The sequence below is a fragment of the Eleutherodactylus coqui genome, chromosome 3 (genome assembly GCF_035609145.1).
Source record: "Eleutherodactylus coqui strain aEleCoq1 chromosome 3, aEleCoq1.hap1, whole genome shotgun sequence".
NCBI lineage: Eukaryota > Metazoa > Chordata > Amphibia > Anura > Eleutherodactylidae > Eleutherodactylus > Eleutherodactylus coqui.
The window spans coordinates 105628112-105700200 of record NC_089839.1 but is presented as its reverse complement, the minus strand read 5'-3'; the positions used below and the strand labels follow the sequence as shown (position 1 = coordinate 105700200).

Below are 72089 nucleotides of genomic sequence, written 5' to 3'. Positions count from 1 at the left end.
CCTGGTAGTGCCGGTATCTGGGGGCAGGAGAGCGGTGGAGGACCCTGGTAGTGCTGGCATCAGGGAGCAGGAGAGCGGTGGAGGACCCTGGTAGTGCCGGTATCTGGGGGCAGGAGAGCGGTGGAGGACCCTGGTAGTGCCGGTATCTAGGGGCAGGAGAGCAGTGGAGGACCCTGGTAGCGCCGGTATCTGGGGGCAGGGGAACAGTAATGTGACGGCTTCTCCTCTTATCTTACAAGATATATGATGTTTAACCCTCGCGATTCTATTGCACTAGCCGTTTTTATTAAGTTCAGGTCTCTGCAGGGTGTTAATGTGAGTGATTATCACAGGTTTATGCTAGATTGCACTGCGATATTCCGTGCACCATTCGCCTACAGGAACGCATTACACTGAATCTGTACCTGCAATGTCATGCAGATCTGATCTTGTGATGGTGAAAATCCCGCATTGTCGTATTTTTTAGGTTTTTGACAGAAATCGTATTACAGAGCCCTCCCCAAGTAGCAACAAACACGGCTCACACATTGCAGTATGGCGGCATAAGCTGCGTAACGCTGGTCTAAATATGGGGCGCTTCATCAGAACATATAGCCAAATATTGGTGAAAGAGTCATAGTCCGGTTTGCTTGCTGATTTAGCACCGAAATTCCAATTAGAGTCAAATACCGGTGAATGGGGATTTCACTCACAGTGAAAACAATCTGCCGTGGATTGGAGTCTCGCTGCGGATTTTCACCTTCCCAGCATGCTCTGCAGGTTGTGGATATTTCAAGGCGGATTTTATTCATTTTAATATGAGTGAAATCTGCGCCAAAATCCTCAGAATTTGTTGTGGATTATTCTGCTGAATTCCAGTGTGGATTTACGCAATATGTGAGAAATGAGCCTAAAATGTGTCTAGAAGATCCCTGGTTAGAGAGGCCTGTGGCCGGTCCTGCCCACCTGTGAGGGTGTGTGTATGTGCGGTCGAGTGAGGTCACAGGGGTTTCAATGGAATCTTGTGAGGTCAGAGCGGTCTGCAGTTCTAGAAGCAGATAGAACCCGTCCGCACAGGCAGTTCCTGCAGCAGCGGCACTACAACAGTCACCGGAGCTCTGCTGCCTCTGCTACACCCCATAACTTCTCCTCAACCGTTGGCTGCGTACATCATCCCTGTCCGAGAGGAGCTTCTGGGCGCTCCAGGTGGACGTTACGTGGATGTAACCGCTGCTGCTTGCTGTTAGCAGCCTACATCATCTCTGTCCGAGAGGAGCTTCTGGACGCTGCAGGTGGACGTTACGTGGATATACCCGCTGCTGCTCGCTGTTAGCAGCCTACATCATCTCTGTACGGGAGGAGCTTCTGGGCGCTCCAGGTGGACGTTACGTGGATATAACCGCTGCTGTTCGCTGTTATCAGCCTACATCATCCCTGTCCGGGAGGAGCTTCTGGGCGCTCCAGATGGACGTTACGTGGATGTAACCGCTGCTGTTCACTGTTGGCAGCCTTCATCATCCCTGTCTGAGAGGAGCTTCTGGACGCTTTAGGTGGACGTTACGTGGATATAACCGCTGCTGTTCGCTGTTATCAGCCTACATCATCTCTGACTGAGAGGAGTTTCTGGACGCTCTAGATAGACGTCACGTGGATATAACCGCTGCTGCTTGCTGTTAGCAGCCTACATCATCTCTGTCCGAGAGGAGCTTCTGGACGCTCTAGGTGGACGTTACGTGGATATAACCGCTGCTGCTTGCTGTTAGCAGCCTACATCATCCCTGTCTGGGAAGAGCTTCTGGACGCTGCAGGTGGACGTTACGTGGATTTAACCGCTGCTGCTCGCTGTTAGCAGCCTACATCATCCCTGTCTGGGAAGAGCTTCTGGACGCTGCAGGTGGACGTTACGTGGATTTAACCGCTGCTGCTCGCTGTTAGCAGCCTTCATCATCCCTGTCCGGAGGAGCTTCTGGCCGCTCACAGATAAGTGTCACATCTCTCTGGGTTTCCATGTTTATATACTGAGCTGGTGATTGTTAGATATCATGGGGAACCCTTTTATATGAGGGGATTGTATTCTCAGCCGCTCGCTAGAGAACATCTAATAGACAAGTCCTTCCTTTATACTGCAGTCACATTTTTTTGTGTGTCTTTTTGATGCGCTTTGCTGGTAAACTGCAGCAAAAATCATTTTTTGAAAACCCCTAAGGCCGCCTGCAGACGAGCGGAAATCCCGCCGCGGGATTTCCCGCGGGATTTCCGCCGCTGAAAGTCTGCATAGGAGTGCATTACAATACGCACTCCTATGCAGACGGCCGCGGTTTGGCCGCGCGAAATTTCGCGCGGCAAACAAACCGCGGCATGTTCTAATTTTGTGCGGAGCACGCACTCACCCGGCCGCCGGCTCCGGTCTGCGCATGCGCCGGCTGCGCGGCAGCCGGCACATCAAAGAGCCGGGGCCGCCAGGCGCGGGTGAGTACGCGCTCGTCCCTGCAGGCTCTGGGGTCGGATCGCGCGGCGAGATTTCTCGCTGCCGGATCCGACCCGCTCGTCTGCAGGCGGCCTAAAGGACCACTTTTTGGGGATTTTACCCGTATGGTGATTTTACTCCCCTATTTTTTGTTTGCTTTCTTTTGCTCCCAAAATGATTTTTGCAGCATTTTTCTTTCTATGACATATAGGGCCATTTTTTATTTATTTTTTATTTATTTATTTTTTTAAAATATCTAGTAATAAGCTAAAAAATGTTTTTTTAAAAATAATAGTTGTTTATTTGTAAAATTAGAATATTTACACTAAAATAAAGTAGGGAATGGGTTCCTCATTTCGGTTTCGCTGTATAGATATATAATTTGTATAGTTTTAGATTACAGGGCGCAAATAGCGCTGATTTTGGCTGGCGTCGGTGTTGAGTCGTTTTATTTAATATATATTTAATTCTGTATTTATTTATTTTTACATCAAACACCTCCTAGGGGGTCATTTATATTGCCTCTTTTCTATTTCACACTTTCCCACTATAGCTGAAGCGTCCATATGAGCCCCAGTTCGGGCTCATGTCCACGGGCGTTTTCCCACCACGAATTCCGCATGCATTGCACGCATGAGTGATATGCAGAGAATGGAGGCAATGAAAGTATATGGGCTTCCATTGCTCCATACCCACCTGTGTGTGGGCACTGCCTATCGATACGCAAGAGAAATAAATTGCAGCATGCACTATCTCTCTGTGTGTCATATGCAGCCCTTGTTTGGGCTGTGTATCAATACGCTGTCCATACACAATACATTGATACAGGCAGTGTTTCCATACGCATCCCTGCGCTGTTCAGAGCGGGGAATTAAAAAGAGAAAATCAGACTGCGCATGTGCGTGACGACAGATTCCCAGGCATGCGCAGTGCCATGCACAGCCCATAAACGGTCTCTGCCGGAGGAGTGTATTGGCTATATATGTGTACAACACTGCGGGAGACCCGGAGTATTTTATATATATACCCGTGGACATGAGCCCTTAAAGGGGAGACATCCCCCTATAGTGACAATAGTGTGGAGGAGGGAAAGAAAAATGGATGGAGCGCCCCCGGGGAAGAGGAAATGGGATAAAAATGGAAGTGGGACTGCTTGATCTCGGGTGTTTTGTCAATTTTGTTTTTTCATTTAAAACCAGCTTGTATCCGCGTCTGGGGGTTTGGGAACGTCTTCCTCAGTACTTGCTGGGGTTACACGATACAACACATTCATATATGGTGTAGAGTCACAGTGGAGTAAAAGGTGACGTGGACAGTAGTTGGTAGTGTGATATACCAGGCGCTTTTACGCCACGCAGGAAAGATAGTCCTGGAACTATCTTTCCCCGGCCAGAATATAGCCACTGCCATAGATTTCTATGGGAGCCAATGACAGCTGCCGGAGAGGGGAGGTGGGAGGGAGTTTAGCAGCGTGACTGCTGAACTCTCTCCCCCTTCTCTCCTCCTCTTTGCCCCTCGCCAGTTGTTTGCAATGGCAGGGAGCGGGGCGGGGACGGAGCTAAGCACCACCCCTCCTATTGCTGGCGGCCAACAAGGGACGGAGAGGGGGCGGGAGCTTGGCACACTAGCTCCTGCCCCGTCCCGCCTCCTCCCTTTGCAGAGAGTCGGTGAGGGGAAGGGGGAGAACAGCTTAGCAGAGCTAAACTGTCTTCCCCTGCCCAACGGCATTGCGGCTTCGGCGTATATGCACTGGGCTCAGGCCGTCTGAACGGGCGCACAAACGATAGATTTCTGTGCCCGTTCACACGTTTTTATGGCGCCGGTGGGCACACGTCAAAACACCAACGGCCGTGTGAAAGAACCCTCATAGTAATAAAACCAATAGTAGCGATAATGGCAATAGAGACTATCAAATAAAATGAGTTTTGGCATAATGTTAGTCCCTGTATGGCAGCTATAGGGCAAAAGAAAATGTACATTTAAAAGACTATATAACTAACTGTATATACCGTATTTTTTGCTTTATAAGGGCGCATTCAGACGAGTGTGTGCGTGTGCCATACATAGGTGCTCACAAAACCACGCACCCACGTACATGCACAAACACGCGTGAATGCAGGTCCGTGCAGCATTGCTTTCAATGGCACACGATAGGATGCCGGCAACCCCTGCAGTGATTTTCAGAGAAGGGTTTTAAATATAAGCCCTCCCCTTAAAATCAGCCATGGTTTCTCTTTAAGGAAAAAAAAATAATATATACATATATAGGCTGAAGAATTCCTCTGCCACAGCTCTTCCTGATTGGTTGAGCGCTTTGACCAATCACAGCTATAATATATATATTTTTAATTTTTTTTCTGCATCTAGGGTTCATTTAAGGGCTTTGACTAAGATTTCATATTGTCAAAGTTGCATCCATTTGCACGAAAACGTCATTTTTGTGCGAATCAAAAAAACGCTGTCCTACTTTTTTTGCAGGGGCGAATTGTTCACTAGTAAAAAACAGACATGTGACCACATTCATTGGAAAGCATTTGTTCTAATAGACCCGTTTTTTTTTTTGCATCTATGGATGCGGGAAAAAAACGCTCCTCTGCCGGAACCCTAAAAATATATATAATTTGGAAGACGTTTTTCCATGAAATAGATCTTAAAAGATGCCCGCAGTGCAATTGGCTGTGTGTGGCGAAAATAAAATAAAATCAAGGCCCGCAGTGCGATTGGCTGTGTGTGGCAAAAAGAAAAAAAAGATGCCAGCAGTGCGATTGGCTGTGTGTGGCAAAAAGGAAAAAAAGAAAAACAGATGCCCGCAGTGCGATTGGCAGTGTGTGGAAAAGAAATGGTGTTTGTGATGCGATTGACTGTGTGTGGCAAAAAACAAAAAAAAAAAAGATGCCCGCAGTGCGATTGGCTGTGTGTGGCAAAAAGAAAAAAAAAACATGCCCGCAGTGTGATTGGCTGTGTGTGGCAAAAAGGAAAAAAAGAAAAAAAAGATGCCCGCAGTGCGATTGGCGTTGTGTGGAAAAGAAATGCTGTCTGTGATGCGATTGACTGTGTGTGTGTGTGTGGCAAAAAGCAAAAAAAAAAAAGATGCCCGCAGTGCGATTGGCTGTGTGTGGCAAAAAGGAAAAAAAAAACATGCACGCAGTGCGATTGGCTGTGTGTGGCAAAAAGAAAAAAAAGAATATGCCCGCAGTGCGATTGGCTGTGTGTGGCAAAAAGGAAAAAAAGAAAAAAAGATGCCCGCAGTGCGATTGGCAGTGTGTGGAAAAGAAATGGTGTCTGTGATGCGATTGACTGTGTGTGGCAAAAAGCAAAAAAAAAAAAAGATGCCCGCAGTGCGATTGGCTGTGTGTGGCAAAAAATAAATATGCCCACAGTGCGATTGGCTGTGTGTGGCAAAAAGAAAAAAAAAACATGCCCGCAGTGCGATTGGCTGTGTGTGGCAAAAATTTAAAAAAAGATGCCCGCAGTGCGATTGGCTGTGTGTGGAAAAAAAAGGATGTCTGTGGTGTGATTGGCTGTGTGTGGCAAAAAGAAAAAAAACATGCCCGCAGTGCGACTGGCTGTGTGGCAAAAAGAAAAAACAAAAAAGATGCCCGCAGTGCGATTGGCTGTGTGTGGCAAAAAGGAAAAAAAAAAGATGCCCGCATTGCGATTGGCAGTGTGTGGAAAAGAAATGGTGTCTGTGATGCGATTGACTGTGTGTGGCAAAAAGCAAAAAAAAAAAAGATGCACGCAGTGCAATTGGCTGTGTGTGGCAAAAAATAAATATGCCCGCAGTGCAATTGGCTGTGTGTGGCAAAAAGAATAAAAAAACATGCCCGCAGTGCGATTGGCTGTGTGTGGCAAAAATTAAAAAAAAGATGCCCGCAGTGCGATTGGCTGTGTGTGGAAAAAAAAGGATGTCTGTGGTGCGATTGGCTGTGTGTGGCAAAAAGAAAAAAAACATGCCCGCAGTGCGATTGGCTGTGTGTGACAAAAAGAAAAAACAAAAAAGATGCCCGCAGTACGATTGGCTGTGTGTGGCAAAAAGCAAAGAAAAAAAGGATGCCCGCAGTGCAATTGGCTGTGTCTGGCAAAAAGAAAAAAAATACATGCCCACAGTGCGATTGGCTGTGTGTGGCAAAAAGAAAAAAGAAAGACGCCCGCAGTGCGATTGGTTGTGTGTGGCAAAAGAAAGGGTGTCTATGGTGCGATTGGCTGTGTGTGGCAAAAAGCAAAAAAAAAAAAAGATGCCCGCAGTGCGATTGGCTGTGTGTGGCAAAAAGGAAAAAAAAAAAGATGCCCGCAGTGCGATTGGCTGTGTGTGGCAAAACAAATCTGTCTATGGTGAGATTGGCTGTGTGTGGCAAAAAGAAAATAAAGATGCCCGCAGTGCGATTGGCTGTGTGTGGCAAAAAGGAAAAAAAAAAGATGCCCGCAGTGCGATTGGCTGTGTGTGGCAAAAAAAAAACAAAACATGCCCGCACTGCAATTGGCTGTGTGTGGAAAAAAAAGTGTGTCTATGGTGCGATTGGCTGTGTGTGGCAAAAAGAAAAAAAAGATACCGGCAGTGCGATTGGCTGTGTGTGGGGGAAAAAAATGATGCCCGCAGTGCGATTAGCTGTGTGTGTGGAAACAAAGAGTGTCTGTGGTGCGATTGGCTGTGTGTGGCAAAGAGAAAAAAAAGATGCCCGCAGTGCGATTGGCAGTGTGTGGAAAAGAAAGGGTGTCTGTGATGCGTTTGACTGTGTGTGGCAAAAAGCAAAAAAAAAAAGATACCCGCAGTGCGATTGGCTGTGTGTGGCAAAAAAATAAATAAATGCCCGCAGTGCGATTGGCTGTGTGTGTGAAAAAAAAGTGTCTATGGTGCGATTCGCTGTGTGTGGCAAAAAGAAAAAAAAGATGCCCGCAGTGCGATTGGCTGTTTGTGGAAAAAAAAAGGATGACTGTAGTGCGATTGGCTGTGTGTGGCAAAAAGAACAAAAAACCTGCCCGCAGTGCGATTGGCTGTGTGTGGAAAAGAAAGGGTGTCTGTGATGCGATTGGCTGTGTGTGGAAAAAAGAAAAAAAAGATACCCGCAGTGCGATTGGCTGTGAGTGGGGGAAAAAAATGATGCCCACAGTGCGATTAGCTGTGTGTGGAAACAAAGAATGTCTGTGGTGCGATTGGCGGTGTGTGGCAAAGAGAAAAAAAAGATGCCCGCAGTGCGATTGGCTGTGTGTGGCAAAAAAAATAAAAAAAAGATGCCCGCAGTGCGATTGGCAGTGTGTGGAAAAGAAAGGGTGTCTGTGATGCGATTGGCTGTGTGTGGCAAAAAGCAAAAAATAAATATGCCCGCAGTGCGATTGGCTGTGTGTGGCAAAAAGAAAAAAAAAAGATGCCCGCACTGCAATTGGCTGTGTGTGGAAAAAAAGGTGTGTCTATGGTGCGATTGGCTGTGTGTGGCAAAAAGAAAAAAATAAAAAGATGCCCGCAGTGCGATTGGCTGTGTGTGGCAAAAAGAAAAAAAAAACATGCCCGCAGTGCGATTGGCTGTGTGTGGCAAAAAAAGTCTGTCTATGGTGAGATTGGCTGTGTGTGGCAAAAAGAAAATAAAGATGCCCGCAGTGCGATTGGCTGTGTGTGGCAAAAAGAAAAAAAAAAAGATGCCCGCAGTGCGATTGGCTGTGTGTGGCAAAAATAAAAAAATAAAAAGATGCCCGCAGTGCGATTGGCTGTGTGTGGCAAAAAAAAACAAACATGCCCGCAGTGCGATTGGCTGTGTGTGGCAAAAAGAAAAAAAAAAAGATGCCCGCAGTGCGATTGGCAGTGTGTGGAAAAGAAAGGGTGTCTGTGATGAGATTGACTGTGTGTGGCAAAAAGCAAAAAAAAAGATGCCCGCAGTGCGATTGGCTGTGTGTGGCAAAAAGAAAAAAAAAGATGCCTGCAGTGCGATTGGCTGTGTGTGGCAAGAAGAAAAAAAAACATGCCCACAGTGCGATTGGCTGTGTGTGGCACAAAGAAAAAAAAAAGATGCCCGCAGTGCGATTGGCTGTGTGTGGCAAGAAGGAAAAAAAACATGCCCGCACTGCGATTAGCTGTGTGACAAAAAAAAAAGATGCTCGCAGTGCGATTGGCTGTGTGTGGCAATAAAAAGAAATGTGCTTGTGGTGCAATTGGCCATGTGTGTCGAAAAACAAAAAAAGATGCCCGCACTGCGATTCACTGTGTGTGGCAAAAAGATCATTTGGCTTTTATAACGGTCGCTAAAAGTAACGCTGCATGTTCTACTTTCATGCGTTGCAGCGTGTTTCTGGAGTGTGTTTTTTACTCTTGTAATGCCGCTGGGAGAGAGAAAAAAGTGATGTCATCGGTGTTACTACAGAAAATATGCTGTAAAGACGCTGCTCTCAACGCTGAAAAACGCAGCGTGTTTATAAACGTTTGTGTGGGAGTGGCCTAAAGTTGAAAAACAGCGAATGTTTCTTGGATGTGTTTTGAGACTTTTCCAGCTTTCTGGTTTCTTCACACATTGCAAATTCACTGGATTTTCTGCAGCTACAAGATTCGCACCAAATCCGTGCTAAATGGCGCATGTTTTGATGTAGATTTGCCACGGATTTCAGCCCTTCATATGAAAGTGTGAACATGCCCAGTATGAATTGACCTGCTGTAGATGTAAAATCCGTGGCACGGGTCAATTTATGCTGCACTTTTTTTGCAGCCTGTGGATGGAATTTTTTGAAATCCTATCCATAACGCTCGTACTGTAAGATGCTGCAGATGTTCTGCAGCATTTCTGTCCTGTGTGAACACACTCTAAGGGTGGCTTCACACTAGCGTGTGCGTGTGCCGTGCATAGGTGCGCACAAAAGTGCGTACCCATGTATGTGCACAAACACACATGAATGCAGGTCTGTGCCCATTGCCTTCAATGGGGCTGCAACTGCTGCCGATGGCCCCATTGCAAGCAATGGGCTGCCAGCAACCCCTGCAGTGATTTTCAGGGAAGGGCTTTAAATATCCCCATAGCGCAGAGAGAGTTGGTGGGGCTAGAGAGTGGGTGGAGCTATAGGGCTTCTCTCAGATTTCCCATAGCAAATATATAGAGGGTGGGGCTAGAGCGTGGATCCTCTAGCCCCACCCCCTCCACCCACGCTTTCTGGAAAGCCCTCCGGAAAGCCCCGTAACTCCACCCCCTCTGTATTCCTGCTATATGGAAATCCCTGGGGGAGAGAGTCCCCTACTGCTCTGAACTGCTGGGGAATTGCCCACCAGCAGAGCTGGAGGAATACCCCGCTGGTTACAGCAGGACATTTTAAAACATGCTGCCGAGAAGCACATTGTAAATGTCCTGTTGTAAATTCCTGTTAGTCCCCGCAGGGATTAAGGGAACCCTCAGGGAGTCTCCTCATCTCCGCGAGGACTAATAGGAGTTTACAGCAGTCATTTAAAATGTGCGTCTGGACAGCAGGTTTTAAATGTCCTGCATAAGCTCCTGCTCCCATAGGGGTCAATGGAAACTCCTGCACAGAGCACACCAAAAATAGGATAGGTCCTATGTTTGGTGCACACCGCAGAGCTGCATGTGACCTGCAGCATGTCCTATCTTTGTTAGGTGTGCGAACCGTTTTACGCAACTACATTCTTTGATGTGAGCCCTTCTATAGGAACCCATTGGTTATTTTAGAAGCGCTTTTTTTGCCCGCGCAAAAAATAAACACTTGCCTGACTCAGAAAAAGCCTTTAAATGAAATGTATAACCGGGTCACTAATGAATCACGTCAGCAAGGGGATTGGAATACCTAAGAGATGGTCTCTTGCCAGGAAAAACTGGGACAAGCCGGGAGGCGGCTAATTCTGACTAGGGGGCGCAATTTTTTTCAAATTTTAAGGGGGATTTCCTTTTCAGGTAGACACCTTTTTTTCCCCAGCAAATTTGTAGTGTTCACCTGGTTCATATATTCCCTGTGACACAGAGGGACAACCAACAGCCAATGCATGGCTATTGGCTAATCATTTCATTGACAAATATAGGATCCACCTTTTAGCTCTCTTCACCGGGGTCATCAGCTGTCAAGTCCACAATACATAGGAATAGGAAAGGAACTACTGTATCCACCTATGTATTGTATCTACTATGGTGGACTAATAATTGTGGAAATGAATTGATCTCCCAACCACATGTAAGGTATGGGGCTGATGGATCGAGAACGTAGGATGTTAATGCTGATTTTCTGGTTGCATCGTCTTATTTGGTATTGTGATATAACCTGAAAAAGTTTTTGGCAGATTACTGAAGGCTCGTGGTTGTCATCTGGCAGAGAAGCTACTGGACGAGCCCCCACAGAAGATACTTTGGTGCAGATGGAGAAACAAGTAGGTATGTGAAATTATCCACTTATTGGTATGTAATAAACTATGGTAGGAGCTGGTGCTGTGCGCATGGCTGAACCACCAGGGAGCTCCAGTTACCGATGTGCTACAGAAGACTGGGAGCTCTAGCTATCAATATACCACAAAGGAATGGGAACTATATCACCAGGGCCTTTAAATGTCACCGGGTCGCCAGGGCCTCTGGATATTGCGGGGTCGCCAGGGCCACCAAAGACTGGGTGCTGGCAGTTATGCACTTGAGAATCTTAATGAGGTCATTCAAATCATTTGGGTTTCATTTTCTTGCAGCCTGGAAGAGTCATGAGGAAGAGGAAGGACCCCAACCCCAGCCTGAAGTTCTACGAGGGAAGAGAGCTGTCCAGATGCCATACAGATTCATCTTCCCTGTCAGATTGCAGCTGGAACAAGCGGAGGACATTGAGTGCCAGATTCGGAATCCTTATTTTCCCAGTTTTCAAAATAAAGATTTCAAAATAAAATGGAGTTTTAACATGTGCTGTTCAAGGTTTTTTTTGAAAGGGCAAAAAAAGGGCCAACATTGAGGACTGTAGATGCAGTGGTCGGCTAAGGGAGGTTGATGCAGTAGATGAAAGACACATGCTTACTTCCCTTCCAAATCGGAAAATACCCAATAGTGCCATCGGCTCAGAACTAGTAGAGACCAGTGGGACCCAGGTACACCCATCTACTGTTCAGAGAAGTCTGGTCAGAAGTGATCTTCATGGATGAATTGTGGCCAAAAAGCCAAACCTTCCAAGTAGAAACAAGACCGAGCGACTCGACTATACAAAAAACATAGTGCAGCAGATGAAAAACACATCAGAGCACATTTACAAAAGAGCACATTTCCCACGGTGAAAAAGTACGCAGATGCCTGTAATTTCCTGGGACTGAGTCCCTTAGGACTATTTCAGACGACCTTATATCGGCTCGGTTTTCACGCCGAGCCGATATACGGTGTCCTTGTCTGCAGGGTGGCGAGGATGGAAGACCCAGGAGCAGAAACTGAGCTCCCACCGCTTCCCCGCCCCTCACCACTATTTGCAATGGGAGGGGCGGGGGCGGAGCTAAGCACCGGGACTTAGCTGCGCCCCTGTCTCGCCCTCTCCTATTGCAAATAGTGGCAAGGGGCGGAGAGGGGGCAGGAGCTCAGTTCCTGCTCCTGGCTCTTCCATCCTCACCCCCCCTGCAGACAAGGACACCGTATACATTATATATACGGTTGTCTAAATAAGCCCTTAGGCAGAGATCCCTTCACATGTGCAATCCTCTGGTAAGTGTTATGCCCAAAAGTTTATAAACTCCTAGAGACCTAAGGATGTAGCAGAGCCAGTAGGGTGTAGCTGTGTTTTCTCCAGTCATGGTAAGATTACGGCAACTCGCAATGAATCTTGTGATCATCAAAAGAAAATCTGACTGCATTCTCATAAGTAATTGTTCAGTTCAGAAAATGGTGACTGCCCTGCACTGGTGCCAGGTTGGCATTACCCCCTCAGTATGTGTTGTACATGGTACCAGTAATGCCTTCTTTTGCCTTGACAGAATTTGCAGTCATGACTGATGTCCGCACGGCTCCAGGATCCAACCTCTCCGCCTGTGCCCCAACCTGCCACTGAGATCCAACCCCCCTCTCAGGACACAGGCACTACCGTCTCCTGGCCTGCACCCACACCCTCACCTCCGCTGTCCTTGGCCCCATCCAGCAATGTCTCTCAGCGTAGCGTCCAGACGTCGCTAGCGCCACAGTTTGAGCGCAAGCGCAAGTACGACGCCACGCACACGCACGCTCAAGCGTTAAACGTGCACATTGCAAAATTGATCAGCCTAGAGATGCTGCCGTATAGGCTTGTGGAAACAGAGGCTTTCAAAAGCATGATGGTGGCGGCGGCCCCGCGCTACTCGGTTCCCAGTCGCCACTACTTTTCCCGATGTGCCGTCCCAGGCCTGCACGACCACGTCTCCCGCAACATTGTACGCGCCCTCACCAACGCGGTTACTGCCAAGGTCCACTTATCAACAGACACGTGGACAAGCACAGGCGGGCAGGGCCACTATGGCCTCCTTCCCACGAGCGTGACGGGCTCCGCTGCGTAATATTACGCAGTGAAGCCCGTCACGGCGCCCCCCAGAGACCCCATACTTACCAGCGGGAGATCGCGTGAAGACGCTTCCCCGCCCACCGCCGTCGCGTCATGTGACACGCCCACCGCGTCACATGACGCGGCCGGCCGTGTCACGTGACGCGCCGGCCGCGTCATATGACGCGCGGCGGTAGGCGGGGAAGCGTTTTTTCACGCTATCTTCCGCTGGTTGCAGCGGGACATAGCGTGAACGGACGGCTTCCATTGACTGCAATGGAAGCCGTCAGCGCGTACAGCCCGTCCTCACCCGCAGAAAATACGGCATGCTGCGGGTGAGGACGGGAGAAATCGCGGTGCGTAATTCCGCGGTGGAATTACGCATCGTGAGCATTGTGCTATTAGGTTCAATAGAACCTAATAGCAGGGGGCCACGCAGCGGATTTTTGCCGCGAATTTACGCGGCGGTGGGAATGAGGCCTATATCTCCCTGACGGCACATTGGGTGAATTTAGTGGAGGCTGGGACAGAGTCAGAGCCTGGGACCGCTCACGTCCTACCCACCCCCCGAATTGCGTGCCCCAGCTCGGTGGTGGTATCTGCGGGGGTGTATGCTTCCTCCACTAAACCACCCTCCTCCTCCTCCTACGCAACCTCTGTCTCGCAATCAAGATGTGTCAGCAGCAGCACGTCGCCAGCAGTCGGTGTCACGCGGCGTGGCAGCACAGCGGTGGGCAAGCGTCAGCAGGCCGTGCTGAAACTACTCAGCTTAGGAGAGAAGAGGCACACGGCCCACGAACTGCTGCAGGGTCTGACAGAGCAGACCGACCGCTGGCTTGGGCCGCTGAGCCTCCAACCGGGCATGGTCGTGTGTGACAACGGCCGTAAGCTGGTGGCGGCTCTGCAGCTTGGCAGCCTCACGCACGTGCCATGCCTGGCCCATGTGTTTAATTTGGTGGTTCAGCGCTTTCTGAAAAGCTATCCCCACTTGTCATACCTGCTCGGAAAGGTGCGCCAGCTCTGCACACATTTCCGCAAATCACACATGCACGCTGCCACCCTGCGGACCCTGCAACATCGGTTTAATCTGCCAGTGCACCGACTGCTGTGCGACGTGCCCACACAGTGGAACTCTACGCTCCACATGTTGGCCAGACTCTATGAGCAGCGTAGAGCTATAGTGGAATACCAACTCCAACTTGCGCGGCGCAGTGGGAGTCAGCCTCCTCAATTATTTACAGAAGAGTGGGCCTGGTTGGCAGCCATCTGCCAGGTCCTTGGAAAGTTTGAGGAGTCTACCCAGATGGTGAGCGGCGATGCTGCAATCATTAGCGTCACCATTCCTCTGCTATGCATCTTGAGAAGTTCCCTGCAAAGCATAAAGGCAGACGCTTTGCGCTCGGAAACAGAGTCGGGGGAAGACAGTATGTCGCTGGATAGTCAGAGCACCCTCCTGTCTATATCTCAGCGCGTTCAGGAGGAGGAGGAGGAGGAGCATGAGGAGGATGAGGAGGAGGGGGAAGAGACAGCTTGGCCCACTGCTGACGGTACCCATGCTGCTTGCCTGTCATCCTTTCAGCGTGTATGGCCTGAGGAGGAGGAGGAGGAGGAGGAGGATCCTGAAAGTGATCTTCCTAGTGAAGACAGCCATGTGTTGCGTACAGGTACCCTGGCACACATGGCTGACTTCATGTTAGGATGCCTTTCTCATGACCCTCGCGTTACACGCATTCTGGCCACTACGGATTACTGGGTGTACACACTGCTCGATCCACGGTATAAGGAGAGCCTTTGCACTCTCATTCCCGAAGAGGAAAGGGGTTCGAGAATGATTCTATACCACAGGGCGCTGGTGGACAAACTGATGGTAAACTTCCCATCCGACAGCGCTAGTGGCAGAAGGCGCAGTTCCGAGGGCCAGGTAGCAGGGGAGGCGCAGAGATCAGGCAGCATGTACAGCGCAGGCAGGGGAACATTCTCCAAGGCCTTTGCCAGCTTTATGGCTCCCCAGCAAGACTGTGTCACCGGTCCCCAGTCAAGGCTGAGTTGGCGGGAGCACTGTAAAAGGATGGTGAGGGAGTACGTAGCCGATTGCAGCACCGTCCTCGGTGACGCCTCTGCCCCCTACAACTACTGGGTGTCGAAGCTGGACACGTGGCCTGAACTCGCGCTGTATGCCCTAGAGGTGCTTGCTTGTCCTGCGGCTAGCGTCTTGTCAGAGAGTGTGTTTAGTGTGGCTGGGGGAATCATCACGGATAAGCGTACCCACCTGTCAACCGACAGTGCCGACAGGCTTACACTCATCAAGATGAACAAAGCCTGGATTTCCCCAGACTTCTCTTCTCCACCAGCGGACAGCAGCGATACCTAAGCAATACGTTGGCTGCACCCGCGGATGGAAGCATCGTTCTCTCTCACCATCCAAAACGGGGACATTTCTGCTTCATCAATCTGTGTATAATATTCATCCTCCTCCTCCTGAAACCTGACGTAATCACGCCGAACGGGCAATTTTTCTTAGGCCCACAAGGCTCAGTCATATAATTTTTGTAAGCAATTTTTATACGTTTCAATGCTCATTAAAGCGTTGAAACTTGCACCTGAACCAATTTTTATTTTAACTGGGCTGCCTCCAGGCCTAGTTACAAATTAAGCCACATTAACCAAAGCTATTAATGGGTTTCACCTTCCCTCTTGGTTGGGCATGGGCAATTTTTCTGACGTACATTAGTACTGTTGGTACACCAATTTTTTGGGTCCCTCGCCTACAGTATAATCCAATTAATTTTTTGCCCACCTGCATTAAAGCTGCCGTTACATCAGCTCTGCTGGGCACTGCAATGGGATATTGCACACGGAGTTGTAACTGCATGTGTCCACTTCTAAAGAACCCTAGTCTGACTGGGGCATGCAGTGTGGGCCGAAACCCACCTGCATTAAAGGGGTTGTCCCGCGAAAGCAAGTGGGTCTATACACTTCTGTATGGCCATATTAATGCACTTTGTAATGTACATTGTGCATTAATTATGAGCCATACAGAAGTTATAAGAAATCTTTCACTTACCTGCTCCGTTGCTAGCGTCCTCGTTTCCATGGAGCCGCCTAATTTTCGGCGTCTAATGGCCAAATTAGACGCGCTTGCGCAGTCCGGGTCTTCTTCTTTTATCAATGGGGCTCCATGTAGCTCCGTGTAGCTCCGCCCCGTCACGTGCCGATTCCAGCCAATCAGGAGGCTGGAATCGGCAATGGACTGCACAGAAGCCCTGCGGTCCACCGAGGGAGAAGATCCCGGCAGCCATCTTCAGCAGGTAAGTAAGAAGTCACCGGAGCGCGGGGATTCAGGTAAGCTCTGTCCGGTGTTCTTTTTTAACCCCTGCATCGGGGTTGTCTCGCGCCGAACGGGGGGGGGGTTGAAAAAAAAAAAACCCGTTTCGGCGTGGGACAACCCCTTTAAACATGACATTACCTCAGCTGTGATGGGCAATGCAATGGGATATTTTTATGTACCGCCGTTGGCTTCCTGGCACCCACCCATGCTGTCGGCAGACGGCACACAGCAGAGCGGAGTAGACACTGGAGGAAGTAAGACGTGAGGGTCACTGCAGGAGCACGGCTCGCATCCCACTGTGAGAATTCCCGCAGCGGAATCCGACCCAGCACTCTGCATGAGGCCTGATTATCGCTCAGTGAATGGAGGTGTAGGCAGCTGGGGATCTTTCCGGCCCACGCGCCTCCATTCACAGTAAATATGCAGTAATTCATAAATGTCGGTGCATGCACGTACACTGAACGATAAGCGCCAAAATACTCACCAATGTACTACAACACCCAGACAGATGGAAATATCTAACAAGTTAGTACACACAAGGGATTGTATTTTGGCCAGAATACGTAAGCCCACAAAACCACGTTGTCTATATGGTGACAGGCAGGAACACACACTGAACTGGAAAATTCACACCTAATGTGTAAACACCTACATACAGACTTTGAACATGTCACTGTTCACACAAACAAAGAGACAAGGGAATCCTACCCAGAACCTCATGTGTGCAATAACACCAAAGCAGAACATGCATGATGCCAAGCTCCACAGTTCTGAGAGGGAATGATATAAATGACAAATGACTAGAACCCTCTAGTAAAAGGGGCTGGTATATATGTGCAACAGACCGATGGAGGTTGGCTAGCTGGAGCAATATACACCCAGCCAGCTCAATCATCCCACACTTCTGGAAACGTGCTGCTGGAAACCCGTAGCACTACAGGTCCCAGTAGCACAACATGACAGACGCATGCCGGTGTCAATATAGGTAATTCCTGCACTCCAGTATAGTAGTGCATTAGAAAGCCTATGAGGTTAGTAGAGGCTGAGCCTCCTCGGCCACAGACCTGGAGGCTACATCCAAGCTTCTGGGTTCCATAGCAACCCACTGAGACCTCGTAATCACATTACGGGGGTCCAATGGGTGACAGAGGGAGCCCCCTTCCTTTTTCTGCTTCTTATATTCCGCGGTTACACTGCAACGTGCAAAGAGTTAAATAGCGTGTAACAAAAGGTATCTTCAGTCCCCACTGTTAGAACAAGTGCTCAGCCATTATCTGACAGCTGAGCACCCGCTCCCTCTGGCAGAAGAGACCTGCGACGGACTTCTAATGCAGCGCCATATTTCTACGGCGCTGAAGAGAAAAAAAACAGCTTTAAATGGCCGTATCTGGAAGCGGGAATGCTGCATAATTTGCCACATTCCACAGCATTTCCGCCAAGTATAAACATAACCTAAGTCAGCTTAAGGTATTCTGCAAAGTGGCATCAATAGTAATAGTGCTTGCCCTATATCAGCCCCAGTAGTAATATTGTCCCCCACAATGGCCTCAGTAGTAATATTGTCCCCCACAATGGCCTCAGTAGTAATATTGTCCCCTATATCAGCCCCAGGAGTAATAGTGACCTCCACAGTGGCTTCAGTAGCAATAATGTCACCTTTATTGGCCCCAGCAGTAACAGTAGCCTCCACAGTGGCCTCATTAGTAATACTGTCCTCTGTATCGACATCAGTAGTAATAGTGACCCCCACAGAGGCCTGAGTAGTAATACTGTCCCCTGTGTTGGCCTCAGTGGTAATAGTGACCCTCATAGTGGCGTCAGTAGTAAAAGTGTCCGCTACATCAGCCTCAGTAGTAATAGTGTCCCTTATATCAGCCCCAGTAATAATAGTGACCCCCGCAGTGGCTTCAGTAGTAATAATGTTATATATATATATATACCGTGTTTCCCCGAAAGTAAGACAGTGTCTTACTTTCTTTTTATCCCCAAAAGCCAGACTATGTCTTACTTTCGGGGTATGTCTTATAATAAAAAAAAATCATTACTCACCTCCCCCGGCGTTCTGTCGCGCTCCGGCAGGATGTCGCTCGCTCCTCGTCCCCGGCGCAGCATTGCTTTCTGAATGCGGGGCTTGAAATCCCCGCCTCCAGAAAGCTAATACACAAGCCGTCAGCCAGTTACAGCCATTCAATGACAGCATTGAATGGCTGTGATTGGCTGAAGGCGCACGTGGCTTCAGCCAATCACACTATTCAATGACATCATTGAATGGGTGTGATTGGCTGAAGCCACGTGCGCCTTCAGCCAATCACAGCCATTCAATGATGTCATTGAATAGTGTGATTGGCTGAAGCCACGTGCGCCTTCAGCCAATCACAGCCATTCTGTAACTGGCTGACGGCGTGTGTATTAGCTTTCTGGAGGCGGGGATTTCAAGCCCCCGCATTCAGAAAGCAATGCTGCGCCGGGGACGAGGAGCGAGCGACATCCTGCCGGAGCGCAACGGAACGCCGGGGGAGGTGAGTAATGATTTTTTTTTTCTACGGTATGTCTTACTTTCGGGGTACGGCTTACATTGGCCGACCCCCCTGACACCCCCGATACGTCTTACAATCGGGGGTGTCTTACTATCGGGGAAACACGGTATATATATATATATTGGCCTCAACAGTAACGGTAACCCGCACAGTGGCCTCAGTAGTAATACTGTCCTCTATATTGACATCAGTAGTAATAGTGACCTCCACAGAGGCCTGAGTAGTAATACTGTCCCCTCTACTGTCGCGCTTAGTAATAACAGTAAACCTCAGTGGCCTCAGAAGTAATACTGTCCCCTCTATTGGCCTCAGTAATAATAGTGACCCTCAGTGGCCTCAGTAGTAATACTGTCCCCTGTATTGGTCTCAGTAATAATAGTGACTCCCCACAGTGGCCTCAGTAATAACAGTGACCCGCACAGAGGCCTCAATAGTAATACTATTACTGCTGGGGCTGATACAGGGGACACAATGACTAATGAGAATGTTTAGAATTTTAAGAATCATAAGATTTTTTGGTGACCTTTAAAAAAGAAAAGAATTGGTCACTAATTGTATTTTTAAAAAAAATCCCTAAAATCCTATATTTTCATACTGATCATCAGCCCAATTTTTCCTGTTCTGTACGGAAAACTTTTCAGCAGTCACTATTATCACAGGCAGGATTGCAATGAAAGGTAACACCTACAATACATGTAGATAAAACAGGGTGTACCATTTAAAATAGGTAATGGTCACAGCTCACCTCTTCCCCCTCCCTGCGAAATTACCTTTGAACATATCAAAGCACATGTCTAGAACAGTCTCCCATAGAAGCAATGAGTCCCCTTCTGTCCGTTGTGTAAATGATCCATGAGGCTGCTGTAAAGAGTATCTCTAAATGCTGTTGAATGCAGAATGGGCACCCCCATAGTCATGCACTGATAATAGAATTGAAGAAAAATCTACAAATCGGAAAATAAAAACAGATTACAAAAATAAAATGTGCTATTACCGGGTTTTAATTAGTAAAACCCTTTAAGGAACAGGCTGTTATGCACCTTAGGGACTGGACACTTTTTAAGGAATTTACCCATGTGCTGGTTTTACTGCCCTATTGTTTTTCCTTCAGCTACCAACATAATTTTTCCCCTGACATATAGGGCTATTTTTATATCTTTTTTCAATGACTTTTTTTTCTATTTTTTTGTTTTGTTTTATTGGCGGTAAAAATCTAAAAAAAATGATTATTTGAAATTTATACCTGTTTTTTTCTTAGTATATTTACGCTTAAATAAAGTACAGGAATGGGTTCCTCATTTTGTTTTGGATGTTTAGATATATATTTTTTGTATAGCTTCGGATTACAGGATGCATACGATGACGGTTTGGGTTGGTGTCGGCTTTGGGTCATTTTCTTTTTTACGTGTATAATTTTATTGTATTGTTTTGTTCTTTTACCAATTTTTAAAATAATTTTTGTTTACTATCTATGATAGCCATGCGTCGTGTTCACGACCGGCGGATATATGCTACCATCTGAGCTGTCTTCCACTTTCCCTCCCCCTCCCCGACTCACTGCCTCTCCTCTCCTCCGGCTGTTTGCAATGGCTGTGGAGAACAGGTGGGGAGGGGGCAGCAGCTTAGCTCCACCTCCGTCTCACCCCTCCCATTGCAAACAGTCAGAAGGGAGTAGAGATGTAGAGAGCCGGTGAGAGGGAGGAAAAGGGGAAGAAAGCTCAGATGGTAGTGTATATCGCCGGCCGTGAAAACGGCGGCCGATATACGCTCCTGTGAATTTTTTTTGCTCGTACCAATGGTGAAGATTAAAAATATTGCAGCAGGTTCTATTTTGAGTGATTTTGTTTAAGAATGCCCACTATTTTCTGTGGGTGCATGAAAAAAAGGCCTCTGGCTTCCACGACACCTGGACGGCTCCAGCTAAGATTGTCAGAGCAGAGGCGTATTCTAAAGTGATAATGCGCTAAAGGTCAGTTTATTTGACGGTCACTTACCTTGCAACCTTTGCATCACATTTGCGATGTCCCTGGTGCTTCTGTTCGCGAGCCGTGAGGTGGCCATGTTGACTCTTCAGGGTATCCTTAGCTATAGGAATGTTGACTCCAAGTTTAGCTCTTAAGATGTCACACAATATCTTGCACGGCTCTCCTGAAGCATGCTCTACCTCCTATTCCCACTAGGCGGCTGATGCTTGAGTCACTGGCACCAAAACAACAGCAGACCACTCACGACTGCACTGCCGCTTTCAATCTCTTCTCATGGGTCCTGTCCTTAAGCTGCCTGAAAAGACAGAGAGGTAGGATTTAGAAGAGACTTGCATGCTTTCTTGCAATGCTAAAACCTGTAAATCTCATTAGCAATTCTGACAAAGATTGGCAGGCCAGGATATGCAGTATTATTTATGCCAAGCAGACAATTACTGTTGAAAGCGCATTTCCTGCAGCCGCGGTGTATAGAGTGAAATATCCGTAAATATAGTCATCCGTGTGAGCGATGCGCCAGTACTTTATATATCGAAGACGTAACTGCTACCTAGTACTATCCAAGATGCTTCTAATATACTCTAACCCCGGACTTGTACGAAAGGCAACAAAACCATCAGCAAGAACACTATAAACGTTCTAAACAGGTAAATGCTGTATAATGGGTTTAATCATTTCAAGCCTAATGCCCTCTAAGATGATTAAATACTGCAAATATATATACACCGAGGGTGTGAGAGCAGTGATCCCCGTAGAGGGACTGTCCATATAGCTGCTGTATGATCCGCGCCGGGAAAAGTCATTCTACACGCCAATATCCCGGTCTTCTGCTGTGTTAGGGCATGTAAGGGGTGTAAAAGACATTAAAGACCTCTGTGCAGGAAGATATGGGTAACTTCTAAGATATGATTAAAGGGAATGTCCTAGGGATAAAGAATAAGCATCTGATTGGCAAGGGTCTGACTGCGTGGATCCCAACGATCAAGAAATTAGGAACTTTCACATGTCCATGAATGTTCGGACCGGTGGTCATGCGTGTGCACTACCTCTCCATTCATGACAGCCAAAGATACTAGAGCGATTGGCTTGTCGATGTGACTACCACAGCCATGTGACCACTACAACCAATCACTGGCCTCGGCAGTCATGCTAGCATGTATGGCACATGTCTACTGAGGCCTCGGATTGGCTGAGGTTGTTAACCAGAAGTATAGTGCATCACTGCACCAGGAGAATAAAGAATGGCTGGGACCCCAGGAGCATCGGCACCAGAGCGCTGGGTGATTTAACGGAAGTGTAATGATTGCTATTTTTATAACATTTTACTGTTAGCTTTATTTCTTAAACTCTTGGACAATCCCTTTAAGAGACTGCAAAAGTGAAATTGACCAAACATAAACCCCTGACTATAATCCCTGTGGATGCCATAGAAGGTGGCTCCCGGCTCCGGATCCTTCTGTATGTGTGTCGCTCTATAAGACCAATTTCTGCATTGGCAGCACAACCCATAAATACATGACATTACCGGGCATCAGAGCAGCCGGATCAGGGCTGATCACTATTGATTTCTATTAAAAAAAAAGGGATGGTCTACCGGAGACAGATGTTTTAAAATTGAACACCTTCACCATAAAGGGCGTATATATACGCCCTCCTGGGGAAGGTTTGTGTGGAGCGGGACTGGGAGCCAATTTTACTCCAGAGATGGTGAATACCGACTTTTTTTGACAGCTGATAATTCACCACAACTGCCATGATCAGCGTGAGCGCTAACACCGATGGTTAACCCTATAAATATCCAATCGGAGATTGAGAGTCCCGAACGGCGCCCTCGTGATGAGATTGCGAGGTGCTGTTCGCTTGTCATGGCAGCCCAAGGCCTTTTGAAGCCCTCAGGGTTCCCTGTGGCCCGTCATAATAGAATGCTGATAAAAATACCATATACAGCAATAAGTATTCCATCAAATGTTAAAGTCGATTAAACAACCTCAAGTTCAAGTACCCTAAGGGGACAAAAAAAAATTTATTGTAAAAAACATACTAAAAGTTTTAAAAAAAACAACTTTTCTTGTATTTATAATTAAAAAATACAAGCAAAAAAACCCCCCAAATATATTTGGTACCGCCGCTAATGTAAAAGTCTGATCTAAAAAATAATGCATTATCTATCCTGCAGGGTGGACGCGGTCAGAAAAAAGAAATTACACAATGCCACTATTGCGCCTTTTTGGTCACTCTATGTCCAAGAAAAATCACTCTGCATTTCATCTAACATTTGATTAACTTGTGTGAATGCACTGGGGAATAAACCTTTTAACAGATTTGCTTTCTCCCTATCACCCTCTACCATTCTTACAGGGCCTACACATTCCATTTTAATCTGTTTATATACTGTTTATAGGAGAAGGGGCTAATAGATCCATTTTGGTGCACAGATAAATTATTGATTTACTTGTACTTGTAACACATAATCGTGTTATTACTAGTTGGGAATATTACCAGACTTGGCAGTCTTGGAGGTCACTGTTTGGCCTCAACCCATTAGTCCAGCCGTGAATCAACTCATCCACTCGCTGACGATTTGTGTCAGTGGTCGCAGCTGATGGTCTCCCACTGTGTGGTTTGTCTTCAGTGCTGGTTTCACCTTCTGTAAACCTCTTCATCCACCTGTGAACATTCCTCTTGTCAATGGTGTCATTCTGCAGCCTTTTGTGGATGTCGGACAGCCTTCATCCTTCCTTCATCAAGAACTCTATGACAGCACGTTGTTTCTGTTTGGAATCCATTACTGACCTGCAAGGAAGAACAAGATTCTGAAGCCCCCGTATAGAGGAAGAGTCCCTCCAACTACATGTGCAAGTTGAACAATCTACATCAATTAATAAAGAATTTATGACCACTTCTGCACTTTCGGTACAGCCCGCAGATATATATACGTTTTTTTTTCTTTACTAATTTTAATAATAAAATGTCTTCTTTAATAATATAGTATTTTCTGTTGCCGTCTTCTCACCGCCATAACCTTTTTATCTCTTAAAAAGCCGAGTCACAAGTATAGATCCGTGACGGGAGGTGAAACTTTTTAAAAATCTTTTACGTGATCGCCGTTATCCATTGGATAGCAGCGACCATGTGACCAAGGACCACGGCCCCCTGTGGCATCTCCAGACTCTTGGCAACGTTTCGTAGCCAAGAGCGGGGGGATTTTATATTATCCCGGCTTTTGTGCATGCGCCCGCTATTTTGGCGACAGGCACGTCCGCAACAGCCAGGGTAAGGTCCACATATAAATCCGAGGGCCGATCGTAATCTCATCTCCCCTCACGGACATAATCCATGACGGGAGAGGTTTTCTTTTACACCTTTTTTAAACTTTTACATGGTCGCTGTTATCCATTGGATAACAGCAATGAAGTGACCGGGAACCACATACAGCAGCTTCCGGTGACAGCTCTGTGCTTTTGACTACTCATACTATGATCATGGGTTATTCGGGCGATACTGGCGATCGTGTAACTGTGGGAAGGGGGCTTCCTGCGGCCCCCCATGACAGCTCCAGGTTGTCGGTTACCTCCGGGAGCTGGCAGCCAGGAACTGCGATGTCCAGAGCCTGCAGGGCTTTAATCCCCAGAGGCAGCATGTTTTTACGTCCCCGGGAATTACAGCTCACTTAGGCAGGACGTAAAAACACTATGGAGTGGTCAGATTAGCATTAATTGTGAAAACATGTCTCTAAAAATTACCAAAGAAGTATTTTAGTCAACTTAACTTCCTGGCAGAGGATAGGATAGGAATTCTTCACTTTCACCCCAAAACATTCATAGCCACAGTGTTGTAAAAGTGCTTGGGCTTCGCTATCGCGTTTCAAGTCATACAGGTGTCACACGGGTGTATTATTATTGTGCATGCGCACTTCTCCTATATGCAGCTCGTGATGTCGTTAGCCCATTGACTTGTATTGGATCGCTAACATCTGCGGGTTTTCACACGTGTATTACTGGTGCAGAGAATAAATCCACAGCATGTTCTATTTGGACGTGTATTACGTGTGCGTGGGGATTGGCGGGCGCAGCGAGTATGAATGTCACTGTGTGAGCCCGGCCATATACTCAGCATACATAAAGGGGTCGTATGACATTAAAACACGGACAGCGCAACGGCTTTCTTAGGCTGGGTTCGCACAGGGCGGATTTCTCAGAAATGTTGTCCACACGGGACAGTGAATCCGTCGCGGCAAAGCCGGCAAAAGCCGGTGCTGCGGCGCGGATTCGCCGGCCAGGCCGCTTCAAAACCTGCGGCACAGTGCCGCGGGTTTTGAAGCAGCGCTTTTCCCGGAGGAAATCTCACGTTTTTTCGCTGCAGCCAAACCGCGAGTTTTTCGCCGGGAATCCGGCATGTGAGAACCCAGCCTTACATTACAGGACCCTGAGGGGCGGAATACGGCAGGATTACTTCATGTCCCTAAACTGTTGATCTAATTCCATGCTAGTCATCATACCCGCTCAGCTCCATGCCAGCCCTCACACCCCCCTCACCTCCATGCCAGCCCTCATATAGCCCTCACGTCCATGCCAGCCCTCATAGCCCCCTCACCTCCATGCCAGCCTTCATACCCCCTCTCATCTCCATGCCAGTCCTCACACACCTGAACTCCATGCCAGCCCTCCTACCCCCTCACCTCCATGCCAGCCCTCCTACCCCCTCACCTCCATGCCAGCCCTCATACCCCCCTCACTTCCATGCCAGCCCTCCTACCCCCTCACCTCCATGCCATCCCTCACACCCCCCTCACCTCCATGCCAGCCCTCATATCCCCCTCACCTCCACGGCAGCCCTCATACCCCCCTCACCTCCATGCCAGCCCTCATATCCCCCTCACGTCCATGCCAGCCCTCATAGCCCCCTCACCTCCATGCCAACCTTCATACCCCTCTCATCTCCATGCCAGTCCTCACACACACCTGAACTCCACGCCAGCCCTCCTACCCCCTCACCTCCATGTCATCCCTCATACCCCCCTCACCTCCATGCCAGCCCTCATACACCCTCACCTCCATGCCATCCCTCACACCCCCCTCACCTCCATGCCATCCCTCACACCCCCCTCACCTCCATTCCAGCCCTCATACTCCCCTCATCTCAATGCCAGCCCTCATATTCCCCTCCCCTCTCTGACAGCCCTCACACCCCCTCGTGCAGGGCTTCCCTCCGCAGCCTCCTCTCCTCAGGCAGCCTTGTGTTGTGGCTGACAGTCCTGCTCCTTGGTAACCAAGTACAACAACTAGTCCGGGCTGCATGCTGACTAGACCAACTTGTTACCCCCGTGCCGTACAGCTGACATGTCCTCCCGACCCCCATGCACACATACAGTATATACACACAGCAGTCTGTCTGTCTGTCGGGATATACAAGATATCACTGGCGTACATATAGGGGGTGCGGTTGCGACCCGGCCCCTGAGCCCCAGGGGGCCCACGGGGCTTACTTTGCAGTCAGTCAGGCGACACTGACTGACTGCACTTACTTTCACTATGGTCTCTGCGCAGGCAGGAAGCCTCTCCGGGCACATCGGCGCTCCTCCCAGGACCTCCGCTCAGACCCCTCCCCCATCTGGTTCTCCAGCACAGAGATCATCAGAGGGGAGGAGTCTGAGCGGAGTTCCTGGGAGGAAACGCCGATGTGCAAGAGGGGCTGCCTGCGCAGAGACCATAGTGAAAGTAAGTGCAGTCAGTGAGAGGGAACGTCCTCGGTATGATTAAGAGGGGGGTGAGTGAGGGGTGTTCTGTGTGTGATGGTGAGTGGGGGAAACGAGGGGTGTTCTGTGTGATGGGGAGTGGGGGTGAGTGAGGGGGGTTCTGTGTGATGGGGAGTGGGGGTGAGTGAGGGGTGTTCTGTGTGATGGGGAGTGGGGGTGAGTGAGGGGGGTTCTGTGTGATGGGGAGTGGGGGTGAGTGAGGGGGGTTCTGTGTGATGGGGAGTGGGGGTGAGTGAGGGGGGTTCTGTGTGATGGGGAGTGGGGGTGAGTGAGGGGGGTTCTGTGTGATGGGGAGTGGGGGTGAGTGAGGGGGGTTCTGTGTGATGGGGAGTGGGGGTGAGTGAGGGGGGTTCTGTGTGTGATGGTGAGTGGGGGAAACGAGGGGTGTTCTGTGTGATGGGGAGTGGGGGTGAGTGAGGGGGGTTCTGTGTGATGGGGAGTGGGGGTGAGTGAGGGGGGTTCTGTGTGATGGGGAGTGGGGGTCAGTGAGGGGGGTTCTGTGTGATGGGGAGTGGGGGTGAGTGAGGGGGGTTCTGTGTGATGGGGAGTGGGGGTGAGTGAGGGGGGTTCTGTGTGTGATGGTGAGTGGGGGAAACGAGGGGGGTTCTGTGTGATAGGGGGGAGTGGGGGGGCGAGGGGTGTTCTGTGTGATGGGGAGTGGGGGTGAGTGAGGGGGGTTCTGTGTGATGGGGAGTGGGGGTGAGTGAGGGTTGTTCTGTGTGATGGGGAGTGGGGGTAAGTGAGAGGGGTTCTGTGTGATGGGGAGTGGGGGTAAGTGAGAGGGGTTCTGTGTGATGGGGAGTGGGGGTAAGTGAGAGGGGTTCTGTGTGATGGGGAGTGGGGGTAAGTGAGAGGGGTTCTGTGTGATGGGGAGTGGGGGTAAGTGAGGGGGGTTCTGTGTGATGGGGAGTGGGGGTGAGTGAGGGTTGTTCTGTGTGATGGGGAGTGGGGGTAAGTGAGGGGGGTTCTGTGTGATGGGGAGTGGGGGTGAGTGAGGGGGGTTCTGTGTGATGGGGAGTGGGGGTGAGTGAGGGGGGTTCTGTGTGATGGGGAGTGGGGGTGAGTGAGGGGGGTTCTGTGTGATGGGGAGTGGGGGTGAGTGAGGGGGGTTCTGTGTGATGGGGAGTGGGGGTGAGTGAGGGGGGTTCTGTGTGATGGGGAGTGGGGGTAAGTGAGGGGGGTTCTGTGTGATGGGGAGTGGGGGTGAGTGAGGGGGGTTCTGTGTGATGGGGAGTGGGGGTGAGTGAGGGGGGTTCTGTGTGATGGGGAGTGGGGGTGAGTGAGGGGGGTTCTGTGTGATGGGGAGTGGGGGTGAGTGAGGGGGGTTCTGTGTGATGGGGAGTGGGGGTGAGTGAGGGGGGTTCTGCGAGCCGGCACCTGACTTCACTATTAGAGGTATGCTAGAACCGAGCCGCTGTATTGGTGACTGAGGGCTCAATGCCACAGCTGTAAGCCTACAACACTGTGGGAGACCACCGACATCTCACACATTTCCCAACCATGCACGCTGCCGGCAGGGACCACATATGGCCTTGTACAGGGGGATTCTTTTTTTAATTCCCCACTCTGTTTAGAGTGACAATGCGTATGAAAACAATGTAATGTGTATGGGCAGTGTATCATACAAGTGTACAGGGCTCACGTTACGTGGTACGCAGAGAAAGAGAGCATGCTGGGATTACCACGTGTGCATAATACGTGGTGAAAACCTGGTCGTGGACATGAGCCCTAACATGTGATAAAAGTTAGCTCATGCTGTCTCCAATGTATGTGTGCCTGTATTATGTATGTGTATATAGAATTATTTTTTTCTTTCCTGAGGAAGCAAAGCGTGCCTTGAGGCTTGTGTTCTGGATGTTTTAAAAATCTAAAACCCCTGATTACTAATGATCCATTGATGGGTCATTAAAAAAAACAGTAATGTAGCTAAAAGTGATATACAAGGAGTAGCTGTGAAAAGGAGTGGTGGGTGGACGGGTCTGGAAGGGGGCCCCAAGCTAAACTTTTGCACCCGGGCCCATGAGCCTCTAGCTACGCCCCTGCACAATATATATCACAGCTCATCCTCCCGTCTCCCCCGACTCACCGTGTTCCCCGCCAGTGATGACTGCCGCATCCTCCTGTCAGCAGCCCGGCTCCCATCACCGGAGTAATGTCCTCCGTCCGAGACTGTAGCACTGAGGCGGAGAGTGAGGCAGCCGAGGAGGAGGGCACTGCGGCAGCGGCCCCCATTCTGTAGGGAAGCAGCTGCTGGCCCTATTGGGGCAGATGAAGAAGCCATGGCTGGTGGCTGAGGGTTCTGCGATGGCTGTTACCTCACAGCCTGTCTCAGGGCTAGTCACACATCCGTATGTTTACAGCGTATTACATGGGATCTGGACGCCGTGCGATACGCGGTAACTCAACATCACTTACATTGCTGTACGCTTATCAGAAGGAACTGCGTAATACACAAGCACCATTAACCCCTTCCCGCTGCAGGGCGTAAGTTTACGTCCTGGGAGCGGGGTACTTCCCGCAACAGGGCGTAAACTTACGTCCTGGGGATAGCGCGGGATCACATAAGATCCAGCGCTATCCCGCAGCGGGAGCCGGCTGTCAGTCACAGCCGGCGTCTCGCTGCAACAGCGGGGGGGCATCAGAGATGCGCCCGCCACTGTTAACCCCTTCCCTGCCGCGATCTAAGTAGATCGCGGCAGGGAAAGAGTTCACAGAGGGAGCGCGGCTCCCTCTGTGTCTCCGGCCGGAACTCGCGATGTCATCGCGAGAGCCCGGCCTGTCACCATGGCAACAGGACGCCAGACACCGGCGTCCTGTATTGCCTATGCCTAGGATCGCTGTATAAGCGATAAGGCATGGGAGAGCAGTAGCTCTGCCATGCCTTATAACAGCGATCATAGGCACAGTGTTGTAAGTCCCTCAGAGGGACACAAACAGTGTAAAAAAAACAAAGATTAAAAAAATGAATTAAAAAAAAATGTAAAAAAAAGAGTAAAAAAACCATTTTTTATGCTTTTTCTCAGATTAGCATAAAAAAAGGTAAAAAAAAAATTAAATCCCACATATTTGGTATTGTCGCGTCCGTAACGATGCGTACAATAAGTTGCACATGCTTTTGACTGTGCACCGAAAAAAACGCTAAAAAAAAAGGTAAAAAACTGAGGCAAAATGCTCATTTTTAGCATTTTGCCTCACTAAAAACGCAATAAAAGTGATCAAAAAAGCCGTATGTACGCCAAAATGGTACCAATAAAATCTACAGCTCGTCTCGCAAAAAATAAGCCCTCATAGAGCTCTGTACATGAAAAAATAAAAAAGTTACGTGACTTTGAATGCAGCAATTTAGAATAGAAAAAAGATTTCCAAAAAAAGGGTTTTTATTGCAGAAAAGTGGGAAAACCTTTAAAAAAATATTAGAATTTTGGTATCGTTGTAACCGTACCGGTCTGCAGAAAAAATGGAATGTCTCATTTATGCTGCATGATTAACGGTGTAAAAAAAAAATTTAAAAAATCTATGGCAGAATTGATGCGTTTTCTCTCTCTGCTATCATTAAAAAAAATAAATAAATTTTACAATATAGTCTATGTACCCGAAAGTGGCACCGATAAAAACTACAGTTCGCCACGCAAAAAACAAGCCCTTGTACGGTCGCGTCGATGGAAAAATAAAAAAGTTATGGCTTTTGATAAACGGAGAAGAAAATCCGCCAAAACTTGTTGCGTCCTTAAGCCCAAAATAGGCCATGTCATGAAGGGGTTAATACGTGAGTTAGAGCCCATTATTCTCTATTGCCAAGCATATATACGCGTATGTATATACAATTACATGCATACGGGCGGGGGGTATACGCATCATCACTAAGGGGAGTATAAAAAGACACAGGTGTGCTGCGCATGGCGGGGTGCGTGAGTACACAGTCATGTGCAGTAGGATTTTGCCGCCATATGCACGGTCACAGCCGGCTCCACGCTGCGCTTTACACTTTTGGCCGTGTGAGCCCGGCCTTAGAGCTTCTTCACACGACCATATGCAGAAAAACACTCGCCGCAGCGCATTATAGTGAATTAAGTATATTTGCGCTCGTGTTTGCGTGTAGTTCTGTACTTTGTGCGAACGCAGGGCCAGGTCACACGACACACCCCTCCGTGGATTAAAAAACCATTTAGCTTTAAAAGCTCCAGATGTGTTGTATTCCCCGTGTTTTGCGCAGTGTTTCACGCTCCCTCTTGCGTATTTGCGCTCCTCCCATAGACTTCTCTGGGGGACTTTGCTGCACAAACCACAGGAAAATACAACAGTTCCTACTTTTGTCCAAGTACGCAAAATCCTCGTGCAAAACGCACTCATCGGAGTAAATACATTGACGTTCTATTACACCTTTGCTTTAGGTACGCAAAAGCATGCGCAAATATGGTCATTATGTTGGCCATCGCTCCCGGGCCTGGCGTCAGCTGAAGGTCTTCCTCTCTTCCCTCAGGCGGCTGCAGCCTACCGGCCATGCTGGGGCCAAATGTATGAGCCCCCCAGGCAGGGCATCCCTCTCCAGGTAGTCGGAATAATGACAGCCCAGTTCCCTAAGGGCTCATGTCCACGGGCAAAAGAAGAATTAAAATCCGCAGCGGATTTTAACTCTTCTCCTGCCCGCGGATCCGCGTCCCATAGGGATGCATTGACCACCCGCGGGTAGATAAATACCCGCGGATCGTCAATAAAAGGGATTTTTAAAAAAATGAAGCATGAAAAAATCTGGACCATGCTCCATTTTCGTGCGGGTCTCCCGCGGGGACCGCTCCCGCGGGCTTCTATTGAAGCCTATGGAAGCCGTCCGGATCCGCGGGAGACCTAAAATAGGAATTTAAAAGAATTTACCCATCCGGAGCGGACCGGGAAGGTCTTCTATTCCTCACGGCCGGATCTTTCTTGCTTCGGCTCGGCGGATGTGCCCGGCGCATGCGCGCGGCACGCCGGCGACGTGCCGAGTTCATCCGCCGGCCGAAAAAGAAGATCCGGCCGTGAGGAAGAGAAGACTTTCCCGAACCGCTCCAGATGGGTAAATTCTTTTAAATTCCTATTTTCAGCGCTCATGTCCGCGGGGCAGGAGGGACCCGCTGCAGATTCTCCATGGAGAATCCGTAGCGGGCCTAATTTTCCCCGTGGACATGAGGCCTAAGGGCTCATGTCCACGGGCAAAAGAATTAAAATCCGCAGCAGATTTTAACTCTTCTCCTGCACGCGGATCCGCACCCCATAGGGATGCATTGACCACCCGCGGGGTAGATAAATACCCGCGGATGGTCAATAAAAGTGATTTAAAAAAAAAAATGGAGCATGAAAAAATCTGGACCATGCTCCATTTTCATGCGGGTCTCCCGCGGGGACGGCTCCCGCGGGCTTCTATTGAAGCCTATGGAAGCCGTCCGGATCCGCGGGAGACAAAAATCAGATTTTACTCACCCGCTCCGTTTCTTCTCTTCGCCGCCGCGTCATCTTCTCTCAGTCGCGGCCGGATCATTTTGCTTCGGGACGGCGCATGCGCGGGGCACGTCACCGACGTCATCCTGCGCATCCGCCGGGCCGAAGAAAGAAGATCCGGCCGCGACGCAGAGAAGATGACGCCGCGGCGAAGGAAGTATCCGGAGCGTGCGGGAGGTGAGTTAATTCTGATTTATTCTGATTTTCAGCGCTCATGTCCGCGGGGCAGGAGGGACCCGCTGCAAATTCTCCATGGAGAATTCGTAGCGGGCCTGATTTTCCCCGTGGACATGAGGCCTAAAGGTGCCTACAGGCGGAGCGATTATCGTTCAAACAAGCGAAAGTGAATAAAAATCGTTCAGTCTAAACGCGAGCCAACGACTGGACGACAAACGATATTCATTCGCGTTTCATTCATTTTCTGCAGGCATATACGCCACCATCGGCTCCTTCACTTATTGTTCCGTTTATACAGACTGAATGATTCAACAATGGATCTGCCTGTCTAAACAGAGAGCACAAGTGAACGAGGCCGCGGTGACGCCATTCGCCCGGTCGAACAATAATATAATCGGCTCGTCTAAAAGGACCTGAAGACAACTTTATATTGAACAACCCGATAGCTAGGTTCAGTCTCCGGGGGACGGAGGTTGCAATTAGTTACAAACCCGCAACTAAAGAATAAGGCCAGTTTCACACGGCTGATAAGATCGGGTGAGATTTCTGCGTTGCGAGACGCACAAACATGAATCCCATTCATTTTAATAGGTTCATACACATGAGAGATATTATCCCACATGGCAGCACGGTGCTATGTGAGAAACAGATCGCAGCATGTTCTATCTGGCTGCGATATCGCCCATTGCTTATTGAAAGCAATGGGAGAACGCGGTCATCCTCCATTACAGCAGCGGCAGGAGATTCCTTCATCCTCTCGGGGAATCCCTTAAGATGTGGTGGGGAAATCCCTTCAGCCCTGACTGGGGTGAAGCGATTCCCTGCGGGGATGAAGGAATCCCCTGCTGCTGCTGTCACAGAGAATCTCCCAGAGTTCTCCCACTGCTTTCAATGGGGCTGGCGCTGCTGCCACATGAAAATGCCTCACATCCACAGGTCTTTCACATGACCTTCTGTAACTAGTGCTGCTTAGAGTATATACAAGATTACTACTTGTACCCATTAGGCTGTGTTCACATGGTTGGACCTCCTGTAACTAGTGCTGCATAGAGTATATACAAGATTACTACTTGTACCCATTAGGCCGTGTTCACATGGTTGGACCTCCTGTAACTAGTGCTGCATAGAGTATATACAAGACTAGCTGATATACCCGGCTTTGCCCGAGTTAATTTGGTACTGGTGTTTATCTGGTGTTCACACGGAAAATCTTACGAAGTCGTGGTTACTTTAGAGATACTGAAGAAAAACATATGTTCACCATTTTGCATAGTTCTCTGCGTTACCCAGGAAACACCACGTGGAGGAAACCATGCGACGTTTCCTTTATATAAAATGTCATCAGGAAGTGAGAGAATTAGATTACGTACATAAAATTTGGACACTAATTCTTTTGCGCTTAGAATTGACTAATCGAGTTGGGACCCATTAACTTTTCATATTTATGACACAATCAATGCTTGTGTCAAATTTCATGTTTTTATGACATTGGGAAGTGAGAGATTTTCATTATCTACGTAACATTTGGACGCTAATTCTTTTGCACATAGAATTGAATAATGGTGTTGGGACCCATTAGCTTTTCCTGTTTATGACAATCAATGCTCGTGCCAAATTTCCCATTTCTATGACACCGGAAAGTGAAAAAATTACATTCCGCACGAAAAATTTTGAAGCCAATTCTTTTGCGCTAGAATTGAATAATCGAGTTGGGACCCATTAGCTTTTCCTATTTTGGAGATAATCGATGCTCGTGCCAAAATTCATGTTTCTACGATATCGGGAAGTTGGAGAACTTTTGGCGAGTCAGTCAATCAGTCAGTGAGTCAGTCAGTCAGTGAGTCAGTGAGGGCTTTCAGCTTTATATATACAAGATTACTACTTGTACCCATTAGGCCGTGTTCACATGGTTGGACCTCCTGTAACTAGTGCTGCATGGAGTATATACAGCATTACTACTTGTACCCATTAGGCCGTGTTCACATGGTTGGACCTCCTGTAACTAGTGCTGCATAGAGTATATACAAGATTACTACTTGTACCCATTAGGCCGTGTTCACATGGTTGGACCTCCTGTAACTAGTGCTGCATAGAGTATATACAAGATTACTACTTGTACCCATTAGGCTGTGTTCACATGGTTGGACCTCCTGTAACTAGTGCTGCATGGAGTATATACAGCATTACTACTTGTACCCATTAGGCTGTGTTCACATGGTTGGACCTCCTGTAACTAGTGCTGCATACAGTATATACAAGATTACTACTTGTACCCATTAGTCCGTGTTCACATGGTTGGACCTCCTCTAACTAGTGCTGCATGGAGTATGTACAGCATTACTACTTGTACCCATTAGGCCGTGTTCACATGGTTGGACCTCCTGTAACTAGTGCTGCATGGAGTATGTACAGCATTACTACTTGTACCCATTAGGCCGTGTTCACATGGTTGGACCTCCTGTAACTAGTGCTGCATAGAGTATATACAAGATTACTACTTGTATCCATTAGGCCGTGTTCACATGGTGGAATCTGCATTAGTCTGTGTGCACACCTACCGTGTGTACAAGTTGCGCCCGAGTGATTGGGGTTTAACTTGCATCGGACAACACGCGGACACTTGTCCATGTGCTGTTGGACTCACTTGGATATAGCACATAGCCATGCATCAGCGTGATACGGACAGGAATAGAGCATGCGATGAGTTAGCGGTCCTCGTTAATCTGCATAGACCCATAGGCTATAATGGGGTCATGTGCTGCCCGGGATTTACCACAGACAGCACATGGCCCAAAGGCTTCATGGAAAGAAGAGAAGTGACATGTCCCTTGTTGATGTGGATTCCGCAGCGGTGTATCCACATACAGACTGAATGCAAGTAGTTGGTGTGCGTACCTACGGCAGCTCTAATCCAGATCCATGTCAGAGATCTACCGTTAACATGCAGATTTATGCCATGGATTTCCATTGAAGTCCGTGTTGGATGTTTCTGACGCTGAATATGGCCTGACTACTGGAAGACGGGGAACAAGGGGTCTGGTGGGACAACCGTCATCGGTGGGGGGCATCAGGAGACGTCAGCAGCAGGCACAAACTCTTCAGCTACTTGGTTTATGCAGGTTGAAAACAGACAAATATCCATCAAGTCCAACCTTACTAAGCGATTAAAATCACGCCCGCAAAACGTGACCAATGGTTTCACAAGCCGACATCCACAGAAGATCTGTACTTAGCTCTCCAAGATGTCTGGAACAACCTCCCTGCCGAGCTCTTTCAAAAACTGTGTGCAAGCGTTCCTAGAAGAGCTGATGCTGTTGTGAAGGTAATGGGCGGTCACACCAAATACTGATTTAGATTCCTCTCTTCACTCACTTTGCATTTTGGTTTTTGATGAAACTGAGAACACTTCTTCTCTTTCTGAAAGCATTCTCACTTTGCAGCATTTTTCACACCTGCCTACGGTCTCCCTCATAGAGACATTTTTTACCACGACTAGAGCGGCGTTTTCAGCATCGCGGTATAGCGCTCCCATTGTTTTCGATTAGACCGCTCAGACAGCCGCTCGATTGCAGTGACTTTTAGCACTGTGATTTTCCAGCAGGGTTTGTTCTATTTTTGAGCGTTTCGCGTTCCTCATCAAAACTAAAGTAAAATGCTGCAAAGCCCCGCAATTTAAATCGTAGCGCTTACCACAACGCCTGTGTGAGGGAAGCCTGAAACTACTGTTGTTGTATGTGTTACATTAAGATTAGAGATGAGCGAGCGTACTCGGCCAGGCCCTTTTTTCGCCCGAGCGACGCGATTTTCGAGTACTTCCATACTCGGGCGAAAAGATTCGGCAGGCGCCGTGTGTGAGTGGGGGGTTGCAGCGGGGAGTGGGGGGGAGAGGGAGAGAGAGGGCTCCCCCTGTTCCCTGCTGCTATCCCCCGCTCCGCCACGCCTCCCCCCGCCCCCCGGCGCCCCCCGAATCTTTTCACCCAAGTACGGAAGTACTTGAAAATTGCGGTGCTCGATCGAGTAATTACTCAAAACGAGTAGGTTCACTCATCTCTAATTAAGATCAAAATGTTTGAGATTCTAAAACATGAAATGACTTGGAAGTTCTGACAAACACATATATCCCACATACAAAACACGAGGCACAGGGATTACAGAATAAGGCCGCGCTCACACCTGCGTGACGGTCAATTCACGGTTTCCATTTTTAGAGGAGAGAAAAAATGATTTATTACCCAAGTGATTTCAATGGGGTTTGAAAAATAACAGAAAGGCTTCTGTTTGCCTTCATTCTGTCAGGCCTACGTTTTTTAAACAGAAAAATCACGCTGCAGACTGCGCTATTTTATCATCCAAAGAAACGAAAATCTAATGAAATGGAAGCATACGGAAGCCTTTCTGCTTTATTGAAACCCCATTGGAATCAATGGGGAAAAAATGGATTCGTTGTTTTCTGTTTTATTTCAGTTTCTGTTCTCCAAAAATGGAGCAGAGAGACGGAAACCCTGAAGCGACCCCAACGCAGGCGTGACAGCAGCCTTATACTGCTAGAGAAGACATTTGTCACATCTTAGAGAAGCGATTCGAGGAGCATCTGAGACCTTCCGGAATCAGCAGTAGTAATACTATAATAATGCTGACTAGTAATACAAAGTATAAGGGCAGGATCAGAATCTCCATGATTTTGCTGTGATTTGGTGATAAATCCAGTCTCATGTAACACTATCTTGCTGCAGGTTTGTATTATATAGCATCTTGTAAGATCCCCGATGAATATCCTTGGTAAGGGCCTCAACACACGGGCCGTTATGTGGCCGCATGATGGGACGATACGAAACCACTGATCACTGGTTTAGTTTCCACTACCGGGACGCTCGCATGTTGTGTGCAAGAAGAGTTACGGCAGGACCCGTCTTTTCACGCTCACACACACTGGCGCGAAGTTCGAAGAGTCAGAATATGTTGGGGTTTTTCTTGTTTTTTTTTTTTAAAACCCCGCTTCATACGCTAGAACAACAGGAGCTAAAATAATTCATGCAGATTAAAAATCAGCTTCATCCCTTTTAGCAGTGATTACTTGTGTGCAGTGACCTCTTCTTCTGCTTGTGTAGAGCTTGTTGACCACTAGACGCCTCTAAGACACACAGAAGGTTTTTCTTGGGATGTAAGAAGCTGGATGGTCATATTAAGGAATTGCCGACACCTGGACCGTTCTGACCAGACTGTTAGGAGGTGTTGGGACCAGTGGATGTGTAAGGGCACACAAGGGGACTGGGCTCAGGACCCCCTCGACAGACCACCAGTAGACAACATCATATGATCGTTCGACAAGTATGAGCAGTTCAGAAACAGGTGACACCATCGTTAGACCCCTGCATCTGTTGTATCCATTTCCAGGTGTTTGGCTAAAGGACCTTTGGTCTCATGGCACACATGATGTGTACTGCCTTTGACACCCACCATCACCATTTGTAGTGGTGTTATGCACGATTAAACTGGATGCTACAAAGTGGATTCCAGTTGTCTTCAGCGATTAATCCAGGTTTAGTTTGGGCATTGATGGCGGCTGTGTTCGTGTTTGGAGACCTGAGGGTGAACACTGCAATCCTGCCTTTGCTGTGGAGCGGTACACTGCTCACACTGCTGGTGTGATGATCTGGGGGCCATTGCATGACAGTCGGCTACCGCTAGTGGTGGTACGAGGGACAATGGCAGCTCAGTGATATGTTCAGCACATCCTGCAGGCACATGTGTTGTCTCTCATGGCGGCCTCCAACAGGATAATAGTTGGCCGCCCACAACAAGGGTTTCTAGGAATGTCTCTACAACACTGTCACACTTCCATGGCTGCCCAGTTGCCAGATTTATCGCCAATAGAACATGTATTGGACCATCTGGGATGCCAACTTCGACAGTCTACGAGTTTGCATGTTCTAGAGGCTCAATTACAGCAAATGTAGACCTCCTTCCTTGGTCTCTCACAACTCACAGCCTCTCCCACTCACAGAGATGGCAATACTCTTGATCTAGTCTTCCTCCGTCTCTGCTCTGCTTGCCACTTCACTAACTCCCCTATCCCGCTCTCGGACCATAACCTCCTCTCTTTGCCTGTCAAGCTGCCTAGAATCTCATCAGACCCACCAGCCTACCATATGTACAGGACCTTCAGACCGTTCACACCCAAAACTCTGGCATCTCCCCCTCCTAATTCAAATAGGCTATCATATCCCAACTGCTAAAGAAATCGACTCTTGACTCGACCGATGCTGCCAACTACCGACTCTTCTCAAATCTCCCCTTCATCTCCAAATTATTAGAAAGCCTAATTTACTCCCGCCTTAAAAGCTATCTATCAGAAAACTCTCCTCTTGACCTCCTACAGTCCAGCTTCTATCCTCTACACTCGACAGAAACTGCTCTGACTAAAGTGTCAAACAACCTCCTAACGGCTAAATCGAGGGGCAACTATTCCCTACTGATCCTCCTCCCTTGCTGTTGGGGTCCCCCAGGGCTCAGTCCTCTGCCCCCTTCTTTTTTCCATTAACACAGCCACTACCATCAGGACAGACCATCAGGAGATTTGGCTGTCAGTACCATCTCTACACCGACGACACCCAGTTATACACCTCCTCTCATGACATTACAGCACCGTTTCTTCAGTATGCAACCGGATGTACGTGGTCTCTAACCCTATGTCCACTCTCTACCTTAAACTGAACCTCCCAAAAACTGACCTTCTCCTGTTTCCGCCCCCTACTAACCGACCTCATCCTGACATCTCCATCTCAGTGTGAGGCACCACAGGCCCATTCGACTCCAATCCCTCCTTTACCCCTACATCCAATCTCTGGCCTGAACAGTTCGCTTGCACCTCAAGAATATTGCTGCGCTCCAGTCAGCAGCTCTGTCCAGGTCTTGGACAGCTCCTCTGCTGAAACCTAGCCATGCTTCTCTGTTTCCCTGTCTTGTCCCCACCATGTTCCTGATTAGGCCTCCTATATAAAAATGGCCATGCTTCTGTTTCTGATTAAGCCTCTTATATAAACCAGGCCATGTTCCCGCCTCCTTTGCGTGAATATTGTGCCTCAGCAGCCATTGATCAAGCTCTACTACTGCCTGCTTCTCTGCTATTCAACGAAGACCTTCTGATAAGACCCCTGGCTTCCCTTCCGACAACGTGACCCACTTTCTCCATTTCTAACTCAACACTGAGACCTTCTGATACCGACCCCTGGCTTCCTTCTTGACAACACGACCCATCTACTCCATTTGTTCTGCCCATAAGACCTCCTATTGCGGACTCCTGGCTCGTCCCCAACTACTCTTTCCACATCTGCGGCTGCTACACCTAATGCTCCAACCCAGTACCTAAAACAGCTATAGAGATAATGTATGAATGTTCCTTATGAGAGGAATTATATACAACTGTAGAAGTGTCATGAGGATTTTTTACGGGGGTTCCAGGAGTAGGTGAATGAGCAGATTCCGCCAACCTGGAGTCTTAATGCCACACTGTATGTGAATGATAGATAATAAATGCAAGGCATTGGTTGGATGTTGGCCAAGATACATGAGCCCACTAGCCACTTCACGGTTCCTTGCGTTGTAGTGGGTCCCTACACTAATATAAATGCATCACAGAAGGGGAAATCAAGAATTAAAAACAATCACAGAAAATGGCCGTTACTTACTGAGTAAGGAGTGCATATAGATGCATCCTCTCACCATGCAGGTAGCTGACCACCAAATGGAGGAGCCAATAACACCTGTGCAGGAGACCGATAAAACAACCACTCACACTGCCTCTTGATAGTGAGGGGGGTCCTGCACAGGTGTTATTGGCTCCTCCATTTGGTAGTCAGCTACCTGCATGGTGAGAGGATGCATCTATATGCACTCCTCAGTCAGTAATTAACGGCCATTTTCTGTGATTGCAATGGGGCCGCCAACAGCAGCCGTGGCCCCATTGAGGGCAATGGACACAGACCTGCATTCATGCATGTTTGTGCATGTACATGGGTGCGCGGTTTTGTGTGCACCTATGTATGTACAAGCTCATGTGAATGCACTCTCATGCTGAAAAAAGACACATCCATCCAGGTGAGCCTATTACTCCCAAATGTTGATCCAAAGGAAGGCAAATAAACAAACAAACAGTGAGGTAGAAGCCAATTTTCCTCAATGAGGCTGGATGTCCATGGGCGAGGTGTCATTGCGAGATTCGTGGCAATAAATCGCACACGGAACTCGCATGCCAGGATTACTATGGAAAGCGTAGCCTACTGCACACAAGCAGAAAATGAAAGCGATTTTTCCGCTCGTGTGATTAAAATTGCTGCATGCAGCGACTCTTCGTGGTGAGCCTATCATTAATATAGGCTGATCGCGAAGACCTTTTATTGCTTCCCCCTCCTCCCCTATGGCAGAGGGGGGAGCACTAAGGCTGCCTGTTCATGGGTGTTGCGGTTTTACGCCCGCGGGCAAGCAGATTTCTGTCGTGGAAGGACACTAAAGTCACCGCAATTATCCTATCATTATGATAGGTTCATCGAGGAAAATATCGTGACATGCCGCAAATTTTATACTTGAGCGGAAAATTGTGGCGGATTTCCATTTGTGTACATCGGGCTGCGCTTTCCATAGTTGTCCTATGGCAAGCGTTCATTGTGTTACCCGCATGTGGATTATCGCCGCGGATAACGCAATGCAGAATTGCCCGTGGACAGGAGGCCTTAGGGCTTTTACCCACTAGCGTTTTTTTCATGCTGCAATATCGCTGCGTTCCCATTGAAAAAAGCGCAGCGATATCACAGGGGAAAAAAAATCCTCCATGACTCCAATCTGGCGATTAGAATAATCCTCGGATCACCAAACCTTCTGTAGTAATCAGTGATATAACATGTAAGATTGTATCGCTCAAGAAAGGCGTCCAGGCCCCTCTTATATTCTTTTACCAACTTTGCCATCACCACGTCCTCAGGCTGAGAGTTCCATAGTCTCACTGCTCTTACAGTAAAGAACCCCCTTCTATATCGGTGTAGAAACCTTCTTTACTCTAGATGTAGAGGGTGCCCCCTTGTTACAGTCACAGTCCTGGGTATAAACAGACGATGGGAGAGATCTCTGTATTGTCCCCTGATATATTTATACATAGTTATTCGGTCGCCCCTCAGCTGTCTTTTTTCTAAACGAAATAATCCCAATTTTGATAACCTCCCTGGGTATTGTAGTCCGCCCATTACGTTTATTACTTCAGTTGCCCGCCTTTGTACCCGCTCAGGCTCTGATACGTCCTTCCTGAGTGCCCCTAGACCTCTTTTAATGCATCTGATGATCCTATTTGCCTTGGCAGCAGCTGCCTGACACTGGTTACTTCAGTTAAGTTTACAGTTAACTAAAACCTCCAAGTCCTTTTCCATGTCAGTGTTACCCAGTGGTTTCCCATTTAGTGTGTAATGGTGACATGTATTTCCCTGCCCATGTGCAGAACCTTATATTTATCATTGTCCCTGCCATTTCTATGTTTTGCCTCTAGGTGGCAGAACTTACCTTACTATGATTTTGTACTTGCTATAGGGCACAGAGCTTTCCCTGTACAGTTCCACAGAGTTTATGGTTAAAAAAACCAGACAAATCCCATTACTATAAAAGTAGTTATTTTATATGAAACATAACTATGTTTTAACCAGCCAGCTCCTTTGTGAAGACCCGATGTCCAGGTGCGGATTTTAATTATAAAATCCGTGCGTGTCTCCTGCACAGGAGATCTGCGCGTCTTGCCACCCATAGGGATGTATTACCATCCGCATGGCAAGTAAAAGCATGCGGATATGATTTTTTTTCCAGTGTGCGAGATGCACGCATAGGAAGGAATCGCAGCATGCTTCAATGTCCAACAGCGACGGGTTCTATTGAAATCAATGGAATCCACCCTCACCACAGCACACCTGCAGCTGTCACTGTGGAGGTGCTACAAATCCACAGGAAAGCAGAAGATTTGAAGGAGAAAAAAAAAGCCCAGACACATCCGCAGTGCTGAAGAAAGAAGATCCAGCCTGTACGGAGGGGAGCCGCGCTGGATTCGGTGAGGTAAGATAATGTTCTTCTCCTCTCCATGTCCCCGGGCACACAGGGATTCAGCAGTGTAATCCGTGCATGCAAGTGGACATAAGGCTTTAGGATTAGTTTTGACCACTCACAGATACAACTGAATATACAATTTATTCCACCATTATGGTTATAGTGTACAATCCACATGAATTAGGAGAAACAGAAAGAAACATAATTGCGGTTTCATGTCATGGTCAAAATTCTTGCAAATGGTGCAAATTTTCAGCAGTTTTTTCCTACATAGATAAGTGATAATGATGCATTATAGTAGCAGCATTCTGCTGTTTTATTACAGCTAGGCTACTAACATGACCAGCCTTTGCAATGTCTTAACCCTTTCCAATCCACTGTCTGATGTCTGAAGACATTATGATTTAAGGCTGTACAGCTCCGATGTTAGAAGACGTCCATCGGGGTTCTCTTACTGTATATTGCCAGCCTCTCTGCTGTCGGAGCCTATCCAACGTGTCACCTCATGCAGTACTTGCTTTAGCCAACAGATAGCGCCATTGTATAACGGCAGAAAAAGAGTAAGTCCCCTAGGAAAACCAGGATACAAATTGGATTGGAAAGGGTTAATAGTTGTAATAATGGTATAATGATAAGGTCTTATGATTAAAAAAAGATCAATTGATTAAATGTGTTATAATTGAGAAAGCGACCTGGCTATGTGCTAGGAAAGTAAAGGGTTTTAAAGAATACCAATACCCCTTCCCTTTTATCCATATGGCCCAGACTGCGATCATGACTTCTCCCAGTCACAACCTGTGTCTGCAGAATTTGACACATAGACATCTGTGACTCCTCAATTTTCTAGCCACCTGCCTTTGTTTTGCATACTTCTACATAATCTTCCTATCCAGAGTGGCCCAGATAGTAATAAAGCATAAGAGTATTCCCTTTTTGTGCTCTCTGTAGGCACCACAGAGTAAGTACCACTTTTAGTGCCCCATACAAAGTAAAAGTGCCTTCTTTTATACTCTCAGTAAGTAATAAAATCCTATACGGGCTCCTTTAAGTAACAATGCCCCTACTGTCCCCGTTCAGTAATAATAATGCCCCTCATGGCCACCTTCTGGTAATAAAAATAATGCCTCACTTGTCCTTCTTTTGGTAATAAGAATACTCCTCCTGATCATAATAATAATATCCCCTTTGCCCCCTATTGTATGCATTAAAATTAAAAACCACATACACTCACCTGGGTTTCATGGTCACGTAATCGCTACGTCTAGTGCCAGTCCCTAGCATTGGTGAGGCTGGAGACTGATTGTAGCAACCACGTGACCGTGTAATGTGAAAATCAGTGCAAAACCAATGCTGAGTGAACTTCAGAGCCCATGAGCCGAGAAGACAGACCCAGGTGAGTAAATGTGTTTTTTTTATTTTATGTCACTTCTGCAGTCAAATTTAAAAAAAATTGTCACCCCCAGCACCGGCCCCAGGACCCAATCGACCCACTGGGAATTTTCCTGGTGAGTTCACTGGCCAGTCCACCCATGCCTATCATCAATAGAAGACCTGAGAACAAAGATCCCCATTTCAATTTTCTGGTTTCGCCTGTCGCTAGCTGGTAATTTGACTCATTTTGACCACTACATTCCTCACTGTTTATTAGCAAGAGCTAACCTACTGGCAGAAAGCTACACGATAAGATGTGCCGCTAAAGTAGAGGATGTATATATACATTGTAGCTGCATGGTGCATCAACAAATACAAATGCTGAAGGGGTTAATATTTGCAGTTTCAGTGCACTGGTGTTGATTGACAGTTCCTGATCAATTCTGAATTAAAAGGGATTTTAATATCATATAGCTACAAGAAAAAGTAAGTGAACCCTTTGTAATTAACTCTTTTTCTACATTAATTAGTAAAAAATGTGGACTGGTTGTTATATACAGGACAATTATAGACAAACAACTGTAGTTGCCTGAGGTTGGGGCCCCCACAGCTCTTGTTTGGCTATCTCATGTGGAATGTGTATGTGTGTATGTCTGTGTCATTGTTGTCCCAACCAACTTGTATGTTCTTGCACCCCTGTCACCCTAACCTGCTCTGTGTGTTGTGAGCGGTTTCTGTCTGGGTTAGGATTGATTGGGGGGCAGAGTTTAATGTAGGGAGAGAGACAGAGAAGAGAAGATGTGGTAGGAGAGATCGGACACAAGAGGGAAAGCTGAGTCTCAGACCAGCCAGTCTGAGCCAATCACAAGCCAGGGAGATAGTGATACAAAGATGGTGGACCCAGCCGTCAGAGAGACTTTTTCCTCCCTGCAGCAGCGAAAGTACGAGTCAGAGCAGACCCCACGGAATCTGGAAGGAACACAGGCCTAGGCATTGTGAGTGCAAATTATCCCAACTAGGTCAGAAGTCCAATAATATTTGTGTATATTTATTAAAAGCGCCAAAATTGGGCAATTTTTTTTTAAATTCTCATTTTTTCACATTTTCAATTGTAATATAATAAATATGTACAAACATACTGTACACATTTTTGCTAGGATATATATTTCCATCCGTTTACCTTATTTTGGATGCAGATTTGAAAAGCTTTCGTTTTTTTAACCATTTAGAAGCCGTACAAATTTAACATTGATTACACTGCCCAATGATGATTTTGTTTCGGCCTCAAAATTAGCGTATTCTTATGTATTTTCATCTGCTGAATTCAAAAATCAACATAAAAATGACCGATTTGGAGATACAGTGACATATCATTTCTTAGAGTTTACATTCTTATTTTGTTGGAGGTTTTTTTGGGGTGGGGGTAGTTCTCACACCTCTCATCTGACATAACACAACGTTCTCCATATGTTTGTAGGTTATAAACATAATAAGTGTTGCTATGACTGAGTTTCATATTGTTTTTGCTTTACCTTTTCTCAGAATTTCTGGTTTTGGAGTGCCTTTGAAGTGTAACATTTTCTATATCAAAATGCCACAAAAATGTGTAAATTTAGTGAAGAATTTTTGTTACATTTGTGGTGAAATTACATTTTCGTCTCAGAAACGCAATCTTATAAAGACTGCCTATCAGCATTATTTTGGTATGAATGTAGGGGACCAGGATACGTCATGGGCTCCACATATATGTTTCAACTCTTGCTCAGTTAAACTACGAGATTGGCTGAAAAATAAAAAATTATCTATGGCTTTTGCCGTGCCTATGGTTTGGCAGTAGCCTACAAACCATACAGATGACTGCTATTTCTGCTTGACTCAGCCTATAAAGGAAGGATTGTCAATGAAGAAAACAGGAACAGTTCAATACCCAAATCTTCCATCTGCTATTCCACATTCAGATAGTTGACCAGTTCCTATTCCACCCCAACATTATGAGTTTAAAGTAGAAACTGAAGAAAGTGTGGAAAAAGAAGAACTCAACAAGCCTTCCACATCCCATGACCCTGACTTTGAGGTAAAAGATGATACATGGCACAGACTGAGTCACGCGGAATTGAGTGATCTCATTCGAAAGCTTGACTTGTCAAAGGAGAAGGCGTAACTTCTAGGGTCAAGACTACAGCAATGGAGTCTTCTCCAACGTCAGGGGGATCTGCTTCTTTTTTTCGGAATAAAACCAATCTGGTTGCTTGCTGCGACGTTAATGGCTGGATAAAATGTTTGAATCTGAACCATGATCCAACTAAATGGAGGCTATTCATAGACTCCTCCAAGCTTAGTTTGAAAGCTGTATTACTTCACAACAGCAACCGTCTTCCTTCTTTTCCTGTTGGTCATGCAGTTCACGTGAAGGAGACTTTTATGCAAACATGACAGCCCTCCTCGACTCAATTAAATATGCTGAACACAAGAGGAAAATCTAAAAGTCATGGTTGTACTCTTAGGAATGCAACTGGGGTACACTAAATACTGTTGCTTTTTATGTATGTGGGACAGTAGGGATAGGAAAATATTTGAAAAGAGGTCTGCAGCACTTGGAGTAGGGATAGGAAATCAAATTACATTCAAGCGGACTGGCCTGCAATAAATCTTGACTCTGCCGAGAAAAATGTCGTTGCTGAGCCTCTTGTGGACCCAAAAGATGTTCTTCTTCTACCCCTTCATAAAAAGCTTAGTTTAATGAAAAACCAAAATGGTAAGAATTTTGCCATGGATTTTGGTGCAGTTTGCCTTAGGTCTTAAAGGTTGAATTCTGCTCTCAAAACCCACATACAGATTTAGAATCCGCCATGTACACTCATTGTCAAAAAACAATCTCTCCCATAAGAGAAGTTGTTGGAATGGAATGAAACTTTCTCTCTGATATTTGATACAAGTAAGTGATTACAATATCAGTGCAAAAGGATAATTAATTGTGAAAAACTGACCCCTTGAAAGGAGGCACTAGTACCCTGCTGTATCGTCTCTATCTTGCATACAAGATTTGATAAGGGGGAGCATGGAGGCTCTAGTACCCTGTTGTACCGCCTTTTGCTTGCATACAAGATGTCATAAGGGTGGGCATAGAGGTCTAATACCCTGTTGGGCCGCCTCTAGCTTGAATGCAAGATGTGATAAGAGATGCATGAAGGTTCAAGTACGCTGTTGTACTACCTCTAGCTTGGATGCAAGATATGATACAGGTGGCTATGGATGTCAGAGAAATTCTAAGTACAGCACCAATCAGGCCCACCCCACTTGCCCCGCTGCCGGCGGTAAAGAAGAAAACACCACACACGGAAGTCTGGTATAGTTCCTCACACGGGGACATGACTGCGCCGCGCGCTTTATTACAGATTACATGGGATCTCATACCCTTTGGTCTCATAACTAGAAATGGGTGATGAGCTCATTGGCTCAACTCCACCGTATAACCATATATGGAAAGTCCGGATTTCCGGCCTGAGATAGTGAAAGTTCAGATGCATAATTGAACAGTCGTTATCTTGATATGGCGCCTCTGGCTTATGTACAGAAAATCACGTATTCAATTAACTCCAGTGCAAAGAATCACTCACTCAATTCTAAGAAAGCAGCTAAGCATGCATTCTCCATATCTCTTCTCTCCTTCACTTTAACCTTCATCCAGTTTCTTTGGACATTCTTTCTCTGTTTGCCTTGCAAAGCATCTTGTCATATCTGATGTAAGGCGAAGTATTGTTTTTCATAGAGTTAGTACATATGAGAATAAAGTTAGTATACATATAAAAAGAAAGGCACATAACTATATCTATATAAATGTATATATTCCAGTGTTTTCTTTTCTACCTACAAGGATATATATATTTCCTTCTCAAACCCCCCTAAAAACTTAATACGGAGATCAAGCACCAGACCTTGCACTCTTCCTCGGTCGCCTCTCCCTTGTGTCAGGGTTTCTTCACTGCCCGTAAGTCCCTACTCCTAGGAGGGGGGATCTCTACCTCACCTCAGAAGGAGGCCATGGATTCCCTGGGCTTATTTCCGGGCATCCATACCCTCTATCTGTACAAGTTAACACCCCACAGGGTGTCCCCTCGCCGGAAGCTAAGGTCTTCTGCACTATCCCTAGGCAAATGGGAAGTCCACTGACAGTTCATCTTAGGAGATCGGGGCAGGCGAAGTACTAGTACATTTCTCCATTCTTCTGGTAACTTACGTGGTTGGCATTATCGGAACTGGCTCTTCATCTTTTTCAAACAAGGGAAATTTTGGTGTCATATTGTCCAGTCCCTTACTCACACTCTTTTTGATCAAAGGGATAATACACATACAGAAAGTTGCATACCCAACCTCTTTCTGCTAAAATCATATCCAGGGCCACTCTAGGACCATGGATGCAGTGGGCCCTAACTGGTCAGCTAACCCTTGTAAAGCATCTCTGGTGTAGTTTACAAATCTCTGCCGATTGTAATAGATATAATTCATCCAATCTACATTATTATTAACAGTGACAATAGCAAATAAGGACTCAAAACCTGCTTTAATCTGATCTCAAGAATTAAATTCATCCCGCACCCCCCTTGGCACTCCTATTACATCTATGTATACATGTGGATCAAAGTTACCACCTTGAGTGTCAACATCTCTCTTAGCACGATGCGGTATTGGATTCTTACCCTCAGTGTACTCTTCATATTGCACATTTGATTGTATTAATTTGTTCTGAAACAGGGGGCTAGTGTACAGTAGTCAAAGGTGTGTGTTAGAGGAATTGTACCACATTATAGCATGTAAAGGATATGCAGGATCATGAGTTTTTTCAGTGCGAAGTGTGGATCCAAGTGGGCTTTCCTTCGAGCTTGACTGCAGTTGGGGTGGTAAGCAACATCTGGTAAGGACCTTTAAACAGGGTTTCTCTCTCAAACTTTTTACATAGACCCTGTCACCTGGGTTCAGATTGTGACACTCATCTGTAGGACCTGGGAGAAAAGCAGAGACTGCAGAATGCATTATTGACAATTCCTTGGAGAGACCTATGACAAAATTAACAAGAAAATCATTCCCCAAACTCTGATACTGTGGCATGTACCCTCCTAAGAAAAAGAAAAACCAATGGGAGACACTCAATTCAAGATTTGCCCGTTTTCTTCATTGCCTTTTGTATCTACTTTCCCACTACTCCGTGGATGGTAGGGTGTGTGAAAAGCCTGGAATATACCCAAAACAGACATGATGTGTTGCATTATTTCACCTGTGAAGTGTGTACCTTTGTTTGACTCAATCACTTCCGGTACCCCGTATCTGCGGATTACCTCATTCATGAGCTTCATTGCGGTTACCTGCTTATTTACTTTGGCAACAGAGTAGGTCTCCAACCTGAAAAACATCAACAACAACAACAAGCACATATTCATGCTTCCCAACAAGTGGGAGCTGAGTGTAGCCAATTTGCAATCCCTGAAATGGGTAGAGTGGTCTAGGCAAGTGTTATGTGGCAAATTTACTTCTGCCCTGTTGCTTACGGCAAAGATCATGCAAAATTGGACAAATGATGCAGCAGCTACAGAAAACCAAGGAGCCACCCGTCCTCGTTCATGCGTTGACATAGAGGTGCGTCTTTCCGTGCGTCAGCTGGGCCATCATGGGGCACAGGGACCGTGGTAGGCAAGTGCTGTTGACTGTTCACCATATGCCGTCCCTTTTTATTCCATTTTTCCTTTTCTTCCTTGCTGGCTTGTAACTGTAAAGTCTTTAGCATATCAAAGTTCAAAGTTTGTATCAAAGTCCAAGATCATATCAAAGTCCAAGGTTTAGTCAAAGTTATTGTTAAATTCTTCTTTTCTTCTTTTCTTCCACGGCTTGAGGGCCGCTACTTTTGCTGTGTGGTCTGTGATGGTGTTGCCTCTTGCTTCTCCGGTGTAGGAATTGATGTGAGCTTTCCACTTTGTCGGGTAGAAGTAGGGCCTCCGTGAGACCGCTGCATCATTTTTAATTGGCTGTCCTGCTGAGGTAAAAAACTGTCTGGCCTTCCCTGTTGGGCCGTAATCATGAGCTATGCCAAATGCATACCGGGAGTCAGTGTAAAAGGTTGCCGTCTTACCTGTGGCCACTCTACTCGCCTCAGTGATGGCCTTTTTAGTTCCGCTTCTTGTACTGCGACATGCGGAGCATTCTGCTTTTAGGACATCTTGTTGTGTGACCACTACATATCCAGTGTGGAGTCGTCAATCACCCTGGTACCATCTATAAAAAACAACTCAAAATATGCATTGTTAACAAGGGCTTTCAGTAACTTTTTAAAACTTAAATTTTCTTGTTGCATCAATGCTAGACAATCAGGCTGATATTCTATTTCAAAAAGATCAGAATCTTGTTGCAAAAAATTTAAAAATGGCTGATTTGCAATACCTAGATCACCTATGCCTTCTCCTCCCCCCCCCCCCCTTTGAACCAGGATACTCAATTGTAAGAAGAGTAGCCGAGTTCAAGGTAGTATCACATTGTAAAAAGATTTGATGGATGCAGATAAGGCCTGTAAGATGTTAGCACCAATAACAGAGACATGAGTTACATCGGGGCAGAATAATCTACAAACATCTATTAATATTGGAAATGTGATATCCTTTAAGCAAATTCATTATTAATCTGATCCTGCCTGCAATGTCTTATCAAATTTGAGAGAGAGAAAAAAAAACAAAAAAACTTTTACTAGCTGCTCAAGATCCTCACCCCCTCCCTTGTGGACAAGAGGGATGAAACATTACGTCCTTTACATCATCTAGCTCCACCCCTTCGATATTGATCGCTTGCGTTTTTTTTTTCACACCTTCATTTCAGCTTAACCGTCCAAGCATCCACATCACAACCAAGTAAAGTCCCATGCATGGGGGGGGACCTCCATCCCTAGTCAATATCTGCATCACACATCCCACATTCATCACAGCCTGAGCACTGGGCATTAACTTTCATCCATCCATGCGCTCAAGTCTGCTCCGTCACCCCCTATTGAAGGTGTCCCAGTACACACAGACGCACAGACAAAAAAAAGTTTGACAAACAAACATACATCAGTTGAAAAACATTGAGGTGAGTGCTATAATCTTATAAAGTACATGATTCTATTGAGATGAGATTGTGAATGAGCGCTATCTTTGACAAATTATGTGAAAAAAGTTTGCTGAGTGACTGAGACATTCTCTCTTTCTTATTTACTGAAGCTATTATATGCTATATTAAACGCGAAAGTATTTTAGTTTCTGTGACCCTGAGTTTGGAGTGAAATCTGAAAGCCCCCACCTTTGTAAAACCAACTGTTATCTCTCCGAATATGCATTCACTGACTGAGTTGTTTTGCATTTTCAACCCCTGTATAAGTAAGAATATACCTTAGAAATTGCTATATTTCCTGCCTTGTAAGACAGTATAATTAATTAAATTCATTATAAGCTTTCATTCCATTTAAGCAAGCAAAGATATTTTCCAGGGTCATTATTTCATTCTCTCTACTTTGTTATCGCTTGACCTTGAAAACTAAACACAAGCTCTGCAGCTTCATGTAAACAATCTTTCTCATCTAAAAGCAAGCTCAGTTAACCATTTGCACATACAGTATATACATATATACACATATATATATCCATCCAGTATGGATTATACATATTATACACCTTTTCCTCTCTCTTTGCCAACAAATCACATGCATTGTAACCTTCTTCTCGACTTTGCTTGTTCCCCATATTTCTCTCCCTACCTAACTGCCAATGTAACCTTCAATAGACACTCTCCCGACACCCTCTTGATCACTTACTGTACTTTCCAACATTTCACTTAGGGATACTTTACTAAACAAATAATGTGTACATACTTAACTTTCTCTGACTGTCTCTCTCTCCTCCTCACTCCAGCACTTTCTAGCAAACCTTGGTCTTTCAAGGCACGCTTCTTGGTCCTAAAGACCTCCTCCCAGACACCATGCTGTAATCTACCGTGCGGGTCCTTGTTACACATTTTCATAAGTTTTCTTACATTTTACACATTGGAACTCCTGTCTCTCCTCCACCAATTGATCCGCACGGCGGCGGCCCATAAAGGGCTCTGTCTTCTTTAATAAGATCTTACGCATATTAGAACAACAACAATAATAATAACACGCTCCATAGAGTGCATCCCTCTTAATTCCAAATTGTCAGCCCCTTATATACCGGCAAAACAACCGAGGGTCCTTTCTCCTATGGAACCAGCCTCACAGAATGCATCTCTCTGAAATCAAATCGTTAGCCCCATATATAAGGCAAAACAACCGAGAGTCCCTTTTTCTATGAGACCTATCTCATAGAGTGCATCTCCTCCTCAGCTAAACCATTAACTAACTAAACTAAAATCGAGGGTCCCTTCTTCTATGAGACCTATCTCATAGAGTGCATCTCCTCCTCTGCTAAACCATTAACTAACTAAACTAAAACCGAGGGTCCCTTCTACTATGAGACAAAATGAAAAGTAAGAGGAAAAAAAATTCTGCAGATACAACAATCTCCACTATTGTTAAAACACTATGGACTTCAAAGTACAAATAGATTACAGACTAGTTTCTGGGTGAGCGATTGGTGCACATATCACGGTCAGTGGTCCATGACGGCAAACCCGAAGCCCACACGAGTTACCGTGTAGAACTCTTAACCCAACCCGTCCAGTCACAAAACACAGATAGTCCCTCCTGCTGCAAGACTCGCAGTGTAAAACACAACATAAATATATGCTGGTCTTACCTGGAGTTCTGTGAGTTGATCAGGCTCGGTTTGCAGCAGGACGGCTTCCCCGTCGCGTGGATCCGGGTGGACAGGGCTGCACGGCTCCGGTTTTGTCGTCCCGGGTTTCGGCACCATTTGTCAGAGAAATTCTAAGTACAGCACCAATCAGGCCCACCCCACTTGCCCCGCTGCCGGCGGTAAGGAAGAAAACACCACACACGGAAGTCTGGTATAGTTCCTCACACGGGGACATGACTGCGCCGCGCGCTTTATTACAGATTACATGGGATCTTATACCCTTTGGTCTCATAACTAGAAATGGGTGATGAGCTCATTGGCTCAACTCCACCGTATAACCATATATGGAAAGTCCGGATTTCCGGCCTGAGATAGTGAAAGTTCAGATGCATAGTTGAACAGTCGTTATCTTGATATGGCGCCTCTGGCTTATGTACAGAAAATCACATATTCAATTAACTCCAGTGCAAAGAATCACCCACTCAATTCTAAAAAAGCAGCTAAGCATGCATTCTCCATATCTCTTCTCTCCTTCACTTTAACCTTCATCCAGTTTCTTTGGACATTCTTTCTCTGTTTGCCTTGCAAAGCATCTTGTCATATCTGATGTAAGGCGAAGTATTGTTTTTCATAGAGTTAGTACATATGAGAATAAAGTTAGTATACATATAAAAAGAAAGGCACATAACTATATCTATATAAATGTATATATTCCATTGTTTTCTCTTATCTACCTACAAGGATATATATATTTCCTTCTCATGGAGGCTCTAGTAGTCTGCTGTACCACCTCTAGCTTACATACAAGATGTGATAAGGGCAGCATGGAGGCTCTAATACCCTGTTGTACTGCCTCTAGCTTGCATACAAGATGTGATAACGGTGGGCATAGAGGCTCTAGTATCCTGTTGTACGGCCTCTAGCTTGGATGCAAGATGTGGTACAGCATGCATGAAGGCTCTAGTACCCTGTTGTACCACCTCTAGCTTGGATGCAAGATATGATATGGGTGGCTATGGAGGCACTAGTACCCCGTTGTACCATCTCCTGCTTAGATAAAAGATGTGATATGGGCAGGCATGGAGGCTCTAGTACCCTGTTGTACCGCCTCTAGCCTGGATGCAAGATGGGATATGGGTGGGCATGGAGGCTCTAGTACCCTGTTGTACCACCTCTAACTTGAATACAAGATGTGATACGGGGGCATTGAGGCTCTAGTACTCTGTTGGGCTGCCTCTAGCTTGGATGCAAATTGTGATACAGGGGGGCATGGAGGCTCTAGTAACCTATTGGGCTGCCTTTAGCTTGGATACAAGATGTGATACAGGCGGGTATCCTGTTGCATCATTTGCAGGGAACGGGGCTTATGGCTGGCATCAGTATTGTGGAGGGAGTGTGGGGACTCCCACTGCTTCCCTAAAAGAAGCTCTGCAACTTCCTCCTACACCAAGTCCCTCCGGCTCCTGATATGGTACTCCACTCTCCTGATGTACCACAGGATGGGGTGCCCCTGCACCAGATAGATCAAGTGCTCCTCGTCTATATAAATGTATGTCGTGTTTTTGAAAGTTGCCAACAACTCCTGCCTCCACGCTGCTCCAAACAGGCCTCCACACTGCTAAGAAGCTGATGAGCACGTCCGCTTAAATTTGCATATATTCCCATAGCAATACGCATGAAAATGCATCACAGAAACATTGCAAGACAACACAAGGCAATGCGAGAATACAGAGGGTCCTTAGGAACACATGGGCAAGAAGACATACCATTCTGAAACAAGACAGGACATGCTGCGGTTTTTAATTCTCGCAGGATCACATAAAGAGAAAAGTCGCACATGGGAATAAACACATTGAAAAAAATACATTTCATAGTTGTGTCATTTTCCGGGCTCTTGCATCGCAGAAAACTGGCGCAAGTTTCTCGCCTGTGTGATTCCGGCCTTAGAAGTAAAGAGACATTCATGTCTGAAAATTATTTTGATAGTGTATATTTTGATGTTCTGCAGCAGCTGTGGCACAGCACTAAAAAATACACCCTGCAGCTGGTAGGATAACGGTGTGAGAATGGCATTTTTTGCCACATTTTAGAGTCCTAAGGAAAATGATCATACTATATACATTTAGAAGAACTTTTATATATGGCTTTAAGCTAAGCACAAAACTTTATATTCCCAGTAAAGTAATGGAGCAGCTTAGAGTTAAGATAAGTAGGTATATTTTCATAGATGCTAAATAAACAAAAATTAACTTCAAAGTCAATTAGTTTGAATTATTATGTTTAGTTTACCTGTTTGTACAACAGCTTCTTGGATTTCGCATAAACATTCATCTTGAGCTCCCAAAGCTTTTCTGAAATTTAATTTGTTTTAAAGGGGTTGTCCGAGGCAAAACCACAAAATTTTATATTATTAGCCCATTCCCCCTGTCACCCCCCGTCATAAAGCAGCCCTTTTGAGCGGTTATAAACCGCATCCTACTTACAGTTTAGCAGAAATAATAACTTTTAAACTTCTCCATGTAAGATGGCGCCTGCGTTGTCCCTGGGTGCGTTCCACGGTGCAATGCTCGCTCTTCCTGGAGGCCTTCATGCGCGCTCCCGAGACGCCGGTCACGTGAGCAGGTGACTGACGTCATCGGTGGAGGCGTGCACTTGCAAATGAATGAAACGCCGCTCCAGCCGCCACATTGGCTGGTCGGCAGAAAGCGTCACAGCGGGAGGTGGAGTCTACCGGAGAAAACAGCAAACAGCTGTTTCTCCCATCTCTTGACCACACAGAAGCGCAGGTAAGTGCACCTTTCCGCGGTACTCTTTCATGCTTTTATTAGCACAGGATCATTGCCTTATGCAGTGAGTCTGTGCATGAAAAATGTATTGTGCATGCCCTGTATAGTAATGTGTCTTACATTTTTACAGTGCCTGCCATGTGCTGCGTTTTTTTTTTCCTGCTGTGTGCTGCTATCGCGACTGCAGTGTTTATTGTGCATGCCGCCTGCTTCCATTCGCCTGCCATGTGCTTATTTTTTTTTTTTTTTGTGCCTACCGTGTGCTTTCATGTGCCTGCCGTGTATTTTTTTTTTCTTTTTTTTTGTGCCGGCTTTTTTTTTCTTTTCTTTATTTTTGTGCCTGCCGTGTGCTTTCATGTGCCTGCAGTGTATTTTATTTTATTTTTTTGTGCTTGCCGTGTGCTTTTATGTGCCTGCCGTGTGCCTGCCAGGGGTATTTTATTTTTTTTTTGGTGCCTGCCGTGTGCTTCTATGTGCCTGGCGTGTTCTCGTTTTTTTTGTGCCTGCCATGTGCTTCCATATACCTGCTGTGTGCCTTCCATGTGTTTTTTTGTTTTATTTTGTTTTTTGCCTGCCGTGTGCTTCCCTTTTTTTTTTTTGTGCCTGCTGTGTGCTTCCATGTGCCTGCCGGGTTCTAACATGTGCCTGCCGTGTGCTTCTGTGTGCCTGCCATGTGCTGCTTTTTTTTCTGTGCCTGCCGTGTGCTTCCGTGTGCCTGCCATGTCCTTTTTTTTTTTTTCTTTTTTGTGCCTGCCGTGTGCTGTTTTTTTTTTTTGGTGCCTGCCGTGTGCTTCTTTTTTTGGGGGGGCCTGCCGTGTGCTTCCATGTGCCTGCCGTGTGCTTCCATGTGCCTGCCGTGTGCTTCCGTTTGCTGCTTTTTTTTGTGCCTGCCGTATGCTTCCATGTGCCTGCCTTTTTTTTTTTTTTGTGCCTGCCGTGTGCTTCCATGTGCCTGCCATGTGCTGCAATGTGCATGTGACTGCAAACTGCTTTGAATCAGCTTACATTCCGCACAATTCATTCATACAATTATCATGCAATCTTCGGAAAATTTGCATGGAATAGACATAGCATCTGCATGCAATCTACACACAAACACTGCCTTCAATCGACACTATTAACCTGCATTCTACATACAATATGCATGCTATCTGCCTACAGACTGCGGATAATGCTAGCTATCAACAATCTGTCCACAATCGCCCAGTAATCAATCAAAAATTTGCCTAAATTATGCCTGCCATGGACCTTTAAAAGATTGTTATTAGAAAATGCTGCTGCTTCCATAACTGTTATTGAAGTGCCACTAACTTGGTGTTTTTTTGTTTTTTTTTAAAGTTTTTTTTGTAGTCCAATTCAAGAACAAACATGTACCAGGAAGATCTTGAATTTCAGGAGCTTGATTATTCATCCGATTCTTTTGGAGAGGTAAGTTTTTGCTGAAAATAGAAAGGTTGCAGCAAACCAATGGTAATAAACAGAATACATTTTTTTTTTTTTAGCAGGACTTTTAATCTGATAGCGAGGAAAATGATGAGGATTTCCCCGAAACTCGGCATTATTCGGCGGTATGTGTTGAAATATGTATAAAATTTTTTTTGTTTATTGTTTGAAACCGCAACTATGCATCAGTCCTGTACAATTTATTATTTCAATACATTATTTCGTGTGTGTATATACATACACACACGTGTATATATACACACATACATTATTTCGTGTGTATATACACACATACATGCGCGTGTGTATGTATATACACACGAACGTACGTGTGTATCTGTATATACATACACACGTAGGAACGAGTGTATGTGTATATACAGTCACACGTAGGAACGAGTGTATGTGTATATACAGTCACACGTAGGAACGAGTGTATGTGTATATACAGTCACACGTAGGAACGAGTGTATGTGTATATACAGTCACACTTAATTACGTGTGTACACACACATTATATTTAATATATATATATATACACACACAGACACACGCGTGTACGTGTTTAGGCATACACTGGTACGCACGCGTGTACGTGTTAATGCATACACACCCGTAAGTCAGTATATACATACAAACACGTACGTACATCTGTGTATATACATACAAACTCGTACGTACGTCTGTGTATGTATGCACATATACATACAGGAATCTGTGCCCTGCCTAATAAGGATGATCATGCCGCTTTCAGCAACACCATACAATTAAAAATGTACCCCTTCCTTTTTTCCTAAAACATTAAATACAGTATTCTTCATATTAATCCCTTCTTAGGTTCAACAACAACTGGCAGACTCGCTATATGCTCAGGCGGACATAAGCAGTCTCCAGTGTTTTCAAAACGATCCGCAGGGTGCACCAGAAGCGGGTGCTTCAGGATCCACTGAAGATCCCCATGGCAGGCTTGCCAACAAAGAGTGGTGTCACTGTGGGCAGTGCATTTGCATGCCCACAGTGGCGGAGTGTGTCTGTTGTCGAGAACACGAAGTAGTCCTACAGATGTTACCAGAAGCTTGCGTATGTGTTACACAACATCCGTTATTTGCTCAGTATGCGCTTGTGCGCGAAAACATAGAACACGCGATAAGACTATCTGCACTGGTCACCCGGAGACAGTACGACACCACAAACAATAGGTATTTATTACAATTTTATTGTACAACACACAAGACAATGCAAGTATAATTTTTAACAAAGGAAAAAGTTTATTTGAAAAGGAAAAAAGGTTAGTGAAAAAGGCAACATGGAAAAACATAAGATATCAATGCGTCTTTTTTTTTTTGTTTTCATGTAGACTATTAAAATTTTTTTAATAAGTTTAGAAATATTAATATATTTCCTTTCGTTTTTTCTTAGGGTTATGCGTGTGGGCGCATATCGCTCTTATACAGCGTGGATACATGGATTCTTGGGGAAAAACAATAGAATCCCCATACCAGCGTGTGTGATTAAATCAATACGGACAGCTTACCCTGATCCGCAAGGAAATTACACTGGTTTCCAGTTCTACATGGACCCGACTGAAAGCAATTTGGATTTCCAGTTGAACTTGTAGGATGTTTTAATTTGTGCAATTTTGTATTCAGGCTTTACAGATTTTAAAATGTTAATACATTTTTTTGTGAAATATAGTGTGTGGTTTTTTTATTTGGAACGTCTCGACTATAATCACTAATCGTTCTATCATTATGTATATACATGACTACATATGCGTATGTTAGTGTGTATAATATATACACACACAAACTGTGGGTTGTGTGTGTATGTATTTTGACACACATATATATCTGTATGCCTGTGTATCTGTCTGCCTCTCTCTATCTATCTGTCTGCCTCTCTCTATCTATCTGTCTGCCTCTCTCTATCTGTCTGCCTCTCTCTATCTGTCTGCCTCTCTCTATCTGTCTGCCTCTCTCTATCTGTCTCCCTCTCTCTATCTATCTGTCTGCCTCTCTCTCTGTCTGTCTGCCTCTATCTGTTTTTCTGCCTGCCTGCCTGTGTATTCCTTTGCAGGTCTCTATAAGGGAGGAGGGAGCTGTCCAGTGCTGAACCTTTCCCCTGCACAGCGAGGCAAGGCTTCGTTATAGCAAGGAGCTGTCGAGTGCTGAAGTCTCAGCAGAAAGTACTGTAATAGCTGCAATGCACTCCCAACATCGATGGTGTGATGGAACAAATAGTTTTCTTCGCCAAAATATGTGTGGGTATATATGCGTGTACACACATATATATAGTATACGCGTGTATGTCTATGTATGCATGTATGTAACATACCCACAGGTGTGTGTGTATGTGTGTAATACATACATATATGCATACGTCTGCGTGGGTGTGTATGAGAGAGATTATATATATAAATATATATATCTCCCAGACAGACGTAACCATGTACACATGTACGCTTGTACACTTGGACAAGTGGACACTTGGACAAGGTGCGCGTGCGTATGTATTCGCAAACCCATGCACCTACTTTGTAAGTCATGTTAGTACAATAACTTACATTAAAAAAAATTTGCAATGAGGTATTGGTTAATAAAATGACCAAATTAAGAATTTTTGTGCAAAAACATTTTATAAATATTATGGCTATACTTTTAAATACGAGTGTCATTAATTTGGTCATTTTACCGTAAGCCCGCAATCCACGACAAGGATCCTCATTCTCTTGCGAGACCAATCTAAAAAAATTAAAAATTCCCTAACTAAAAATTCTACCGTAAAGGACCGAATTTTTTACAAAATTTAAAAAATTAATAAAAAATTTAAAATTAGTTAGAAACACCCGTGGAAAAATGCATAGGATTTATGGGATAAGACCGGCAACATTTCACATTGTACCAGTTATACATTCTATACAAAAAAGACATTTTATGCAGATGATTGCAAAGAGTAAAAAGGGATGTTAATGCGATTAACAAAAGGGACTAGAGGGCATAGGAAATAAATAAGGATAAGTGACCAAAATGTTAAATAAATATCACTATACACACATGGAAATAAGATTGCAACGCACATGTAAACTATACAAAAGACAAAGTAAGTAATAAAGAGACACAGATAAAAGAGACAGACGAACCGTTGAAAATTGTAGTTCACTTATTTACAATAGACAGACATGAAACAATGGTTGCACATGATACAAAAATATTACAAAATTTTTCGTTAAAGTGTGTTGGTTTTTATTTTTTTTTTTTATACCCACCAAAATTTTTTCTTGATTACCTTGGAAATCGACTTTGAAATTTGTGAACCAATTCCTCTTCACTGGGTTTCACAACAGGTGCAATATTATGAGGGAATTCTGAGGATTTTGAATGCCAGGAGATGGATATCTCACCTTTGGCGAACATCACAATCTCACGAATTATGTCAAATACAAATGCAATGGACTTAGGCTCATAAAGAGCTTTCAAAATCCACTGCTTCCGTGCTTTTGAGTACTCCACTCGGTAACACTTCCGGTCCTCTATCCCGTCTTCTGATTGCGTTTTTCTGAGCTTTTGAATCCTACCTACGTTGTAATTGTGGTCTAGAACAGCAAGTTGCGTTCTAGCCACCATTCCGTCATAAAAAAAATGAATTCGTTTGGGCCTGTATTTCAATACACTTGCGTGAAAAATCTCCAAATCGCCAGTGTGACAAAAATTGGAAAGATGGCGGATGTCTTTCAGTAAACTTGTTTTCAGAACCACGGTTTTGAATTTGGTATGTGCTGTAGTGTTAGGGGCTAACCAAGCGGTGGTTGGTTCAAGAAGGGCGTGACTGCAGCGGTGATATTGGGCATTGTTCTCCCACTCGTGAACGTTGATAATGTGATTTGTTGCCGATTTCCATTTTTCTACCAGTAATTCGGGATTTTTTTGACTGGTATGCGAACACCACCACAGATGATTTTTGAGGCTCGATATCCACGGGGAAATGGTTGCGCAGTGTGTGCTTTTGGAAGCCACAAGCAACTGCTTGCCGACAGCTTTGGCCACATGCCAGACATCAAATTCATGCATAATTTCTGGGAATTCCTGGCGCATTACCTTACGTATGGAGACATGCCGATCAGTTGTGACTATTTGAATGTTTAATTCATCGGCGATCAATTCAAGTAGTGTTTTCCGGAATGCAGTGGTTTCGAGCGAAACTGACGAAGCAGGTGGAACAAGTTGTTCCACCGTGAAGCCCACAATTTTTTTGCTCTTCAACTCCAAAAAAGTATAAACGGTGTACTTTGCTGAAAAACCCAGGCTATCGGATTGCCCATCGCCAGCTAAATACAAGGGTGTTGATTTCATTTCTGCTATTAGATTTGCCCTCTGCTGCATCCAATGATTATCTATCACTGAGAATAATAAGTGATGTTGGTGGCGGTAGAAAGTGGTTTTTGAGATTCCTTGAAGTTTCAGAATATGTAGCATATTACTAACTTTTGCAAAATTAGATCCGCTAAGAAGGACACTGGAAGCAAGTAAAATGTTCCCCGCCGGGCAATTGTGGATGAGTGGTTGGCTTCGCCACAAGTTGCAGGTGTAGCCTCTTTCACAGAAAGATTTCACAATTACCATTGATCCCTTTGGGAAAATCTTGACATGAGTTAGTTTAAGAAAGCATTGATTTTGGTAAGGGCAAGGGATCATTGAAAATAAACCCATCAAGGAGCTTTTGAAAACTATGTACTTTTCTTCAGCGGAGCTAAGGTTACAAATTCTGGTAAGGGGTAGCTCAAGGGGTTATTGGAATCAGAAGGAATGGCAAAATCCTCACTACCGGAACTCTCCGATGCTTGCGATGCTTTGAATGTCGAGTCGTTTTGATCATCAGAAAAAACACTTGAAAGGCTTTCCTCAAAAGTAGAAGCAATATTGCAACTTGAGGGTTGCATATTGATTCTATCGGCCTCATTGGCTGTTTTGGATATTGGGCTCTCTTCTGGTATCTCTTGGAAGGCAGTATTACCCATATTGGTTTTTAATGGTGTAGAAGAGCACGGAGTGCCCTGTGGGATTTTAAATGAAATTGGATTCCGGTGTGGACTGGCTTCTACTTCATTGCATTGGATGCCAATGCTTCTTGACTGGAGTTGTGTCCTGTGTTGCGATTTATTTGCCGCTGCTTGACAGGCCTTGCATTTACCCCTCCCTGCATTGCTTGCTTCGTTGTCGGTTTCTCTTTGCTCAAACTGTCTTTTGAAATTGACAATTACCTTTGCATCTACTGTACAACCTTCACTGATTACTGTCATAGGAATTTCTAGCTGTGTTTCATCACCTTGTAGATACACGTCGACTGTCATTTCTTGAACCGCGCTAGGTGCAACCAGGGTAGATTCTTCGTGCGAAGTTTCTTCCCTCGAAGTTTCTGTGGCTGAACTTTCTGGCTGCTGCGTCTCCCCAATTCTTCTGCGTTTTCTTGAAGGTTCACCTTTCTTCGCTAACCGGGTCTCAATTTCCAACGCTGTTGGGAATATACTTGGCACAGCATTGGGCTTCAATTTTTTACGGTCGCCGACTGTTATATAGCAATCCTCCAAGAAATGTTTGCTGCACAAACGATAACTGTAAGAATCTTTTTTTGGGGAAATCTTAGTAAGCCACTCTTCAACGTCAACAAAGATGTGAGGAGCCTGCTGTAGCCAAAGTCTTGTTTTTTCGATATTCGTTGGAAAGACATGAAGACAAGCACTTTCGCCTCCCTTCTTCCAGTATGTAGTGCAAGTTGGAACCACGCAGCTAGGCATTGTGATTTTGTGTTTTAAAGTGACTGATCTGCTGTGTGTGGGAAAGAAAATGTGGTGCAAATACTCACCCTCCTGCAGTAACTTCGGAAGAATATCACGAGTCCAAACCCTGGAATCTCCAATGGCCACCGATGCGCTCCGACGTATACGCTCTGCATTTTAAAGACAAGAAGGTGTAGATCAACAGAGATGCTAAGCTACAACAACCAACCCACCCACCCACAGATACAGACCAACAGACACATCCATCCATCTGCACATACATGCATGCATCCATCCCTATACACACACACACACAACCACACACACATCCGCCCATGCGGCCCCATCCATGCATCCACACAGACTTATGCACGCATCATCACGTACAAACACATCCGCCCTTGCGGCCTCATCCCAACGCCCATGCGGCCCCATCCATGCATCCACACAGACTTATGCACGCATCATCACGTACAAACACATCCGCCCATGCGGCCTACACACATCCGCCCATGCGGCCCCATCCATGCATCCACACAGACTTATGCACGCATCATCACGTACAAACACATCCGCCCATGCGGCCTACACACATCCGCCCATGCGGCCCCATCCATGCATCCACACAGACTTATGCACGCATCATCACGTACAAACAGATCCGCCCATGCGGCCTACACACATCCGCCCATGCGGCCCCATCCATGCATCCACACAGACTTATGCACCCATCATCACGTACAAACACATCCGCCCTTGCGGCCTCATCCCAACGCTCATGCGGCCTGCACACATCCATGCATGCATTCATTCATTCAGCCTCATCCATCCATGCATCCGCACGCACTTATGCACACATATCCAGCCATGCATTTATTCATGCACCCCAGACACCTCACCCCCCCCCCCCCCAGCGCCCACAGCACCCCAGACACCTCACCCCCCCCAGCGCCCACAGCACCACAGACACCTCACTTACCAAGGCAGCTGCACGGCTTGGATTGTGTTCGTCCCGGCTGGCGGCTGCTGGTCCCGTGTGGCTCCCGGCTGCTGGTCCCGTGTGGCTCCTGGCTGCTGATCGATTGTCCCGGCTGGCTGCTGGTCGGTTGTCCCGGCTGGCTGCTCCTGGATAGTCCCGGCTGGCTGCTCCTAGATGGTCCCGTCTGGCTGCTCCTGGATGGTCCCATCTGGCTGCTGCTGATTCGGGGTGAAAGGCTAGACTGCTCCTTCACCCGTGTTTAAAGGGACGCCGGGAACTGAATAGCCGCCCCTGCGCGCTCCCGTGCAGTGATAGCTCGTCTGCGCATGCGCAGATGAGCTGTATCGCGTGGGCACGCTGGAGAGGCTCGTTCACAGAGGGAAGAGAAGAGACTGCGCAAGCACGTCTAAAACGGACTGGTGAAGAAGAAATTAGACGGCACCATGGCGACGGGGACACAGAGACAGCGCGAGGACGGAGACAAGTAAGTGAATAACTTCTGTATGGCTCATATTTAATGCACAATGTATATTACAAAGTGCATTAATATGGCCATACAGAAGTGCTTACCCCCACTTGCTTTCGCGGGACAACCCCTTTAAATGCTTTATGCAGGGCTCTTAAAAATGTACATCCTGCTTGTACCCAGCAAGATAATCATCATGTTATATGAGTAATGTATGGAGGGGGCAATATACATTAAAAGGAGCTTGGATAAACAAACAAAGGCTTCAGCCAAAAAAATAATAATGAACCCACAAAAGATAATTGGTTCACCAGCAGACGGTCTTTCAGAATGTTTGCACAAAACATAATCAATGTTAATACTTTTGATGGGTACATAATTTAGTTTTATGCTTTCTTTAGAATTTAGCATTTTGAAGGACTTGTGTACAAGGTAGAGCTGTAAGCACTGTGTGCTGCCTTATGGTGCCTCCATAAGCTGCCATATCAAGGATATTTTCTGCCGAGAAGCAATGGAGCATAATCACTCAGACTAGCATTTCATATGCTGATCTAAGTACTGCTGTTCACCGTGATCGATCAGATTTTTGCCAAATTGGATTGGGACTCTTGCAGCCTCTGGTACGGCAAGCTCCTGGGTACATTCATGACTACACAGGTGTCCACAGGAATTCTGAGCCTAAAGTTGGTCTTCTCAGTTTTTTTTGGATAGGACGTGATGCGGTTTCTATTCATACTTGTATCCCACATGATGTGGCTATGTTGGCTTAACAGTATCATTTGAGACATTACAGCAATTATATGATTGATCTACAAGAATTTATCACAGAGGCCATGCTGATAAGTCTTTGGCTTTACCCAGAAAGAAACAAGATAGGAAGATGAAACTTTACATTTATTCCACATACTCTCCACTGATATCAACACTCTTCTTACATCGGTATTCCAAGTTCTGTAAGCCTTGCGAAAAGAAGGATTTCGGTTGTGCCTCAAACCAGTCATCCGTACCAGCCATGGTATCAGAATTGGTGTGAATTTTGGTACTCTTGAGGTGTTTCTTCAGGTTTGAAAACAGATGAGAGTTGGAGGGAGTTAGATCTGGTTAATAAGGTGGGTGGTCAACCAGCTGGAAGCCTAGCTCCACCAGTTTTGCCGTGGTTGCTTGTGCAGTGTGAGCAGAGGCGTTGTCTTGCAGGAACAAGATTCCTTTGGACAGCTTGCCACGCCTTTTGGCCTTCAGAGCTGCCTTCAATTGGTCCAAAAGTTCAATGTAATACCTTGAATTGATGGTGGAACCATTTTGAAGGTAGTCCACTAGTAGCACGCCCTCCTTATCTCAGAACACAGAAGCCATCACCTTAGTGACTGATTTTTGCACCCTGAACTTCTTTGGGCGAGGAGAACCACTGTGCCTCTACTCTATTGACTGCTCCTTGGTTTCAGGGTCATACAAATAAATCCAGGTCTCATCCATAGTGACCAGTCGATCCAAGACGTTCTTATCAGTCTGGAAACGCTGACAAATGGACTGGGAAGTTTTCACTCGCATGCTTTTCTGATCTTTTGTCAAACATTTGGGGACCCACTTTGCAGATAGCTTCTTCATGTTCAAATGTTCATGGATAATGACACAAACACGTTCACGAGAAATCCCCATGATGTCTGCTATTCCTTTAGCTGAAATTCTCTGATTCTCCAGTATGAGGTTGTGCACAGCATCGACGATCTCCAGGACAACAACCTCTCTCGGTCGTCCAGGACGTTCCTCATTATTGGTGCTGAAGTCGCCCGTTTTATATTTGGCAACCCAGTTCTTAACTGTAGAATATGAACAGCATTGATCCCCAAATGTCTGTGACATATCACCATGAATATCATTTACGGACTTTCCTTGCAGAAACAAAAATTTTATCACTCCTCTGCTCTCATTTGCTGTGAATATCGCCTTAGACTCCACCATTTTGTTTTCCCGACTGCCTAGATCACTGTTGCCATAAGCTACAAACAAAAAATTTTGAAAACATATATTAGACATATAAGGCTTTCATGTGATGTAACATTCGTTACCATAGAAACAAAAAAAGAACACAAAGCCAAAGACTTATCAGCACCCCCTCGTATCAGTTCTGTCTGGTAAACGGGGCTTTGAATACCCCGCCTCCAACAAAGCGAGCACTGTGATAGGATCGAACGCCGGCTATGACTGGCTGGCGCACGATCCAATCACAGCGCTCGCTTTGCTGGAGGAAGGGTATTTAAAGCCCCGTCACCAGAAAGAAATTATATAACATCAGAATGTGCCTCAAGCAATTATATGTATATAAATAAAAGTGGAAGGTGAATATGTAACTCACCTGGTGCTCGAAAGGTTAATTCATCTCACTGGGAGAACCCTCCGGCACCTGTTGTCCAAGTCGGCTTTAGGAAGTTTCTTTTTCTGTCCACTTTCTCCTTGGTGGGGAAGAGGCGTCCAGGGTAACACAGGCTTTTGCTCTCAGGCAAAGCCAGTTCAGGAATATCACTATATACTATTTAAAACCTACCCGCGCCATTATGAACTACGAAACTTCTATTGATAAAATCTTTTATTCCGCTACGTGTTTCAGAACTATTATTGTGACTTTGTGAAGTTTAATACATTGTTACACAGTTACATCTTCCGCCTTCCAATTCATGACGTAATGGATGTGGGAGGGATTCCCCTCTTTCTAACGTGAATCATCACCCGATTTAGTTTGGACCGCAAGGTGCGTCTCAATTTCTCTATCAACTTTATTGACCATCCTGTGATCTCAACAGGATTTATCTAAGTGCTCCGCCCTCAGTCATACACTGGAGATAGAATTCTTTTCATCATTATTATAAATTCATTCTTAAAACCTTTCCCTAAAACCATCTACCAGTATAATACTGTATAGATAAAATGTTAACCAATTATATCTCATTTAAAAATATATTGTACACAAACATTATAAAATATGCATATGCATATTAGAAAAGCCTGTTAATAACCAGTGCCATCATAATCATAAATTAAGGATCATATTTAAAATATGTTACAATTAGAGATGAGCGAACGTACTCGTCTGATGCTCGGGCGAATATTAGGGTGTTCGGGATGCTCGTTACTCTTAACGAGTACCACGCGATGTTCGGGTTACTTTCAGTTTCCTCTCTGAGACGTTAGAGCGCTTTTCTGGCCAATTGAATTTCTGGCCCTGTGACGTTCAAGCCCTATACCACCCCCCTGCAGTGAGTGGCTGGGGAGATCAGATGTCACCCGAGTATAAAAGTCGGCCCCTCCCGCGGCTCGCCTCAGATGCCTTGTGACTGAGTTAGCTGAGGGAAAGTGCTGCTGCTGGTGCTGCTGTAGGGAGAGTGTTAGGATGGAGTGTAGGCTTCAAGAACCCCAACGGTCCTTCTCAGTGCCACATCTATCCGTGTGCAGTACTGTGGAGGGTGCTGTTAGCAGTGTTGCACAATTTATTTTTTTTCAAAATCGGCTGTCTGCAGAGCATTGCGCCCTGCAGTAATAGTCCAGGGACAGAAGTGGTGGTTAGGCAGGGAGAGTGTTAGGAGTGAGTGTAGGCTTCAAGAACCCCAACGGTCCTTCTTAGGGCCACATTTAACCGTGTGCAGTACTGTGCAGGCTGCTGTTAGCAGTGTTGCATTTTTTTTTTTTCAAAATCGGCTGTGCAGAGCATTGCGCCCTGCAGTAATACTACAGGGAGAGAATTGTGTAGGCAGGGCCAGAAGACATATATTATCTGATTGAATATAGTCAGTGGGCCTTTTCTTTTAAAAAAAAAGGGAAAAATTGTATGTGCCCTGCCTCTGTCAGTCCTCAGCGTTCTGTGTACGTGTGTGGTGGGTGGAGATAGTAAAAAATTCATACGCAGCCAGCTACGTTTAACAGCAGGCTTGCGCCAATTTATTTCCTGCCTTCCTGGGAAAAATCACCGCTCTGCTGCACTTCATATAACTGCATTTCTGTGGAACAGATTTCTTATCTGATTGAATATAGTCAGTGGGCCTTTTCTTTAAAAAAAAAAGGGAAACATTCTATGTGCCCTGTCTCTGTCAGTCCTCAGCGTTCTGGGTACGTGTGTGGTGGGTGCAGAACGTTAACAAAAAACATACGCAGCCAGCTACGTTTAACAGCAGGCTTGCGCCAATTTCTTTCCTGCCTGGGAAATCAAATCACTGGTAATACACCATGCTGAGGGGTAGGGGTAGGCCTATAGGATGTGGACGCGGGCGAGGACGCGGAGGCCCAAGTCAGGGTGTGGGCACAGGCCGAGCCACTGCGGTGGCCAGGGGTAGAGGCAGGGCCAGACCGAATAATCCACCAACTGGTTCCCAAAGTGCCCCCTCGCGCCATGCCACCCTGCAGAGGTCAAGGTGCTCTACGGTGTGGCAGTTTTTCACAGAGACGCCTGACGACCGACGAACAGTGGTGTGCAACCTTTGTCGCGCCAAGATCAGCTGGGGAGGCACCACCACCAGCATGCGCAGGCATATGATGGCCAAGCACCCCACAAGGTGGGACGAAGGCCGTTCACCGCCTCCGGTTTGCACTACTGCCTCTCCCCCTGTGCCCCAACCTGCCACTGAGATCCAACCCCCCTCTGAGGACACAGGCAGTACCGTCTCCTGGCCTGCACCCACACCCTCACCTCCGCTGTCCTCGGCCCCATCCAGCAATGTCTCTCAGCGTATCGTCCAGACGTCGCTAGCGCCGCAGTTTGAGTGCAAGCGCAAGTACGACGCCACGCACACGCACGCTCAAGCGTTAAACGTGCACATTGCAAAATTGATCAGCCTAGAGATGCTGCCGTATAGGCTTGTGGAAACGGAGGCTTTGAAAAGCATGATGGCGGCGGCGGCCCCGCGCTACTCGGTTCCCAGTCGCCACTACTTTTCCCGATGTGCCGTCCCAGCCCTGCACGACCACGTCTCCCGCAACATTGTACGCACCCTCACCAACACGGTTACTGCCAAGGTCCACTTAACAACAGACACGTGGACAAGCACAGGCGGGCAGGGCCACTATATCTCCCTGACGGCACATTGGGTGAATTTAGTGGAGGCTGGGACAAAGTCAGAGCCTGGGACAGCTCACGTCCTACCCACCCCCCGAATTGCGTGCCCCAGCTCGGTGGTGGTATCTGCGGGGGTGTATGCTTCCTCCACTAAACCCTCCTCCTCCTCCTACGCAACCTCTGTCTCGCAATCAAGATGTGTCAGCAGCAGCACGTCGCCAGCAGTCGGTGTCACGCGGCGTGGCAGCACAGCGGTGGGCAAGCGTCAGCAGGCCGTGCTGAAACTACTCAGCTTAGGAGAGAAGAGGCACACGGCCCACGAACTGCTGCAGGGTCTGACAGAGCAGACCGACCGCTGGCTTGCGCCGCTGAGCCTCCAACCGGGCATGGTCGTGTGTGACAACGGCCGTAACCTGGTGGCGGCTCTGCAGCTCGGCAGCCTCACGCACGTGCCATGCCTGGCCCATGTGTTTAATTTGGTGGTTCAGCGCTTTCTGAAAAGCTATCCCCACTTGTCATACCTGCTCGGAAAGGTGGGCCAGCTCTGCGCACATTTCCGCAAATCCCACACGCACGCTGCCACCTGCGGACCCTGCAACATCGGTTTAATCTGCCAGTGCACCGACTGCTGTGCGACGTGCCCACACAGTGGAACTCTATGCTCCACATGTTGGCCAGACTCTATGAGCAGCGTAGAGCTATAGTGGAATACCAACTCCAACTTGCGCGGCGCAGTGGGAGTCAGCCTCCTCAATTATTTACAGAAGAGTGGGCCTGGTTGGCAGCCATCTGCCAGGTCCTTGTAAAATTTGAGGAGTCTACCCAGATGGTGAGCGGGGATGCTGCAATCATTATCGTCACCATTTCTCTGCTATGCCTCTTGAGAAGTTCCCTGCAAAGCATAAAGGCAGACGCTTTGGAATCAGAAACGGAGGCGGGGGAAGACAGTATGTCGCTGGATAGTCAGAGCAACCTCATGTCTATATCTCAGCGCGTTGAGGAGGAGGGGGAGGAGCATGAGGAGGAGGGGGAAGAGACAGCTTGGCCCACTGCTGAGGGACTGGGGGGACTCCCCACTCTTCCCGCTCCCTTCCAATAAAACACGTGACCACTTCTTAGTAACAAAACTTCTTTATTAACAAAACTTCTTTATTAGACATCTATATATCACTCTATGCTGGCATAAATTATGTGGGAAGGCCACAGCTTATTTATTATTAATGTATAACATCAACTTATTTCCTTCTTTCCATGCCTATCGCCTATTCTTAACTTCTAATGCTGTAAACCTTTCGAGGCGTGAGAATGCCCGTTACAGCCTGTACGCACCCTCAATCTTCCAGCTGGCATGGAAATACCGCTAAACTGCCACAAAGGATGCAGCCTGCCTACGCTGCCATCCGCCCCCCACATGCCAGCGTCAGCGCCGCCTCAACCCCGTCCTGCAACCCCGATAAGAATGTGTCCATGCCTATGTCGCTTAAATGGACACCATCCTTCCTCCACATCCCTGGCACCTTCTTCTCCAACTCCCAATGCCTAATGGCTACCCCTCCTATAGCCTTAACAAACTTTGAAATTTTAAAATTCACATTTTTTCTGACCCTGTCAATCGCCTCCACATCCCTTGCTTCCTTCCACACTCTCCTAGCGATTATGTCGGACCATACTATAACAGTCTCCTCAAAACATTTTTTAAACCTCAGCATATCCTCCTTCATGAGGGCGACAAACTCCGCTACCTTCACCCTCCCCAGATCATTACCGCCTACATGAATTACTAGGATTACTTTTCCTTAAGACCATCTGCTGATACACAATACCTCGTGCAGCAGCCTGGCCCATTGTAAACCTCTTATCCCGTGCCATTTCACCTGGACCTCTTTCAGGCCCAGGTTCCTGCCAATGGACCGGGTCCCCGCTCTTTTCTCTGCCCAATGAATGAAAGAGTGGCCCACCACCCAAACTGTCCACTCCGAACCTGCAAAACAAACACATAACGGCACACCACAATGTAACTTTAACTATAAAACTCTCAAATTTGGTCGGACGTACGCCCTGTACGCCTCCGACCTCCAGCGTCCAACCCGCTTCACCTCGTCTCCTCTTAATCCGCAAGCGAACGCCGACGTTGCTGCGCCAATCCTGAATGAATGCGTGCCAAACTCGCTGGGTTCGAAACCTAATCTCTTCAAGCATGAGCGCATGACCGCCCCAAATTGGAACTTGGTTAGTGGGGCGCCTGAAGCATGCACCAACAGTTGTCCTTTTCCGCTGTGTTGCGACAAAAACTGTTTCAGCAACGCCACAGGACACGCAGCTGTCCCCAACGCCGTCAAGCGCAGCCACTCGCCTGCGCCATACACATTAGTCTTGGACTTTTTGATGCATAACTTTATATCATCTGTACTGCACAGCACATCCTCGAAACGCAACCCCCCCAGCTTCCTACAGCTAGGAGCCACTATTTCGCTCAGTCTCAATGCTGCGAAGAACGCTAACGAAAACGCAACCCGAAAGAGCAGCACCTCGCTTTCGTCTTTGCACACTGCTCCCAAAACGTTCAGCATTGCATTTAGCAATTCAAATGTTATCGGCCGCCTGTCGTCTCTTGACGACCTTTCTTTTTTCCAACCTTTAAGTATCTGTCCGAAGACAAAATCCTTTGTCACATCGCGCCGTCCGTGCAGGCGCAACAGAAACGCAATGGCCGATAAGTGCTTGCGCGCCGAGCTCGCCGATGCGCCCCGACGCCGCAGCTCCGCCATAATGTCTAACGTCACCGCTCTCGCCCGCGCTCCATCAGGGAATTGTCCCCCTGCTGCCATCAACCATGTTTTCCATATTGCATATATATATATCGCTTCCACGTCGATTCCGCAACGGAGTTGCGAATCAGAGTCGTGAGCTCTCTTCTACTATCTCTCATAAGATCGCCGAGCAACATATCCCTTTGACATCCGCTGTCGGGTGGAGTTCCCTGAATCTCTCCATCTGGAAACGAGAAAGAGCGTCAGCCGTGTTATTGTTTACTCCGGGTACGTGTCTCGCCTTCAGCTTCATATTATTTTGCAGGCATCTCAAGACCAAATGGCGTAAAACTGCCAAAACCAAGGGAGATCTGGATGTCTGCTTGTTCACCGCTGTCACTACAGCCTGGTTATCCGACCAGAAGCAGATATTCCTGTTTTCCAAAACCGGCCCCCAGATCTCCACCGCCACCATTA

At 46.5% G+C, this 72089-nt stretch overlaps 1 long non-coding RNA gene across 1 annotated transcript; it reads left to right on the top strand.

Moving 5' to 3' along the window:
- The first annotated feature begins 26403 nt into the window (after positions 1-26403).
- Positions 26404-56791, top strand: LOC136619803 (uncharacterized). Its single transcript, XR_010791044.1, has 3 exons — positions 26404-26450; positions 56499-56588; positions 56663-56791. It is a non-coding gene; the product is annotated as an uncharacterized lncRNA (long non-coding RNA).
- The last annotated feature ends 15298 nt before the right edge of the window (positions 56792-72089 follow it).